Genomic DNA, 51,163 nt, shown 5'->3' on the forward strand with positions numbered 1-51,163 from the left:
GTGGCGAAAACCAGGGGAGCCAAGCCACATACTCACATTATTCAATCTTCTTTCTCTCTCTAAAAAAGAAAAGAGAGAGACCAGGGAAGAGAAAGATTTCTGGAAAGATATGACCATGTCTTTGTGCTGCGGTTATTGTCCAGCTAGGTTACAGCTACATTCTGGTTTATAGTGCAACTGTCAGAAAATTTCACAGAGAATCACGGGCTTCCCTGTTTTCCTTCTGATATCAGATTTTAAACTCCAAAAGAAAAAAAAGAATGTGGGAAATTACAGAGCGTTTCTTGGGACTGACGTTTCACAAAGTTTAGAAATTGGAAAATGACAGCACGAAGCCAGAATAAATATCTCTGAGTGAAACCATGATGAGAAGAGAGAGAGAGAGAGAGAGAGAGAGAGAGAGAGAGAGAGGGAGGGGGGGTATCTATCCGTTGTCTGTTTCTTGGTGTTTTTTCCGTCGGAATGTTTGGAGGGGGGGGAAGAGAGAGAATAAATATCTCTGCGGGTGGACAGAAATCTCAGCCGGATCTCTTCCACCAAGTTTTAAGGATTTGAAGATCTGAATTCTTAAAATTTGATCAAACGGTTATAATTATTATTATTTTAAAAAATATTTTCTTGTTTGTAGTCGTTGAATCAAATTTTAGTAGTCTGAATCTTTGAATCCTTAGGATTTAATGGGATGAGATCTCTGTCCGAAGAAATCATGATGGAGAGAGAGAGAGAGGGTATCTATCCGTTGTCTGTTTCTTGGTGTTTTTTACATCGGAGTGTCTGGAGGGTATTTGATTTAGGATGCGAACGCTTCTTAAGACAACACAGCCATGCATGCAGGATTTATCTTCTACGCAGAGACAGAGAAAAGGACGAGATAGAGAGGGGCAAAGTGATAGGACACAGTAATGTGGAAAGCTTAATGACTGTTTTTCTTCGAACAACAGAGAATTTCGTTACATTTGAATGTAAATGTCTACATCAAATGAGTATTAACAAACACTTCGGTTCAAAACGATCTCATCTTTGAAGATCACCTTCCCTTGAAATAAAAAAGGTTACTGAATGCGTTGCCCTGTTACAAATATGAGGAGCAAAAAGAACTTCTACCCACCTTAATAAGAGTTCGTTTGGATATACTTTTAAAATGACTGAAAACACTATTAGAGAAAATGTTTTCGAGTTTCAAAAGCACTTGAAGTGTTTTCTGTAAGAAGCACCAATTATGTGCTTCTTCCAAGAAGCACCAATTATGTGCTTCTAGAAGAACTTAAAGTGCTTTTCTAGGATTTACTTGCATCTTTACTAAAAATTGTTCTAAAAACATTTTCACTAAAAGCATTTTCAGTTATTTTAAAAAAAAAAAACATCTAAACGAGCTCTAAATTGCCAAATGAAATTATTTTTCGTTGAGATCTTAGTCAACAACTGCTCCAAATATCCATGTATGTTTAACTATGTATACCGGCTCACTTTCTTATGCTACTTTATACTCGATTTCTTTACTTAGATTTGAATGATTGTCCCTATTTTTCCAACCAAAACTTGTTGCAATAAATTAAGAGTAAATTATAACAATGATCTATCAACTTTAATCAAATTGGAGCAATGATCCCTCAACTAAAAATCCATTACAATTGGTCCTTCAACTCATTAAAATGTGTAGCTATGGTCATTTTCGTTAATTTCATTAGAATTGTGTCAAAATAAGTTATGTTGGAATGACCATTGCTACAATTGGGGGTCCTTCAACTCATCAAAACCTGTAGCTATGGTCTTTTTTGTCAACTTGGTCAGAATTTTGTCAAAATGAGTTAGGTTGGAAATACCATTGCTACAATTGGGTTAAAATTAAGGGAACATTACTCCAATTGAGTTAAAGTTAACGGATCAGTTCTCCAGTTTGATTAAAGTTGAGGGGCCAATGGTAATGAATTTTTAGTTGAGGGACCATAACTACACGTTTTGATGAGTTGAGGGACCAATGATAATGAATTTTTAGTTAAAGAACCATTGATCCAATTGAGTTAAAGTTAAGAGAACATTGCTACAATTTACTCATAAATTAATTACGCAAGAACTTCATGAATACGCATTTGCATACTCCGAGCAAATAAACAAGTCAAAATTGTTAACCCTAATTATTCATTACTCACAACGTGCATGATAAGAAACTAAAATTCATTGGGTTATAGCTAATTGAATATGGCTTACACATGATTCATGCACTACATCAAGGATGGATACTACTCATGCCACAGTTAGATCAATCTTTCATGTGCACGTCTGAAAAAATAGGTTATTGAGTTTCACTTCTGGACTACGCTTAATTTATTTGAAAATTCACATACATCTACGGTTAATAATTATTTATGCATAATTGCATATGTACAAAGTGAAAATTGGCGACACAACAATCTATTTAGTGACGAATTAAGCTGCCAAAAATGAAACGATAAGGATTTTAGTGAAACTCGACCTTAACTTTACGTGGATTTAACTCCTTAACGATAAAAATCTTTGACTGTTTGATCCTTGCAAAATTTTAACTATATCTCCGGTCGTTTATTCACATGATTTATGTCAATGTGCTCATTCTAAAATTTTCTTATAGAGTACCGAACTTAAGAATATCTCCTTTTTAATATCACAATCCTCGTCGTTTTGAATACATTTATATCACAATCGTTAAGTGAATTGCTAAGGGAAAACCACTCTATCCTTTAAACATGCATTTCGTAATCAACTGTTCAGTACGCGGTCGATATCAAGAGGTTTCGTGTAATTGATTTCACCAAATAGGTAATGGCTCAAATAGAGAAGACTTGGTGCAGTGAACTGTTAAGGGAAAACACACACACACAATATATTATAGGTAGAGCAGTGGGATTGACAAAGAAAACATTAACAATTTTTAATTTACGTTTTGGATTGACTTTGCTATCTTATTTCATTTTACGTGATGCACTATCTATATGCCCTAACTTATATTATACGTAGAGCAATGGGATTGACAAAGAAAACATAGAGGTCAGTACTACGGCCCCCTATTGTTTGATCCAATATTGACCGGGGACGAGCCCCGACTTCCATAGGTCCTTGGTTTGACCTCCTTGCTTTTAATAAAGTGGAGCGGGGAACGGGAAAGGCTTCGCTGATGTACTGACCAAACAAAGATAGATTTTTCCAGTACGTGCCAATATAACTCTTATTTCTTACTTTACTCTTCTTGCTCTACGATCGCAGAAGGCATGGGGAAAGAAAGAGGTAATTGCTTGGAGTTGAAAACGATTTATAATTTACGTTTTGGATTGACTTTGCTATCTTATTGCATTTTACATGATGCACTATCCATATGCCTAAGTTTTATCTCTCTCTTTTCATACACATATATGGCCCTTTTCCAATATTTAGGGTTTTAGGGTGCGTTTGTTGCACCGGACTATCTCGGACTGGACTAGCTTCAGGGACTAAGCTGGACTGGCTTAGATTAGACTAAGCTAGACTAATTTAGTGAGGCGTTTGGTGCAGTATCGGACTAAAAAGCTAGATAATAACAAATATATTTTTAATTCATATTTTATTAATATTTTATATTATTTAATACACATTTAGTAATATTTTATTACTACCACTATCTTTTTTTTCATTCTAGAAACCACCCATCCCCATTCCTGATTCTTTTCCGCTAATCTCCCCATTTCTTTCCAAGTTTGCTCTGTCCCTCTCCCTCTGTTTCTTCCTCTTTCTTCTTCGCCCTCTCTCTCTCTCTCTCTCTCTCTCTCTCTCTCTCTCTCTCTCTTCATCTCCATCTTTTTCTTCCTATTTCTCTCTGCTCATCTCCCTGTTTTCTTCCATCTTTTTCTTCCTATTTCTCTCTGCTCATCTCCCTGTTTTCTTCTTAATTTTTTTTGGGGACCAATTGGCAAATTAGAACCCATTCAGAGTCTGGGTCATTTGGGTTTTCATGGGTCTGCTTCTCCAGCATCATTAGCAAAGGTCTACGATCAGGGAGTCTGGACTAGGTGGAGTGTGAGCACAGCTGCTGAGCGTTTCAAACGCACATCAATTTTGTATTTTTTTTTTCGGTTTTTTGTTCTGAATTTTGGATTTGGATCTAGTTTTGAAAATGGAAATATTGCAGAAATTTTTGCCTTTTATTTCCAATTTTGTGGGATCTGGGTTTGAAAATGGTAGATGATAGGGACGACGATGAGGGAGCAGGGCAAGGACAACAATGAGGAAAGACGCAGAGATGAGGACGAGCAGGACGACCGACCTTGGGGGGTTCTTGGACGAGTGACTCTCTCGCGGTTTTCTCTCTATCAGAAGGGCTTACGAGTCCGCCCGAAATTGGGGATCCTCGTTAAGAACTCGTAAGGAGGTGTATAATCCGAGCGAGTCCGACCTAAGGTCATTAAACCTAATCCTGGTGCAGACCAAACAAGGGATTACAGTCTAGTCCAGTCCAATCCTTCCTAATCCGGTCAAACAAACGGGCCCTTAGTGACTTGTGAATTGTGATGATGACTCGATGACCTAATCGATTTGAATTTCTAGATCGTACCAAGCAAATATGTGAAAGGATTTTTGTGTTTGTCACTATTTATATTTCAAGATTCATCTTTGTATATTGTAGAAAGAAATGTTGGAATATGAGACATCATAGTGATGCAACATTCCTCCTTGAAAGCATTCAAGAGTGCAATGATTTGTTGCCAAATGCAAAAAACAAAAAAAATCTAGACAATGCTATATGTTTATACTTGTTTTGGCTTAAGTTATACTGTTATAGGATGGTGCTATCTACACATCAATTTTTATTTCTCACATACTCCTATTAATTTTTAACATTCAGATCGAATGAATTGAAAATCAATGTACAAAAATTAAGAAAGGTATGTGAAATGTAAAGACTTCAGAATTAAGCTAACTAAGCCTTAGCAAATATAACCAGCTTAACAGCTGTCATAACAAACTAACAACAACTATTGTAACCTCAAGTTATATCTCTAGAGGAGACAATTACATTTTTATCCTCAATATTCTTTGTATAAAAGAGTATTCGTCATATATAATTGTTGAAGCACCTAAATTTCATCTGTACCACTTTAAAGAATTTTGGTAACGAACAAGGCCGGCCCTGAGGGTAGACGAGGTAGGTGGTCGCCTAGGGTCCCTAAGTTCGGGGGGCCCCAAATTTTTTTATACATCTTGTATATAAAATATAAATAAAGAAAACGTAAAAAATATCACAATTATTTCATTGGTGCAGTGGAACGGTTCCACTTCGTTTTCATTGGGTGGGCATTCGAAACACCTTATAGGCATTAGTTTTTGCTTTTTTCAAATCTATGAAATTAAAGATTAAAATTAAAGATAAATTGCTTTTTAAAAATTTTAAAATTACAAGAATCAAAATGTCACATCCCAACCCGCCGCTACCAAGATATTGTCCGCTTTGGCATTCCCCGCCCGAAGGGGGGCTACCGCACGGCTTTGTTCCTGTGGAACCGGTACCTCCAGCCGAAGCCAGCGCCGTCGCCACAAAACGCGTCTTGAGTGGCAGCGCAGCGTACTGGGCCCTCACAGTATATTGTCCTCTTTGAGCGGAACCCGCTCCGCGCGGTCCGGCCCTCTCAAGGTTTTGTCTCCTCCACGGAGCGCGTCTTGGTAACCAACAAGGTTGCGAATGGATATATAAGGCCAGGACTCGACCCTCGTGTGGCCGATGTGGGATACTACAATCCACCCCCCTTAGGGAGCCGACGTCCCCGTCGGCCGTAGCCAACGACAACGTCACACACCGAACCAGCACGAGTCCGGCTCTGATACCAAATTGTCACATCCCAACCCGCCGCTACCAAGATATTGTCCGCTTTGGCATTCCCCGCCCGAAGGGGGGCTACCGCACGGCTTTGTTCCTGTGGAACCGGTACCTCCAGCCGAAGCCAGCGCCGTCGCCACAAAACGCGTCTTGAGTGGCAGCGCAGCGTACTGGGCCCTCACAGTATATTGTCCTCTTTGAGCGGAACCCGCTCCGCGCGGTCCGGCCCTCTCAAGGTTTTGTCTCCTCCACGGAGCGCGTCTTGGTAACCAACAAGGTTGCGAATGGATATATAAGGCCAGGACTCGACCCTCGTGTGGCCGATGTGGGATACTACACAAAAGGAGTTAAAATAATTCAACAAATATTAATTTTGAATGAATCTAAAATTTTCAACTTTAGAAAAAAAAATAACAAAACCTCTGGATGGTTTATGTTTAAATTCTTATTTATTTTCAGAAATATTTTAAATAAAAATTGTATAAATAGAAAAACTTGAGTTTCTTAAATAAAAAACATACAAAGGCCAACTGTCACACGCGTAGGCGTGTGACAAGAGGCTAGTGAAATTAATGGCCTCAATATGTCCAAATACATTTTTTTTTTCTTTTGCTTTTGAAAATAACCTAAAAAAATAACAAAAACCAGAATAATTATAACTTTGTAATCATTTTTCTTTCAACTTCCCAGTCTTTCTATTTCTAGAATGTTTAAGCAACTATCACTTGATCCTGATGATTGTAATTTGAGGTAACCATAACTTTGAATTTAAATTTTCTTTTTTCAGTAATTTATTGTTAAACTAGGTTATTCTAAAATTTGATTGGCTAGTGTGTGTTGATTTTAGAAAGAACACAAGAGAACCACTTGGCGTTGTTGAATTATTATATTTGTCAATCAAGTTTTACTGTTTTTTACTCTCTTGATCATCAAGTTTTATTGCTCCTCACTCTTAATCTTAGACTCTTGACTACAAACACTTAGTGCATTTACGTCTAAAGACATGTGACATGTAATATTAAGTAATGTTAGTATATCTTTTTCTTTTGATATTAATTTTTAATAATTTTCGATGAATCTTTGGATGGGTTATATCATCAACAAGTTTGACAGCAATGTAAAGATAGATACATAGGTTACCAAACTTTTTTATTTTTTGTTCAACTCGCAAAGGTTTCCCTCTTTCAAAGAAAATCTAAATTGTGAACTTGATTTTTCATAGACAAAAAATTCGTGTGTATTTTATATTGGTCGTACTCTTTTAATTATTTTCTTTCGTTGCATTTTTGCTTATCACGTTGAAGTGGTGATGTTGCTCATCATATTTTTTTTATTAAATAAATTTAAATTTTGAGATTTATATTTATCTACTGCACAAATTTTAAAATTTAAACTTAACCGAATAGTAATGTCATGGGTTATGACTGAGAATACTGTCATTCGTTCTGGGTTGGAGAGTTTGGCGTGCCAAAATCAAGAAAACAAAAATCTCATGATTACAGAAGGAAGAGAATCTCACTCAAAACTTGGTTAGCTTTTCCTTTTCCTCCTTTTTCTGCCAGATTATAACGCACGCGCGCATCAACAAAAATTCCTTTGACTAATTATATAAGTTTTACAGTTTCCAAAAAATAATATATATATATAGATATATATAAGTTTTACACCTTCCGTTTCAAAGATCTAAAAGTTCATAGTAAAGTAATTAGGTTTTAGTTTTGTTGAACTATTTCTTTTTATATAATTCATGAGAATTGTTATTGGTACTCCAAAAAATCTTATTCTACACTCTAAATTTTTTATATTTGGAAAGAAAAATACACTTATGAGGAGTGTAGAATGAAATTTTTGAAGTGTCAATAACATTTCTCTAATTCATTTAATGTTTCCTGTATTTTGACCTATTTTTTCCTTTTTTCTAGTGTAAACAAGGACCGTTTTATTTTCGGACATGTCTCGTCCTCAAAATTCACTAATTCGGTGACAATTGGTTTGGCCAAGTTAGCAACCTTTTTATGTTTGTTTTCATTATCTTTATTATCATAAGACCGTTATTGTTTCGCCTAAAAACCTATTTAACATGGTCAGACTAGGATAATAGGACAAATGTTTTTACAAAATTTTAAGCTCTCAAATTCACTTACATTCAAAGGTTGCTCACACATTAATAAAATGAAGCAACTACACTATATCATCAAAATTGTGTTGTGTGTGGGTTAACAAAAAGAACAAAAATTGTGTTGTGTGGCAATGATTTAATTACGAAATTTCACAAATGACATTCTTTGAATGATACTTGCATTTCTTTTTTGAGGGACGAGCTCATTCTTTCACTAACAAATAAAGTATTTTTACCCAAAGAGAGAGTGCAAGTAGTATTCTTCCATTTTTCAACTATATATGAAACAGAGTTGCTGCTTTCGTTTTCATCGACATCAAGGTATGAAAAACTACCCAATATCACACGCAATACCAATATATAGTTTATCTTATTTTTATACTGCACAAATACGTACATAAAAATTCATATTATAATATAAGTGGAGAGACATAGATAATAAACATTAAAAATGAAATGTATCAAACATGTCATCTATTTATATAATAAACTATGATGTATCATCTCATATTTCGGATACACATAAAAAATTTTCCAGGCATAATTGGGCGTCAACTTCACTTCACTTCACATACATTGATAACATTCACCTTCTTAAAATATCCAACACTTTTGGAGTGCATTAATTAAAGTGATGATGGTGTCAACACAAGAGACTTGTGATTAGGTCTTCGATCCATCGCCCATTAAGGAAGTGGGACTAACCTAATTAAATTTGAAATCCTAGAATATGTGGAGAGATTTTTTAATGTGTTTGAAATACGGGATAATACGCCACATGTTATTATATAATTGGATAAACACTTTTAAAAAAAGTTTTGCTTCAGTTGAACAATGACGTGTGGTGCACCGCTTTGTATCCTCGACACACTGAAAATTTTCTCCAATTATGGTGGATAGATTTGCTACAATAGTTTGGTGAATGAACATAATATTTCATGCATATATAATGTAGTACGGTGCGGGGTATGGACCGCAGTGAGTAGGGTTTGGTGGTGGAAGGGCCGTCTTTGATGTGTAGCTGCTGTTGTCAATAAATTTTTAACCACCACGTTCAACTAACTCTACAGAATTTTGGGGTGTTAGTTCAACATCCTATATTATCCTATGATAATTAAAGAACGACTTGAACCAAACATTAATTATGGTTTGGAATTTCTAAGCCACACGATTGCAACACATAATTGACCCATCACCCTCCACTCATTAATTAATAATTTTGTGTGCACCAAGAAAATTGTCATATGTTGTTATCAAATTATGTATTATGACGCTGGACATGTGAGTTTTGCAGTCAATCTTATCTTTGCAGTCGGGGGTCAATCTTCGTTTGGCCAGAAGAAACCTTTGCACACCTCTATCACCTTTTGGGAGGCCTACGCTTTGTAAAAACTAAAAACTATCTATCTGAGATTGTTTCTTGGCCGGTAAGTCTTGACATAAAGTTAAAATTCTAGCTCTTCTAGAGTAGTATCTCACTGATGGCTCAAACATCGTCAAAACGATGATATTCTTCGCCTCCCACCTAAGTTGCGTAAAAAAGGCCGAAAGTCATTCTTAGAGAACAATAAAACTTTATGTCCAAAGTTAATGCGTTCAATTCTTAAAGTCATTGAGAATAATAATATTACGTGACAATATTTTTTTACAACAAAAAAATACTCATCACCATCTCTTATTTATGACCCATAATTTGGACGAGAGATGCGAGGCTGTACTAGCTTGCTAGCACAACTGCCAAAAAGCTGATATCTACGAAAGTCGTGCCAACTTATAGGAACAACGAACCTACTATTTTGGTCGTATGGAAATCCGTTTCCTAATTTGGTCAACCTTTTATTATGCAACGATTTTTGTGGACTTGAAAATTGTTAAATTTGTCCGCTGTATATTCTCATGATTTATGTTTTCAGTTATAGCTTATATACTTTACTTAATTGCATGCATTGATTGGATCCAACTTAAACGCAATTTGATTATTTTAAGAGAAATTAATTTGATTATTTTAAGAGAAATTTAATGAAAAGTTGCTGATACTGTTCACTTTAACGAAAAATTATATTTTTACACTAAAAAATCAATACTGGTACTATTCACTTTACCCTTTATTTTGTCCTTATCGTTAAAACTTAAAGTTTTCAAACTATTTTCATTAATTTTTCATTATTTTAAACCCAACAATTAGACTGTATTAAATAGTTTAATATAAATGAGAGTAAAACAAGACATAAAAACTTCTAATTAACTGACTTGATGCGTTTAATTTGAAAATAAATGTACGTTTAGATAGAGAACAAATGTACATGGTCGATGTTGGACCTTAAACCGTAAATTTAAGAAATGAAACGAGTCAGTCAATGCAAAAAATTGACTTATATCATTACCTAAAAAAAAACATTACCAAAACAAATAAAAGGCTGTAACCTTATCTTTTACTGCAAAACAAAGAAACTAATAAGATGCACCCTTTACATTATATAAATTCAAGAATCTCGACTCTTGGAGAGATTTTACAGTATGCCGGAAACACAACCGAGTACACTTAGTGTAATAATATAATTAGCTGAAATTTTTTTTTTTCAAATTTCAGCCAATTATATTATTACAACTTGATGTATTGGGCCATGTTTCCGATACACTCAAAATTCTCCAACTCTTGTGGTGGTATAACATACATGGGTTAGGTCAGGTCATAAATTTCTCCACCCATTACACTTGCGTTTAAATCCTTCACCGTAAATTAAAGTTGTTTAAAATAACAAGTTGTCTATATTAATATTCAATCGTCCTTATAATAAGATTATAATTTGGAAATCCACAATAACTTATAAGATGAGATTGAGTAGGAAAGTGAATGAAAGTTAACACGACACCTAAAATTCACTTAATCAAAATTAGGCTAATATGAGTAGCTCAGTTTGACCAATTAAAAAAAAACATAAAAATAAGGTGCGTGGGTTAGAACGAACCCAACAACAAGCAAAGCGCATAAAACACTTTGCTATCCTACTCCAATCACCACCGTCAATTCATTTTTTTGCCCCCCAAAATTAAATTAATTAAATTAAAATTAAAAAGAGATTAATTAATTTACATGTGCAAAACGCTAAATTCTGAAAACGAAAGCAGAGGCCGCCAAGTGTGGAAATCGGAGGGGACAACGATGCCACAAAAGTGAAAGGGATCATCTCCGGATCTCTTTCTCCTAATCCATTAAATTCGGGGATACGAGTCATTGAAATTTGATCTAACATCTACAAATAAGAACCAACTTTAAAAGTTATTATAATTTTAGTCGTTTGATCAAATTTCAATGATCCGGATTTCCGATCTTAGTAAATTAAGAAATAAGTGAACCAAAAGCCATAATTTAATTAAAATACATAATAAATAGAGTAAGGAGAGAGAGAGGAGAGAGAGGACAGCTGGGGAAAGGGCGAAGGAGAGAAGAGGGGAGAGAGCTCTTTCGCTTCCGAGAATTGTCTTTTGCATTTTTTTTCTTTCCCTTCTGCTAAAAATCTAGGTCATGATCTTCTTTTTTTCTCTCATTTAAATTTCTCGAGAAAATTCCCGATTTTTCTCGGGAAAATCTCCTACCGACTTTCATTTTTATCCACGTTCTCTCTCGCCGCCCATCTCTGTTTCTGGATTAGATTCTCTGCGGGTGAACCTACGGCCTGAGCTTCTCGGCTTGCGATCCAGCTTCCAACCTAGGTTTTCTTCTTCTGTTTTCTCACTCCTCTGTTTTTTTTTTTTTTTCCCTGTAAAGTTTTAATCTTTGTGGGAAATTTACGTAGACAGGAAGAATGCGTGTGATCCGAACGTGGGTTATCGGCATTGGTGAGATTTAATGCGTTTTGGGGATTGGGGAGCGTTTAAGGTGGTGTAAATGCGAGAGCTTGATGGTTTGGATGCTATCGGATAGTTTTTTGGGACGGTTTCACTTTTGTCACAAAATCTTTTAACTTTCAGAGAGCTCCTGAGACATTGGTTGAGTTTGCTTGATGGGTTTTCAGTTCTTTTGTTAATCAGGGGATTGATTTATGTGTGAAATATGGGAAAGGTGCCAAATTTGGAGATGTTGAAGAATCTGATTGTGCTGAAGATATAGAAAAATGGGGTTTTTCTAATTTGGATTGGGAATTTAGCTGCTCCAGATCTGTCTGCCATTTGAAAATTGGGTATTGAATATTCAAAGGGTGTTTTTTTAGCACGCAGATGTTGGAAAGTGACACTCTTTCTTTTGCCAGTTTGAATTGTGAGGAAAATTGAGTTAGTAAGTTCAGGGGAGGTTCAATAGTGATAAGGTTTTTGAGGAGAATATGATATTTTAGGTGTAGGAATTCACTGGGAAATTACCAGAACACAAATGCAGTTGTTTCTTTTTCACATTTTTTTATTTTTACCCAATGCAGCAAAGAAATTTCCACAAATATGCATATATGCATTTGATGATTTACATTTAGCTGACTAGTGACTAATTATGTTTTCTTTTTTTTTTTTTTTTTTTTGGTTATATGGTTTCTTTTGTTCACACTTCGATGTTTTTGAGAAGTCGATTTGGTTGAGTGCAGTCAAATTATTTATAGTCATATTTTACATTCTGTCCTAGATATAAAGTCAGTCACTTCACTTCTGCTGCTTCAACTTCTGTATAATTTAAGATACTACAATCTCTTGCATTTGAATCCTAAGTAGTTGCTTGTATTTTGACAGAATATGGGGACTTTCATACTTTAGAGATTGCAGTGGATTCGCCTCCTTTCTCTGAAGATTTAGGGCCAAGAGACTTGGAAAATCTTCCCTCTGCATTGGACTAAGATGTCGATGTCAGGTATGCTTCCTGGTTAGCTAGATGAATTTGTTATCTCTGGTTGAGAATAATTTTACACAATGCACTGTCATATGAAGGGAATATGGGAACGTGATGCTTGTTTTATTCGAAAAAACAAATGCAAATTTGAGATAAACTTTGCATATTGTGGTACTGATGGTTATGCGTGTTAATCTGTTTGCTGAAGGCCTTGAAGGGTTTGGAGCTCTTGAGGAAATCCGAGAGAGAAGGACCGATTTTGAGATTTCTGAAGAGGAGAGAAGACGGTCAAGAATTTGTAATCTCAAGAAGAAGGCGATAAATGCTTCCAGTAAGTTTACCCATTCTCTTAAAAAAAGAGGAAAAAGGAAAATCGATTACCGGGTTCCATCAGTTTCCATACAAGATGTACGGGATGCGAAAGAGGAGAGTGTTGTGCAAGAGTTTCATCAAAGGCTCCTTGACATGGACTTGTTGCCAGCAAGGCACGATGACTACCATACTTTGTTGAGGTCAGTCAAATCCCTCCAAGATATCTGTTGGTAATAACATAGTGGCCCAATTTCAGTTTCCAATTGAGATATAGTGGATTATATGGTATATTTGTTCGACTCTCGTGTAGATTTTTGAAAGCTAGAGACCTTAACATTGAAAAAACACTCCAGTTGTGGGAAGAAATGCTTAAATGGAGAAAAGAATTTGGAACAGACACCATTTTGGAGGTAATGAGGTTATCTTTTGTCACTGATGATATCGATATGGATGTATTATCTTTTAGACAGGATAATTCTTTGGTGTACTAGGAACATCGTGTAATTGGAATTTGGAAGCACAAATTTAATTAATCTAAGACCTTGAAACTGAATGTCATATCTGGAGAAAGTCATCTCTGGTGATAAGTTTTTTTTTTGTTTTTTTTTTTTTTTGAGAAGAAACGACTCTGGTGATAAGTTATTATTATCTGAATATTAATAGGGCTCTAACAGTTGGAATGTTGTAGCGTGTTTAACAAAAATTTTTGTTTTCATTTAACTCTAACTCATTGTCAAATTAATAAATTTGAAGGATTTTGAATTTGAAGAGCTTGATGAAGTAGTGCAATATTACCCTCAAGGATACCATGGGGTTGATAAAGATGGCAGACCCGTTTACATTGAGAGACTGGGAAAAGCTCATCCAAGTAGGCTAATGCAAATCACCTGTATAGAGCGATACTTAAAGTACCATGTCCAAGAATTTGAGAGAGCTCTGCAGGAGAAATTCCCTGCTTGTTCAATTGCAGCAAAGAGACAGATATGTTCAACAACTACTATACTGGATGTACAAGGCTTGGTATGCTTATGTCTTTCCTTCACATTTGTACTTCTGTTACTGCCATTGCTAAATTCCAGAATTCTAACTAGAAAAATGATCGTATGTGAAATACAGGGCATGAAAAATTTCACTAGGACTGCTGCAAATCTTTTGTCTGCCATGACAAAGATAGACACCAATTTCTACCCTGAGGTATTGGAATCACCTACAATATTTTGATTTCATTTTATTTGGGTTTAAAGAATAATATTTTTTTTATAAAGTGCTGTATAGGTCTAACTGTTTTGCAATTTACAGACTCTACACCGAATGTACATTGTCAATGCTGGTCCTGGCTTTAAGAAGATGCTTTGGCCTGCTGCACAGAAGTTTCTTGATGTAAAGACTATTGCAAAGATACAGGTAAAGGATAGTGCTCTAGGCCCCGTGGCATCTAAATTTCCTTATCCTGCAGCCTTGATTGCTGATAATTATCTTAAATCCAGGTTTTGGATCCCAAATCCTTGTCTAAACTACTGGAAGTCATTGATTCAAGGTATGTTTACCATAATACTCTCTCTAATATTTTCATTGACACTTGACAGTACTCTTCAGCTCACTGTACATTTCTCTTTTCAGTCAGTTGCCAGACTTCCTGGGCGGATCATGTACATGTTCAGCTGAAGGGGGTTGCCTTAGGTCTAATAAAGGTCCATGGAATGACATCGAGATAATGAAGGTTATCATCTTTTTTTTGCCCCTAATGAGTAGTCTAGTGGTTTCAGGCTTCAATCTCTTTATTGAAGTAAGTACTGAAGATTAACCCAGCGTCTCTAATTTGTAGCTTCTGCATGCTGCTGAAGCAACATTTGTGAGGCAAATTTCTAGTGTGCCTGGTGAACAGGAGAAATTTGATTCATATATTCAATTACACCCACTGAAGGTTAGTTCAGAAATATTATTTGTAGTACTTGATGTATTACTGGTTCAGAGAAGGTGGCCCATACTTATTCTTTTATTCTTTGTGTGTTTTATCAGGGTAGAACAAGCGATACATCAGTTGTAGAATCAGGGTCAGATATTGACGATCCTTGTTCTTCACTTGGACGAAGGAGTTCTGCATTTCCTCCTTTGGACGCAGTTGATGAAGAAGTGAGTTTCAAGATTAATTTTCTTTGTGATTTGTTTGGTTGAAAAGTGTACTGCATCTGTTGGTGTGCGTATTGATTAATCTGTCTTTCACACGTCAAGGCATCAGATCCAAGTGCATTCTACAGCTGTGATGATCTTCCCCCGGTTGAGAAAGCCAGAACAAGCGATCAAGGAGTTCAATGTCATCAGGATCAGAATGTTTCTCATGAAGCAACATTAAATTCAGAAGGTGAACACATTATAATCTTATTTCCAGTTATTTTTCTTTTCTAAAATCTTTTTTCTACTTCTATAAATGTAAAAAATGCATTTACCACTGCTTATATATTTCAACTATTAGCTATTGTTCCCTTTTCAATCTTACCTTTCAGCTTATATCCTAAGTTCATGCGTCTTTTCAGGTAGTTCAGTTAGGTTTGACGCAGCTGAGGACAAAATTGAGAAGACTGACTTCACTCGTGTGGCAAGAAAGCTGATATCTTTCCTGATCAGAGTAATACCATTTTCTCATATTCTACAATTTGAATTTTGGAGAAGGCAGAACACCATTTACCCATCGAATTTGGTAGAAAGCAACACGAATGGTCATTTACCAGCCCCTGAAGTTGTGAGTCAAGAAGACTATGTCCGCCCGTGTTTACAGCGTCTTCAGCAACTAGAAAAAGTATGTGAGGAGCTTAACAACAAGCCTGCTGCAATTCCTTTAGAAAAGGAGCGAATGCTGATGGACTCGATGGACAGGATTAAGTCTGTTGAATATGATCTCGAGCAAACAAAAGGAGTATGTTATGTTTGAATGCTTTTAGCCATTGGATTATTGATCTTTTAATTGCACAGATAACAATATTTTCATTTCAATGTTGACGTTACAGGTGCTTCATGCTGCAGTTGTAAAGCAACTAGAGATTGCTAGGTTGTTGGAAAATCTACAGGAATCTAAATTTCATGTAAGTCTATCTGCAACAACTTCAACTTCCGTGGTTAAGTTTCTGTCTAAATCAAGCGACTTTTATTTTCGGGTTACAAATTAAGCCTTTACTAGTATTAGGAAAGTCTTTTATGGGGAATTTTATCATCGACAAATGATCAATAACAAGGTAGAAAAGCATATAGTTATAGCTAGCTACAATCAATGAGCTAATGTTCATTTCGTAGCGTTTCGCTTTGTTGAGCCAAATCTGACATTGGTGAGGCTCTTTTTGACGCAGCGAAAGAGACCGTTTTGTTGAATAGGTAACGACTCATGGCGGGAAAGGCTACACGTGTGGTTAAAGAAGGATGATGCAGAAAAGGCCCCCTTCTTTTCATCTTTTTTTTTTGAAATTGCCTCTCAATCAAAGCTATATGAACTGTGTAACCTTCTGCTGCTTTGAGACATAAAAGTGCAGAGATGAACAGAAAAAAAGGAATTAATGAAATCTTGTACAATTTTGTACAATTCGGCATTGATTGTTTCTCACTTTTGGAGAAAATTGAAGGTCTCTGCACCTTAAGACCAGATCCGTTGCAATGTATATAATGAAACACACTGATATCAGTAGAATTTCCTCCATGTTAATTGTATTCACATGCAAAGGCTAGGCTTGAAGAACAACCTAGACAGGATCACCAGGTGTTTTTTCTAGTAGTGCTCCAAAATTATCGTATGCACTCTATAAAAAACACGAGCGAAAAATTTGCATATGGAGGGCTGGATGATCATTTCGGAGTGGTAGTAACAGCTTGTTTTTTTCAATGAAAAGCCTCGATTTTAACATTAAGAATAGTTCAGCATTCGATTAAAATTAAGATTAGTTCATATTAGTGGGTTAATATTAAGATCAATTCAGCGTTCCATTAAGATTAAGGTTAGTTCATATTTGTGGGTTAATATTAAGATTCGCTCAGAGTTCGATTCCCTTTAATGTACATAAGAAAGAAAGAAAAACAAAGATGTTTGGATGTTTGAAAAAGGAAACGATTGCAAGACATTTAGGTCATGTTTGGTGACTAATTGAATTGGATTAGATTACTTAGGATTGGAATCCTTTATACTTAGTAACGCAGTAACACTATCCCTTTTCAGCTAGGGTTTCCTACTCTCTCTTGGAAATAAAGTCGGTCAGTTGGAAATAGCTAGAGACTATATTTCCTAATTGCACTTGGATTTGGAGTATAAACTTCCTCTCTATATATATCATTATAGCCGGCCTCATTAGAGCGTAACATCATTCAACATCATTCCAAGAAACATTCTACAGAAACCCTAATACCATAGACGATGAAGAACGTCGAGATTCGACGCGTTTGGCAACAGAATTTGGAAACCGAGTTTTCTCTAATTCAGTCCATGATTCGTTGCCACCCTTTTCTCTACATAGCCACTGAATTCCCGGGCACGGTTTTCCAATATTCCGATTCCTACACACCCTTAACCCCGGCGTCCAAATATGAGCTCATGAAGGCCAACGTCGACAACACCAACATAATCCAGTTAGGGCTAACGCTCTCGGACAACAACGGAAACCTACCCAGCTTTGGCACAAATAGCTGCTACATATGGGAGTTCAACTTCAGGGACTTCGATGTCGAACGTGACCTTCAGAATACAAGTTCGATTCGGTTGCTTAAAAGCCAAGGAATCGATTTCATTAAGAACAAGGAAAAGGGTATTCGTTCTTCCGACTTCGCCTTGCTGTGGCATAAATTTTTGCTGTTCTCCAAGCAATCCCGATTGACATGGGTGACTTTCCATAGCGCTTACGATTTCGTGTACCTGATCAAGATGCTGAATCACAATCGTTTGCCGCAAGACATGAACACTTTCACGGACTTGGTGGATATGTACCTTGGGAAAAATGTGTATGACATCAAAGCATGATTAGGGTTTCTCGAGAGATTTATGGAGGATTAGAGAGAGTGGCTAACAAGCTTGGGGTTGATCGTGTGGCTGGGAAGAGTCATCAGGCTGCTTCTGATAGTTTGCTGACTTGGCAAACGTTTCGGAAGCTTACAGATGTGTATCGCAGAGGGTTTTGTATGGTTTGGAAGTTGAGGCTCATTGATGTATGGGACATTTTGATACAGGTGCTTAGTTTTTTAAATATTGAGATTAAACATTCATGCCTTTTTAGAGTTAAACATCTGCCTACAATTTAGGTGCCACATGTATTAGAAGTAGTCTTTTTTTATAATGAAAAACTACCCAACTTGCCACTATATTTAATGTACGTTTTAATTCCTAGATATTATATCAAAACTTCTAAAATCTTGTAGATAATGTAGTATTCAATTTCAATAAGAAGTCTTTCAAATTACCACATGAAACGTGATGTACGCTCTTCTTCTCCTTCCTTACACCAATGCTTTCAAACGAAATTTCTATTGTACCATGTTGAAATTTCTATCGTAATTCAATAAAATTTTCCTTCTATATTTGCTAGTGATGTTTTTTCAATGTTTATTTCAGATATGTGCATTTGAATTCAATCATGTTTATTAGTAGAAGAAATTGTCCGTTTATTTTGTTTGGATGCTTTTCTATTTGTTCTTTGTTTAGTGCTTTTGATTAATCGTATATTTCTTCTTGGTACATATTTGGTACATTACTTTAATATATTTTTTTATAAGTATTTGGTAGGTTCGTATTTCTTTTCCATGAAAATCTAAGTGAAGAAGTCTACTGATTGCATTTATTAATGTGGATATGGCTTGCAAGAGTCCCATTTGTGATGGACTCATAAACTAGTAAGGGCACTTCCGTCTGAGCAACAACCTAACATCTTCACCACGTTGCAATGGTTGATTTGTGAAATCAAATTTACCTAGTTAATAAACTTTGCGTTTGGTACATTATATATATTTTTGGTACGTTTATATTTATTAAAAAATATATAATTGTTACATTACATATATCGTTTGATGCGTATTTGGTACGTTTATATTTATTTAAAAAAAATATAATTGGTACATTACATATATTGTCTGGTACATTATACACGAAGTACAATTCAATGTAAGACTAGGACTACTTATCCGTACTAAAAGCAGCATCAGTATCACAACAAGATTGTATAACATCAAGCATAGTTGATTCAAACTTCTTTGGTTTATCACAAACAACTGGGCAAGTTTTGCTCTCCGACTTCCTCCAATTTTTCTCTTTCCATATTTGTAGCTGCAAAAAAGGAATTGGCAACTTCAGGAGGGATTCTAACGCTATTCGAAATGGAAAGAGTGCCTACGAACCTGAAAACTAAGGGGCTATCATCTTTATTTGCAATTTGGAAAACTAATGAGGTACATATCATTTTTTTTCTTTGAATTTCAAACTTAAAAAAGCATATCCTAGAAAAAGTTTTGAATGAAAAAACTCTCTCCACAAATTAAAACGACAAATTAGAAGGCAAAAGATCATAGCTTTTCTGTGACATCCCACATCGCCTAGGGGAGTGATCCTTATATGTATATTCTTATCTTTACCTAACACGAGGTCTTTTGGGAGCTCACTGGCTTCGGGTTCCGTATAAACTCCGAAGTTAAGCGACAAGGGGGCTAGAGCAATCCCATGATAGGTGATCCATTGGGAAGTTGCTCGTGAGTTCCTAAAAACAAAACCGTGAGGGAATGGTAAGCTCAAAGCGGACAATATCGTGCTACGGTGGTGGAGCGGGCCCGGGAAGTGATCCGTCTTGGGCCGGAATGCTCTCTAAAGTAATAATTTAGACCAATTCTATATTCACATAAATTACTAAAAGAATAAGAAGATGGATCAATGTATCAGCCTCTTCATAAACATGAAGCAGTAGAAATTTTTATTGAAACCTGCTCAACGTACCAGTTTCAAGCCGCCAGAAACCGAGAATGAAGTAGCAGAATAATATCATATATACGTCTAATTATCTCACACGACAACAAGATGAAATTGTGAAAATAACCACTAATTGAATTGCATAAACCCATTCAAAATTCAAAAATGGGAGAACACAAATTCAAACGTGGCAGAAGAAATCCACATTCTCAAATTCAACAAATCATAAATTACTTCCTGCAAAAAATTAAAAGGTCACGTACAAATAAATATCAGCCAACAAGGATATATTTGGAATTTAATAATTAGCATTTTAATTCTAAAAAAAAAAATACAATAATGATATGTATTTAGATAAATATAAAAATACTGAGGTGACTATTGTTTGAGGCGCCTTAATCAAATTTTAAAATAGAACCAATATTTGATCTAAAAAGTACTAAAAAAAATGCAAAGGATTCTAATTTTCCCTTGATTTATTAATTGCAGTACACAATTGTTGATTACTTATTCATTTATTTCATTATTTTTTGTAATATCTTTGATACTTATTAAGTTGGATAATACTTGAGTACTCACCTTATTTCGAACTTTTATTTATGCATTTTTCTTTTTCTCGAAAGTGCAAGGTCATGGACGACATCTAAATACGTGGTGAGAGAATAGAGTTACGGTTATCATCACAAGATTATTAATCGCATCCTCCTCATCACATAAAACATTTGCATAATTTAGGTAAAAGCAAAGTACGATATAAAAGCATCACATAAAATCAATTTTGAAAACATATACGTAATATAGTTTAAAAGCAAAAGTTCACCCATACATTGTATGTTCGAACTCCCCACATGACACTCTTAAAGTGAAAAGAACCATTAGTTGGTAAAATAATTGAAAAGTATGAAGATTATTGAAAAACGAGACTCAAACTACCAAATTCGGTGTCTAAAAACCTACATCCACCGTCGCACGCGCCACCACATGTTACCATACGGCTCCATGCGCCACCACGCCCTGAAATAACCTGTTCTTTTACGATAAGTCATTAATCAAAGATCGAAATAGTTACAATTATTAACCTGAGACGATGTCGTAATTACGGTAAATTAGTTTCATAAAAGTTTCCATCTCAAAAAGTTGTAGAAGGTGGCATTTATGAATTGTACACCGAACATAATAATTATGGATAAGGATTGTCTACCTTCCCACTTTCGGTGTCCTCTCGTGACTTTCTGTTTGGGTAGTCACGGTTAAGTCATGTCAATATTTTATATTAGTATTCATTTTTGTCTTATTATCTATATAAAAAAACAATATAAAATGTAAACATGACTTAACCGTGATCACACAAAACAAAAAAGCACGAAAAACCATCGAAAGCGGAAGGCAGAAAATTCTTGTCTAATAATCATATCAAATGTAGTGAAAAGGAACTGACTATGGTGGACCATATCTTTGTGGTGACAGCAGGATTTTGGTTGGAAATGGTCGAGCTAATGCGCAATTCTATTAAGATAAAGGCATTGGAGATAGACAACATTGCCCATTACCCCGAACCCACTATTAAAAATCGAATGGGAATTGGCAATAAGTCAGAGTAACGTGTCCGCCCTTGCACCGAATTTAATTTTTTTTTTTTTAAATTAAAATAGTTTAGTACATTGTCTTTTTTAAAATTTCAAAAAACAAAAATAAACATCGGCCGAAAACAATAAAACAAAAAAAATGCTTAGGATTAGCTACAAGACATGCACTCTATGCTTTTAATCTTAGGAGTTTTAACGAAAAGTCTGCGGTACTGTTCACTTTAATGAAAAATTACATTTTTACGTTAAAAAGTCAAACCTGATACTATTCACTTTACCATTTATTTTGTCTTTATCGTTAAAACTCAAAATTTTCAAACCCTTTTAATTAGTTTTTCAATCAACTGTGACATTTTCTAAATTCTAAGGCAAATAAAGAGAGATCTTTGATCTCTGACTTGGGTTCCCATCTGTGCTCTCGGAAAACACAGAAAGTATGGTGTTTAATCAGAGCTTCTGCTTCTGCTTTTCCATTGTTTTCCTCTTCCTCCTTCTGGGTCTTCCTGCTTCTTCTTCCTCTCCAACTTTCATTTCAGGTACTTGCCCACATCTAAAATTCTACATATGTATTTATATGTTGTAATTTTGCTGGGTTTTGATTCAAATAAGCTTAGATTCGGCAAAGCTCTGAACTTTTTGATTTCTGTGTGTGTGGCTGCAGATGGTGTCTTTGTCTCTCAGGCTTCTGTCGGCCGGCACTTGCTGCAGGCCAAGAAAGGTTATTTCCTTCACACCCTTTTCTGAAAAATATGTTCTTTCTTTGTTGATATCATAAATTTTTTACTCTAGAGATTGAAATGCAGTGCTAAAAGGTGGAGAAGCGATTGTTTCTACTTTTGGAAAATGCCCATTTGATTGATTTTTCTGGCTTCAATTTTACTGAGTTGGAGGATGAAAGCGTATCGAGTGTGTGTGTTGTTTGTGAGCTATGATCTGTTAATGGAGGATGATGGATTGGGCTTAATTAGGATAACCCCACTAGTAATCAAGGACTTGTCTTTTCTATACTCTGAGTTTTGGGTTTGTTAAGTCCACATCAAACTTGTTTTGAGAAATTAATTGACGAAATGAAATCAAAATTTAGTAGGCAGCAGGTGGTTGATGGTTCATCATATATCTGCTTACATAGGATTTGATATGCTGATATTTAGTTTACTTTTTAACTCGCGCGTATAGGAAAAAGAAAATAGAGGAGCTTTAGATCGGGCTTCAATTTGAAGCCAAGAAATCGATGCATAAGCATTCTGCAACTTGATTGTGCTGTGTGTATTGTCTTCTCTTTGAAGCCTTTTGTACCATTGAATTGCCCAATATTCCGTATGATAGTTGAAAAGTCGTGTTGCTATTTGGTGCCCCTCTCTACTTTTTCCATTGATTTGGGAATTATAGGTAGAAGGAACTTATGTTTTGTTCCTTTGAGAGTCGTCGAAGGATAGAAGCTTGTTTAGGATGGATCATAAAAAAAAGAAGTTGGGTTTTGGTATATGAACTTGGTAGCTTATGTTGTCACACCAAGTCTCTTTTCGGTTCTGCATCACTTAACGCTTGTTTTGGACCCATTTTCTTTTGGTAGATCTATATAGGAAATAAATAACTTAGTCAGTTGAAATTTTGGCTTCTGCTATTTGCAGGTTGTCCAGTGAACTTTGAGTTTTTGAACTATACTACTATCACAAGCCAATGCAAAGGACCCCAATACCCTGCTAAACAGTGTTGTGATGCATTCAAGGAATTGGCTTGCCCTTATGCAGATGTGCTTAATGACTTGACAAACGAATGCGCTTCAATTATGTTCAGCTACATTAACCTCTACGGAAAGTACCCACCTGGGCTTTTCGCCAATGAGTGCCATGACGGAAAGGAAGGTCTGGAATGCCCTGCCTTACCACCATCTACGGAGGTGGCCAAGGATGTAAATGGGGCTCATACCACACGCTACCCATCTCCATTGCTAATGCTAACCGCCGGCATCCTAGTGTTGTTGTTCCGGTTACTATGAATTTCCTGACCATTTTCCGCCAATTAGTATATTCTTATGGCGTGAGAAAATTTACAATTTTTTAATTCATCAGGTTTCCATCCATGTTTCTTCCGCAAGTGCTAGAGCTATAAGATACTTTCCATTTAATTAAATTAAATATTATCACTCTGTGGGTGGCATTTGTAATTTGTAATATTTATAAGTCCTTTTGTGCAATACCTTGACAGCTATAATATGCGCGTTGAATGATCTATGTGAAATGAGCTGGATTTTGTAATGTGTGGACCACCCAGATGTAATTATCTTCATATTATCTGTTTGCTTTGGACTTTTTTGGGTTTCTGTGGCTCGAAATATTTGCAGAACTCTAAGGTGCCTCTGCAATAACCATTAGCATTACACCGACAACCGTGTCTTCCCAGTTTAGGCTGCTCCCATTTCGCTCGCTGCTGCCTTACATGGCTGCTCTCGCTCCTCCGTCTCTTCCCAATCATAACAACCTGCCATCCTTCTCTCCGAAAATCACAGTGAGAATGCCAACCACTCTGGTTTTGCTTCAAATGTGCTGCAACTTCCAAGAAGTGAGACAGGTGCATGCTCAGTTGGTTGTATCCGGCCTCCTTGACCGCCCTCTAAATGCCGGTAGGCTTCTCCAGTCCTATGTGATAGTCTCGCAAATTCACCACGCCTTGTCGATTTTCGATAGAATATCTTATCCTGATGTATTTGCCTACAACAACATGATCAGAGGATTAATTTTGGTTAAGTCCCCATATCACTCGTTGTTATTGTATAACAAACTTTTACTAGATAGATTGAAACCAGACAATTACACTTACACCTTTGTTCTTAAAGCATGTTCCCAACTGAATGCACTCTTTGAAGGCAGACAAGTGCATTGCCGGATAGTTAAGGCCGGCGTAGCTATGGATACTCACGTTCACAGCTCACTAATACACATGTACTCGAGTTCAACAGACAGTTTGGATTGCGCAGAACAAGTACTCGCAGGGTTCTCTGAGGAAAACACGCTTGCAAAGAACTCCTTAATTTCTGGGTACCTTAGATGGGGTCAAGTAGAGAAGGCTAGGGCAATGTTTGATAACATGGTGGCAAAAGATGATGCATCTTGGAGCGCAATGATAGGAGGGTACACAAAGAACGGTATGTATGCAGATGCATTAGGGATTTTCCGAAAAATGACGATGATTTTGAAGGTTTCTGCAAACGAATCGACCCTAGTGAGCTCATTGTCTGCCTGTGCTCATTTGGGAGCTCTAGATCAAGGGAAATGGATACATACATATGCTGATAAAATCGGGGCTAAGATTAGTGTGACTCTTGGCACTGCTCTCATAGACATGTATGCCAAATGTGGCAGCATTGAACACGGTTACAAAATCTTTCGGAAGATGTCACAAAAAGATGCAGTTACTTGGGGAGCTATGATTTCTGGTTTTGCCATACATGGGGATGCTGAGAAATGTTTCGAACTGTTTGATGAAATGGTTGCGAACGGAATGTATCCAAACGAAGTCATTTTTGTGGCTATTTTATCTGCTTGTTCCCATGCCGGGCGTGTCGAAATGGGATACGAGTACTTTTACAAAATGGTGCATGACTATGGGATAAGACCATCCATTGAACATTATGGATGCATGGTAGACCTTCTCGGCCGTGCCGGGCGGCTAGAAGAGGCGGAAGAGCTCATCATGTCAATGCCGGAAAACCCCAATTCAGTTATCTGGGGTGCGTTGCTTGGCGCTTGTCGGACGCATGGTGACCTGAGGAGAGGGAACCTTGCATTCAAGCACTTGACTGAACTGGAACCAATGTCTGGTGACAGATACAAACTAGCAGGGATTATGTTTGCCAATACTGGAGAAAAGGAAAGTGCAACTGAAATTCAGAAACTCATCGGAGAAAACGAATTGGAGACTACTCGTGGGATGAGCTTAATCGAAATAGATGGCGTCGTCCATGAGTTTGTAGCGGGGAGTATTCATCATAGCAGGCACAAAGAAATCTACAACATGTGGGACAAGGTTCATAGATTGTTGGTCATTGATGAAACCGCAAAAAATAGCAATACTCCTTACATGCAAACGAGCTTTTAGCACAAATTAGTAAGAGCATTTACCACTGCACGAAAGACTCGTAAAATATTCGATTCATTCATGATCGTGAAATATAAGATAGCTGTATATACTCACAATTTATTGAAAGATCTGGTACATGATAGAATTCTTACATATATATTCTGGGACGATCACAAATTATATCATATGCAAATGTGCTTCCAGTTTTTGCATGTTCCTCTTTCTGCTCTCTGTGGGAGGAGGTTATCAGAAAGTTACTTACCCATAGTGCCTTCATAAGTTCGATTCTGGACATGTGCCAGAACTGGTTCATGTCATGTGTCACGCGCGTACGCACCAAGGACCAGGCCACTCGATCAGCTGCATGGAGAAAGATCGATATGATCGGATAATGTTGAAATAGTATATGGAAAACTTGCCACATGAAAGTTGTAAATGGATTACATGCCATGTTTTTAGCACGTTTTGGATATTTTGAATTAAATGGCATTAAAATGTTGTTTGAAACTAGAAGTACCTGGAGTTTCAGACCGTCGTATGATCTATATGTCCAGGCAAGGAATGTGGGATATTTTGGGCCAGTATCGTCCTTTTCCAGGTTGACATCTCTCTTCTAGTAGAGGACACTCGTCGATCGTGAACTGCTCAAGTGAAAGAGGCAAGCCCTGCTCTGGAATGGACGCTAGCTTTGGGCAATCATGGAGCTTCAGAGTCTGAAGAGAGGTGAGGAAGTGAATGCTCTTGCTGAACTTCTTCAGATTTGGGAAGCCAGAAATTGTGAGCTCAGTGAGAGATTTGGGGAGCAGCATCTCCTCCTTCCCGTGGGGCGGAAACGACACCACGTCTGGATCTTCACTTTGGATCAACAACTTTTTGAGAGAGGTGAGTTTGTGCAATCCCCACTCCCAGAGCTTCTTACAACTCTTGACTTCATAAACTTGAAGTGAAGTCAGGTTGGGGGGAAAGGAAGTCAAACCTTCCAAGTAGTCAATCTCCAATTCCTGAAGAGAGGCGAGATTGTGAATGTCTTCCGGTAACACCACCAATTTTTCGCAGCCGGTGATTCTGATCTCTTTAAGATTGGAGGCTCTTCTCCCCCAACTCAGTCTCGGGATGGAAACAAGACTTCCACAGTTGGAAACCACAAAAGCTTGAAGATTGGAGAGGTGGCATAGGCCCTCCGGCAAGGATTTCAGATTTTGACAACTGCCAATACTAATATATTCAAGAGAATTATTAGCATTGTCGCGGAAGAACCGGTCTGGTGCTATTAACTCTAGCTGCTCACAGGTGAATATCTCAAGGTGCTTAAGCGCCGTGTAAAGCTGGCCTCTCAATGATAACGATGTCAGAGATGGACAAACAGATATCTCCAAGTGCTCAAGAGAAAGAGAAAAAGAAGACGAAGAAGAACCAACAAGCTCCTCCTCCTCCACTAATGATTTCAAACTTCCACACCTCGATATATGTATTCTTTTCAGATTTCGGGGAATTTGATATTTTGAAACATACACCAGAGAGTCGCATTCCGTGATCTTCAAGACTCTAAGAGAAGGTGGCAGGCCAACATCTGGAAAAGAAACTAGACGTGAACATTGCCATATGTGAAGCTTCTGAAGAGATGACAATTGATGCAACCCCTTTGGCAGCTTCGAAAGACGTTCGCATTTGTTGATTTCTAGATATTCAAGCTTACAAGCTAATATTGGAACCTGCAGCAACCCCTCCAATTCTTTTCCAAGATCTTCAACAAGGGCAGAGTTGTCTCCAATAACCAAACGAACAAGAGAAATCAGGTGAGGGAAACATCTATCCTCATTTTTCAATGAAGCCGTCAGCTGCTCACAACTGAGAATCGTCAACTCCTTAATCTTGCCTAATCCTTTCGTAAATCCCCCTGCTTGCAACCGCAGCTCCAAAATATTTGAGAGGCACAAGGTCTCTAATAGCTTCAAGTCAACCTCAGTTGTTGAATGTACCAGCGCTTTGCAACCGTCAATCTTTAATTCTCTCACTTGTTCATAGTTGGCAATTGCAACCACCAATTCCTCGCATCTAACAATCTCAAGTGTTGTTAACGAATTAAGTTTCTTCGGCAACTCACCCCCCAGCTTAGGGCACATTTGGATTGAAAGAAATTTTAGGCCAGGGAAAAAACCACTTTCCATATCCTGATCGAAAGGCAGCCATTTCTCCCAGTGCTTCATATCCGACAACTTGAGAATCTCTAATACTCGAAAGGGCAAGCTACCCTCTCCATAGAATTCAGGACCAACAACTTCCACTGCAGACATTCCACTGACATAAAGTTCTTTAAGGCAAGGCAACTGTCCAACTGGTGGCAAGAGATGACAATTAGTACAATTGTATAAGCTCACACGCACCATGTTAGAGAACAGAGGATCTCCAATCCACGATGAAAATTTCAATCCAGCATAACACTGGATGGTGAGCTCTTTGAGATTTTTAGGAGGTTGTAACATGTCAAGCACGCCCAACTCCATTTCTCTCGATCTGCTCAAATAAGACCATTTCAGCTCCAATGAATCAAGCCTTTCCTTGCCTATTAAATTGGCCCCGCTAGCATCCTTACCGTCCTTCACGTTCTCCAATCCTGAGAGGCACAATGTCCATTGAAGATGCAATAGGGACCCTATCTCTCTTATCCCAGACTGATCACTACCTTTACCCGCCACAAAATACGGCAAGGATTGCAAATTCGTCAGTCTACCTAAATGCGGAGGCATTCCTTCCAACAAATATATTTTGGCAATGTGGAGATGTCGCAAACTAATTAGATTACTCATGTCTACAGTTAATACCTTCAAATTATAACAATTTTCTAAAAACAATGTCTACAAATTGCAAAGAGTTGTTATTGATGTAGGCAAACTCTTTATTTGTGTGTAAGAAAGGTCAAGATACCGTAGATTCCACAATTTACCAATTGCATTGGGCAGCTCAGTTATTTCATAGCCATTCAGTGAAAGCACTCGTAAGATTCGCAATTTTGGCAATAGATCAAATGTAACCCTACGAGTTAGATTGTTACCATCAGATTGTGAAAGTGGTAGGAATGTCCTCAAATGTTTAACTCTGGAGATGGCCTCAAATTTTTTAACACCATCATACTCACCACTGACATAAGACATATGACGAGCCATCGGAAATGGTTTAAGTTGTAAGTCATCATTTTCCTTATCCTCCAGTGAAAAGCATATTTCAGCTGCAGCCCACCGTGCCAACTCACCAACAAGGTCATGCATTACATATTTGTCATTGCCTTTGCTTGCCTTTTGAAATAACGACCTAGACAATAGCTCTTGAAAATAATCACTACCTGTATCTTCAAATTGTTTCTTGTCCTCTGGTCGTTGTTGAACCAAACCCTCTGCAACCCATAGAAGGATCAACTGCTTCTCCCCAAATTCATAGTCATTCGGAAGTAGGGAACAATAGGCAAAGCATCGTTTCAAACTCGAAGGGAGATAGTGATAGCTCAACTTTAATACTGGGAGAATGCCACTATTATCTGATAGACTCCACATCTTGTTGTTTAAGATTTCCTCCCATTCTTCTACTTGTTTACAGCATAGAAGACCACCGAGAGTCCTTGCAGCCAAGGGCAATCCGCTGCATTTTGCAACAATTTTCTTCTTAACCAACTCAAAATTTTGCGGCCTATTATTGGTAATGTCCAAGAGGGAATGATGCTCAAAGACTTTCCAACATTGATCATCTGATATGCAATCCAATTGATAGACAGTGGAACCCATCATTTTTGCAACATTTGCATCGCGTGTTGTCACAACTATCTTACTTCCTAATGCTCCAACACGAAAAGGAGACTGTAATTTTGTCCACAAATCATAGACACATGTATTCCAGACATCGTCTAGAAAAATTAGAAACTTTTTGCCACTTAATTCCTTACTCAAACTTTCTTGAACCTTGTTGAATTCGGCCATCGGACCAGATGTGGCGGATTCAAGAATTGCCTTTGTCACTCTTTCAAGATTGAAGTCATCCGACACAGATACCCATACTTTTAGGTTAAAATCTTTCATTTCATCATCATAAAAAACATGTCTTGCAAGTGTTGTCTTTCCCACCCCAGCCATACCAACAATGCTAACTACATGAAAGTTAACGGTATGAGGTGCTTCTTTCAACAGCAAGTCAGTAATTTTCCTCTTGTCTGCATCCCTTCCAATCACTGGTCCTTCTGGTAGATAGGAACTTGGTGGCATATGCCATGCCTTAGTAGATGATGTCACCACATTTAAACCAAGTTGGTTTTTCCGTTCTGATATCATGCTTATCACTTGTTATATCTTCTTCATAAGTAGTTGGATCGCTTTGGCTGAGCTTAAGAGCATAATTAACTTCTTCTTGGTCAAACCTAAACATCTCAAGTTTCTTCTTATTTCGAATGAGTTTGTACAATGCTATATATCTCTGGAATTTAGATGAATTGTAGGTTGGAGTTCAAGCCCCTTGGGCTGTTTGTCGGATTAGAGTGCTTGCAATCTGCCTTGTCTCTTAGTCGAACTGATTCCTACTTGGTCAACGATGTTGATGTTTTTCTTCTTCCCCATAGTTATCAGATTCGAACTAGAGTTTCATCTTCCTCTGATCTAATGAATGGAATTCTTGTTGCTTTATTTTTCAACATCATCCTTCTTCTCTCCACTACTTTTCGCTTTATTCAGAGGCATGCTTGTCTCATTAAAGACAACATCTCGGCTGATAACCTTTTTCTTGTTGACACTTTCTTTCCTATTCCAATTATGTTTCTAAGATTCCGAACCTAATTGCACAAGAAAATTTCAATTTCTTTCATAATCCTTTTAGGACAAGAATCTTTGCACCTTTAGTTTTCACAATCCTAAATATAATAGGACTTTGTAAAAAGATGAACCAAATCCCAACAATATATATATATATATATATCATAGATTATATTTAATTGATCATGCTTGCATAAATTATATTATTATGATTATAAGTTACAATGGAAGTAGGTAAGGGCATAACTGGCTCTTGTTCATAGCAGAAATAAAATGTTACAAACTTATGAGTAAAAAGAAAAGCACACCTAACTTGAACAATTTCGAGGCCAATTCGTATACTATGCTCAGGACAGGTCTCTGAACTTTTAGCTAGGACAAACCATAATGTGGGATTCATTGAATACTATAAGCTTTAAGAAAATTCAATGAAAAGAGAAAACTACAATTTCTCTTACTTTTCTTTTAACAGGTTTCACTTTTTCCAGTTCTATGGTTGCCATTGCTCAAGCTTAACCATAGCATTTGCTTACTTGTTCTTGGATTGGTTGCTTCACTTCACTCTTTCAATCTCAATACCTTCCTTTCTCCTGAAGAAGTTGCTTTCAAAAGCTATGTCACTCGGAGAGGCCTTTATTTCTGGATTCCTTCAAGTGCTGCTTGAAAGGTTGACATCACGTGAGACACTGAGCTACTTTAGGCACTTACTAGGAGTCGGCAAAGAGCTGGATAAATGGAATTCGATGTTGTCGGATATTCGAGTTGTGCTTAATGACGCAGAGGACAAGCAATTGACAAGCCAAGTAGTGAAATTGTGTTTAGATGGTCTCAGATACTTGGCTTATGATGTGGAAGACATATTGGACTTGGTTTAATTGTAACATCCAACCACAATTTCACTGCTTAGCTTGTCAATTGCTTGTTCTCCGCGTCATTAAGCACAACTCGAATATCCGACAACATCGAATTCCATTTATTCGGCTCTTTGCCGACTCCTAGTAGGCGCCTAAAGTAGCTCAGCGTCTCACGTGATGTCAACCTTTCAAGCAGCACTTAAGGAATCCAGAAATAAAGCCTCTCCGAGTGACATAGCTTCTGAAAGCAACTTCTTCAGGAGAAAGGAAGGTATTGAGATTGAAAGAGTGAAGTGAAGCAACCAATCCAAGAACAAGTAAGCAAATGCTATGGTTAAGCTTGAGCAATGGCAAGCGTCGAACTGGAAAAAGTGAAACCTGTTAAGAGAAAAGTAAGAGAAAAGTAAGAGAAATTGTAGTTTTCTCTTTTAATTGAATTTTCTTAAAGCTTTTAGTATTCAATGAATCCCACATTATGGTCTGTCCTAGCTAAAAGTTCAGAGACCAGTCCTGAGCATAGTATACGAATTGGCCTCAAAATTGTTCAAGTTAGGTGTGCTTTTCTTTTTACTCATAAGTTTGTAACATTTTATTTCTGCTAAGAGCAAGAGGCAGTTATGCCCTTGCCTACTTCCATTGTAACTTATAATCATAATAATATAATTTATGCAAGCATGATCAATTAAATATAATCTATGATATATATATATATATATATATATATATATATATATATATATATATATTGTTGGGATTTGGTTCATCTTTTTACGGAGTCCTATTATATTTAGGATTGTGAAAACTAAAGGTGCAAAGATTCTTGTCCTAAAAGGATTATGAAAGAAATTAAAATTTTCTTGTGCAATTAGGTTCGGAATCTTAGAAACATAATTGGAATAGGAAAGAAAGTGTCAACAAGAAAAAGGTTATTAGCCGAGATGTTGTCTTTAATGAGACAAGCATGCCTCTAAATAAAGCGAAAAGTAGTGGAGAGAAGAAGGATGATGTTGAAAAATAAAGCAACAAGAATTCCATTCATTAGATTAGAGGAAGATGAAACTCTGGTTCGAATCTGATAACTATGGGGAAGAAGAAAAACATCAACATCGTTGACCAAGTAGAAATCAGTTTGACTAAGAGACAAGGCAGATTGCAAGCACTCTAATCCGACAAACAGCCCAAGGGGTTTGAACTCCAACCTACAATTCACCTAAATTCTAGAGATATATAGCATTGTACAAACTCATTCGAAATAAGAAGAAACTTGACATGTTTAGGTTTGACCAAGAAGAAGTTAATATGCTCTTAAGCTCAGCCAAAGAGATCCAACTACTTATGAAGAAGATATAACAAGTGATGAGCATGACAGTTGGATAAGTGCTATGACAAAAGAAACAGAGTCTCTTTGTAAGAATTCTGTTTTTGAGTTGGTTCCTAAGCTCAAAGACAAAAAACCAGTTAGATGCAAATGGATTTTAGAAAAAAAGGAAGGATTACATGAATAGGATGTTGTGACATTCAAGGCAAGGCTCGTGGAAAAAGGATACATACAAAAGGAGGGGGGGATTACAATGAGATCTTTTCACCTATGGTCTAGCATACTTCTATCAGTTTGCTTTTAGCAATGGCAACGTAGCATGGCATGGAGATTGAGTAGATGGATGTTAAGAATGCGTTTCTTCATAGGGATCTACAAAAGACGATTTTCATAGCTCATTCAGAAGGCTTTGTCGAGTATGAGAAAGAGAACGTAGCGAGTCAGCTTAATAAGTCCATGTATGGCTTCCAGCAATCTCCTAGACAGTGGTACAATACGTTTGATTCATTTACACTGAAAATTAATTTTAGGAGATGCTTATATGACTGCTGTGTGTAGTATCATGTATTCCAATACAAGATGATATGTTACAATTGCTATATGTGGATAACATGCTAATTGCTTGTTAAGGCAAGTCTAGAATTCAAGACTTGAATAAGATGTTGAGCAAGGAGTTCTACAAGAAGGATCTAGGTGTTGCGCAAACAAATCCTTAGCATGGAAATTCAAAGAGATATGACCGGTGGTAGGATCTAGATATCACAAGCCAAATATATTCAAATGTTCTTGAGAAGTTCAACATGCTTAAAGCAAAGGCAGTTTCAACTCCTTTGGCAGTTCACTTAAGTGGGCAACAGTGTCCGAGAAACAAGCGATATAAAAAATGTCGTGGGCTGCCTAATGTATGCAATGGTATGCACACGACATGACCTAGCTCAAGCAATTAGTGTTGTTTTCAAGCGCATGACAAATCTAGGAAAGCAACATTGGGATGCAGTTAAGTGGATTATGCGTTACTTGAAAGGTTCTTACCAACAAGAGATTATGTTAGAGAAGCAAAAAGAAAATGCATAAGTGTTGAGGTATGTTGATGCTGACTGTGCAGAGGACTTGGACAAGAAAATGTCAACTTATGGTATAATTTTATATGCACAAGATGACCAATCAGTTGGAGAGCACTACTGCAACCAATTACAGCTTTGTCGACTACAAAGGTAGAGTACATAGCTTTGGCTAAAGCTGAAAAGGAAGTAATTTGGTTTTGTGGCTTGGTAAGCCAAATGGGAACCACTCATGATTATCTTAAGCTGAAATGTGATAGTTAGAGTGTCATTTACTTGGCAAAGAATCAGGTTTTCATGGAAGATCAGTGCACATTGAAGTGAGGTATCACAAAATTTGGGATTGAGTGAAGTTCAAGGAGATTTGAGTTGAAAAGGTTCACATGGACACTAATGCCGCATATTTCGTTACCAAGACAGTGCTGGTCAAGAAATTCAAGTGTTGCTTGAACTTGATCAATCTTGTTGATTGATTAAGATGTAGCACAAGGTGTAGATTTTTGAAGATTTTCATAGCTACTACAAGAAGGTTTGAAGATACTTTGGAGTGCAATAATTAAGACTTGGTTCGACTCACTCAGGTGGAGACTGTTAGGATTTGGTTCGTCTATTTGTTAAAGTCCTATTTTGCTTAAGACTAAAGGTTCACAGATTCTTATCCTAAAAGGATTAGGAATGATTTAAAGTTTTCTTGTACAATTAGATTAAGAATCCTATCAGATTATAGGAGTGTAAATTGCACACTATACTTATAAATAAGGTGCGGCAAGGCTAAAAAGCTAGCAGAAAACAATGAGGCAGTTGAGGGAAAAGAGGGATTAGTTTTAGGGTTTACAACAGCATTATACGCTTTATAAGTAATCAAAGAAGCCATGGTTTCTTTACCCAAAGAAATCACAACTGAACATAGGCAAAGGTTCTACTGAACCAGTATAATCTTGTGTGTTTCTAGTTATTCCCTATTTGTGAAGTTTTGTCCATTACCTAATACATCAAAGAATAAGATCTAGAGGAGAGTTGAAATTCTAACAATATATATGCCTCTTCAGCTAGATAGCATTATTTACATGCCTTTTTTTTTTTTTTTTAGTGAAATTATAATTACATATGAAAATGCAAAATTTGCTAACATGCACAAAGAAATAAATCCCATAAAGGTTTAGACTAAGCTGTAATTTTATTAATTTTTTTTCTTTACATGAAAGGTTGTATCAATGATCCCAAATTGTATGAATTCTCAAATTCTCAATGGATTTCGGGTTTAACATCAGGAATACAAATGGAACAAAGAATCCAGCACAAAGAGTAAACAGAGAAAAGCAAATAAAAAAAAGGACGAAATACAAACATAAATTCATAGTAAGGACACGTAGATTTGGATAAGGAGTAAAAAGCCAATACCTTCAAAGGAAAATTCACAGGAGGCTTGCTTGTTGTTCCTCAGGAGAGTATATTAACAGCTTCTTCAGGAGAAATGAAGGTATCTAGATTGAAAGAACGAAGCAACCCATCCAAGAACAAGTAAGCAAACGTTACGCGGAACCTTAAGCAATGGCAACTGTCGAACTGCAAAAAGTAAAACTCATTAAGAGAAAGGTTTGAGAAATTCTAGTGTTTTTTTTTTTTCATTGAATTTTCTTAAATCTTTTAGTATTAACTAGAAAAAATGCCCGCGCGATGCTGCGGGACTTGAATGCATCACCTTGAACTGTATTGTATTGTACAATTAACAGGACGAAACAGAACGTTTTGGTTCCCTAATAAATAGAAGAAATAGAAGTAACATATAGTTTACAGAAATATTGCCCTTGTAGTCAAGGTGATAAAATATATATCTTCTAGGTTAGCTACATGTTGTAGTTGACAAAAAACATAAAAACTGTTTTGTTCTTATTCTAGCATCTAAGTTTCCAAGCACGAATGTGCAAAAAACACGCAGTTGTTGAAGCAAAAATGTTGATAGCCAAAAACATGTAGAACTGCCTGCAGCAGTCGATTACGGAGATTGCATTGTTCACTTTTTTTGAGAGTGGATATCTTCCGCACTACAGCAAAAAATATAAATCATAGTTTAAGAAATGCGGCCATAATGTTTTTCATGTAGGCGTGCATATGAAAGAAACGAAAAAGAACAAAATCACCCATATATATAATAAGTTTAAATGCAACCCAATTGTGGGTTCCAACATCATAGAAAAAATGTCTTATACATAATTAACAGTACGCCCGACATCGGTTCATCCTTTCGTATTATTAGTTATTGTTTGCAGAAACCTCAATTACCTTACAATCTATCATCATTGACATATAGTTCATACAAAATGGGACATCATAACCTATCTTTGGCCAACAACAGCTTTTCCAAAATGAAATCAACTATTACTGCATTAATTATGGGTCCATCTAGGCAATTCATTGAATTCACAAAGCCGAAAATTTCCCCAATTCACTGAATTTACATACAAATGGGACAAACAATAAAACATACCATAATTTTGATGACAATCATATTAATCATCCTTAATAGTATAAATAATTCAACAATGTGAAAAATATAGGTCATGTAGAATAGAACAATCAAAGTTCTCTATTTTGATCAGGAAAATAATGGTCAAAATTTTAAAGAGACAGAGCCTTTTATAGTAAATTTTATATCCAGAAACTCAAAACCAAACATGTTCAATTAGCAAGAAATTCTCTACATGATACTCAAACCAAAACCGATGAATTTTTGTTATATGTATCATAAATAGAAATGATGGCATCCAAATTCCATTAGTTTAATAGTTAGAAACACTTAGTCATTAAGTATATATACTTGCCAAAACTCATTCAGACAATATCAATTTATGAATTACACGTGTAGTCAAATTGATTATGCGTCCTTACCCTTTCCTTACCCCTACGCTTTAACCCTTGCATAAAATCCTCCATTCTCTCACTCACCTTTGTTCTATCTCTGTGTGTGTGTAAATCGCAAAAAACAAACCCTGAACTAAAACCCTCAAATCCCGGCTAAATTCTTGCACAATTTGGTCGGAGATTCTTTATTTCTCCTTGCAATTCCTAAACCAAATGTGGTAAATTTTATCTGAAAGAGACCTCTCTTTCTACAAATGGCACAAAGAAAATGGTTTCGAGAAATTATGCTAAAGGGGAGACTAATCAGATGATTATGCTTAGAACTATAATGTTGTTTCAATTTAAAAAAAAAGTGTTAAACTGATTGAAAAACCAAACCATTTAAAGAACCAGTAGAGATCACAGTAACAACATTGTAATAAAACTAAGATCTAAAAAAGCATGTATTCAAAAGTAAATTAGTTCGATCATGCATAAAGCAAGGCAGTGACGGAACATTAGCAGCTAAGGTAATCCACCATATTAAGGCATCATACAGATTATTATACTTTGTTTGTCAGCATGGGAACATGTGTCAGAAAAAGAAAAGGAAAAATATATAGGGTAAATTTAAAGGCTATTTGAAAAGTTTAATATGTTTGTCTTTGAAACTCAGTGATAAAACTTCACAGTCATGCTTTCCAAGAAGAAAAGAAAGCAAATAACTGAAACCACTGATAATTCGAAGCAACAGAGCAGATATTATTAAGATTGAAAACGCATTCCAGAAAGCATGGGGAAACTGTAAAAGTAACAAAAACTGTGATGGTAGAATGGATTAAATCCATGAAAGTGCAACAAAGAAAGGGTAAATCTGAGAAGGGTTTAACTCACGACCAGTCTTTTATACTTGATAATGTTATGAATTATCAGCTGGATAAAGCTGTTAAAATGTGTTTTGGAATCGGTCGTCGCTCAACATGTTTATTTACGCTGTTCTTGTTTAACTGCAAACAACTGCGTTTTATTATTATGTTTCAGTTTAGGTTTGATGGCATGAATATTTGTTACATCACACTAACTTATGACGTAACAATCACACATTGTACTGTTATTGCAGTCATATATATTCAAATTCTACTGTTATCGCGGTCATATATATATATATATATATATATATGAAAAGGACGCTATAATTAGATAGCTAAATCTAATCCTAATGTGAAAAAAAAAATGTAAGAATTGTTATGAAACCAGTGTTAATTAATATACCTCAAAAGTCAAACGGCCAAGTGCTCCAGCAATCGATCCAACTTTCTGAAAATTGGAAACAAAGCAAATCGATTAGCACTAACTCACAGAATAGCAATGAAAATAATAGCTTAGAGACAGTAGCGAAATTCTATTAGCAGTAAACACACACTGTTGAAACAGGGATTGTAGCAAAGCTATACCAATTAGTAATATAATATAGGCATTAGTTGCAGGTTCTGCAAGTATTATCTGTAGAATTTAGCAGGTTAGTTATATACTTTATCTGAGATAGTAATGCAAATATCATACCGAAGAAACATATATCATCCAGTATTTCTTATCTAAAATTTTCCAATCCAAAAAAGCAATTTTCAAACAAAGCAAAGCAAAGAAATTGAAATTGTCTCATGAAAACTAACTAAAAGTTTATGTAATGTCATTGTATTATTATCTAAGAGGCGAGATAGAATGTTAATACTACATGACACAAAAGCAATGCAATATCTACATGTTTAGGTAACACCATCCTATCATGCTTAACAACTGGAAATGCACAATCTAGTTTACAAAAGTAGGGGTTAGAATATGAAAACCAACTAAACAGACCATGAAAATAACTAAAAGGTGGTATTTGCCAAGGTGTCTAAACTTCTATATATATGTGTTTGTGATGTAAAACTAACTTCATCAGGGTTGTAGTTGAACTGAACCAACAAATCTGTGAGCTAATTAAATATTCACACACATTATACACATAGACACTGCACTCACACACTCTGATTATAAGAAATGAAAATGAAAAAACAAATGAAAGCTAACATATGTCTTGGCCAACATATTTATAAGATATGGATGCCAACCAGTAAATAGCTAGGAATTTACCTAAAGAGTCTTTAGCCACAAAAATCCCATTAAAGAATCTCAACATGTTCCCAAAACATTAAAATAGTAATGCAACTCAAAATTTTCCCCAAACCCTAAAACCCACAGAGCATATGCCCTACTCAACAAAGATAATTAAGAACAACAATTGTAGGATCAATAAGGAATCTGTGAACTGCAAGGATTAAGAGTGCAGGAAAAACATTACTACTGGTAACTTAACAGAGAGAGAGAAGAACCTGCAATTAGGTTTTCTCAAAAGCGAAAATTGCAGAAAGCAACCAAGAGACACAAAAAATTTAGCTAAAGAATGTTAGCCACCAAAATCTCATTAAAGAATCTCAAAATTTTTTCTAAACATTAAAATACCAAAGCAGCTCAAAATTTTCCCCAAACCCTAAAACCCACAGAACATAGCCTCTACTCAACAAAGATAACTTAAGAACAATTGCAAGATCAATAAGAACTCTGTGAACTGCAAGGATTAAGTGTGCAGGAAAAACTATAATCTAGATAAACAAAAGAAAATATGTATTAAAGAGCACCAAAAAGTCAAAAACTTTAAAGGCTGCCAAATAGATTTGTATTCAAGGGTTTGAACCCATCGATCTAAGTGCAAACATAAAAAGCACAGAACATAGAAAAATAAGTTGAGAGATAGTTTAGAACATTGCAATTGAGGCTCCTCTCAGTAAATATATATATATATATATATATATATATATTTTTTTTTTTTTTTTTTTTTTAAAAAGAACACATGTATACCTTGCCCCGTAAGAAACATGTTAAGCAAACACCCATCTTATCAATGGTTCAGAATCATAGTTTGACCACATATGCCAAACTATAAATCTAAACCATTGATAAGGTAAACTTTTGCGAGAATGTGTGGTCCATATGCACTGTGTGGCAACATAACCACCTATGTTGCCAGAATGTCTAGCAATAGGGCATGACGCTACATATTCAAAAGTTGAGAAACCATGGGAGAAGGAACGACTCAGAACTTGGAAGTAAAATATGAAAATCACAACTCAAAACACAGATTAATAAATGTTATTTCAAATTTTCACAAACAACATGGCAGATAAGGAAGAGTACAGAAAATTAGAGAGAAATTCAAACAGAGCAAGGAAAACTAACTATGCATCACCAATAATATACCACAAAAGATATATACATTTGGTGACAATCATACATTTGATTCCTACAATATTTCATGTCTTGCATAAAAATTAGAAATTTAAAAAAAAAAAAAAAAACACAACAAAGAAAAGGGTACCTAATACTTTTCGTGCAGCTGCTCTTCAAAAGGCAAAATGCTTTAGATCCTAATGACCAAGCAAATATAAAAGCGATTCAACAATTATCAAAGAAAATCAACAATGCATGGAACAAAAATCAGAAATTAAACACCCATCAAGGGTTGTGAAGAATGCTAAATCCAACTAATTCGAAACATAAAGTAAGCCGAAAGTAATAAAACTTATAAATTCTATATAAATTATAATCCTTTGGAGAAAATCTCCAATATCCATTATCCAATTAATTGTATTAAAAACCTAGCAAATCTCCATTAAATTAAACACATTTTGCAGTAAAGTATCCATCTTTTCACAGTAAAGCTATACAAAGATCATGAGCAAGTAAATCTGGAACACTACCATCAAAATTCCAGCAATCAATAACCATAATTATAAATTTTGTCAAACTTAGTTGCTACAGTGTTTGACAATGATCAGGCAAAAACTGAATATTTCGTGGAGCCGCAAATGTTCTATCAGAAAAAATGAATAATCGAATTAGTTGAGTAAATTTACGGAACAAAAAGAGAAGAGGGGAATGGAGGAGATCAGCAGAAGGAGACGAAATCAGATTCAGAGTTTGAGAGTCAATTGCTGAATTTAGATGAACTGACCCTTTTTATGACAGACAGTCAAACTGGAATGCACAGGGAGAAGCGGAAGAAGGAAAAGAGGATGGTTCTCAGATACATCAGCACTCCCTGCAAAACCCCAAAAGCAGAAGATTAGAAAAAGAACCCAAAATTAGTGGCATGGTCCTCATTTCTCCATTAATCAGTAGCTAATAACCTAACGAAAAAGAACCCAAAACAGACTACTTAAATTATGGAAAGTGCTTATAAAGCTCATGAATAACTTTCAGAGCCTGCATAGAAATGGTATAGCACAGATAACAACAGACAATAAAACTATGCACAGTATAAGCTAAATCCGATATGTTACATTCCACACACACACAGATATGTCGAAAACTCGAAATTATTATAGAGTAAAGACAACTATATTATACAATCAACTTTGAAGTGTTATCCATTGGTAAATTTTCAGTATTAATTCTATTGGATTATTCATAAGAAATGAAGAATCCAAAACTGCATCAATTCTTAGTTCAAAGTTCAAACCAGCAGCTACTGTCATCCATATGAAATTAAGAATCCAAAATTGCATGAATTATTTCATTAAGCAACCAAACAGGGGATAACACAAATTGCAAGGTAAGAAAGAAAGATGGAAACCTGGAGGAACCCAAAAGGAGCAATTAAATAGCAGTACATAATGACGGAATTTCAATGAAAAAATATGAATAGGTGGAGGGGGTAAATTCAATCCATGAGAGAAAGAATTAATATGTAACACATACCTTCTTAATTAAATTTAAAAAAAAAATAAAAAATAAAAACTGAGCTCTGGGAAAACCTAAACCTATACTTCTTGAACTTTAGGTCACTCAAGATGATGTTCAAAAATTTTCTTTGAAGAAAACCCAAAAGGAGCAATTAAATAGCAATACATAATGACGGAATTTCAATGAAAAAATATGAAAAGGTGGAGGGGGTCAAATTCAATCCATGAGTGAAAGGGTAAGCATATACCTGCTGCTAGGAAATCTAGATTCCAATGGTTGATACTCTTTGTTTCTGAAAAAAGTGTGTATGTTTGAGCTGCAAGGATACATCACATAGGAAAAAATTAGAGGGAAAAAGAGTTTGTATTTAAACACAGTAAAGAGATTTGTATTAGAAATTACTTTGTATAAACAAAATTTAAAATGGATAGACAAATACCTCACTAATGGTTTGTTTGGTGGCTGCTGTGTGAATGGATGGTTTGATGTGTATGGTTGTGTTGGATCTACATGCATATCAAGAATCAAATCAAAAGTGTATCTCAGAAATATAAAAGAAGCAATAAACGGAAAACAACCTAGCAACATATGGATATTAGAATGATGTGAAGTGGAAAAGGAAGCTGAAGTTGATTTGTTGATTAGTAAATAGTAGGAAAGTATGAAAAAACACAGAAATGAGCACAGTGCAACCCCTTTGTTTATAAATACAGAAATATCAACCTAACAGTGAACTAAACAGGTTAGACACCCTAATTTAAAAACAATAAACTTAAAAAGGAGGCTTAATTTTGTTCACTCATAAGCAAAGGGAAAAAATTCTGAAAAACACAAATATAAACAGTGTAGCCTCCTAATTTAGAAAGACTAAGAGTAAAGTCTAATAGTTAAGCAAACAAATTTTGAAATATCTATGACAGCTTTTATAAAGGAAAGGGAATGGTAAATCAAACAGTGAACAGATAATTTCAAACAAAAAACTGTATAAATTTACGTTTTTTTTACTTAATTTTTTAATTTTTCGGTCAACCATTAATCTTGCTGTAAATTTAGGTGTTTTCCGTTTGTGTTGGTCCAGCTACTTATACTTGTCAAATGTTGGTTCATCTTATGCAAATATTGATATATTTAACAGCTTACTACCGATGGGTAGTGGAGCATCCCCAATTAATCTACATTATGGTTATTAGAACAATGGATTAGGTTGTAGGATAAGTTTTAACATCCAGCTAACCCTAGAGCTGAACTAAACAACCTACAAAAGACTAAGAGGAAACCCTAATAGTTAACTAAACAATATAAAATATCTATGACAACATTAATGAAGGAAAAAATATCTATGACAATTTTAATAAATGGAATGGCAAATCAAACAGTGAACAACAATTAAAAACAATAAACTGAAATAAAGTGAATCTAAGGTGACCTAAACAATCTACAAAGATCTATGACAATTTTAATGAAGGAACATAAAATCTGTAACAATTTTTAAACTGAAAAATGATGAATTATACACAAATTGATGGAGAAACAGAGAAATTATATCAGTGCAAAGGCCTAATTTACAAAAACAGAGACTTAATCCAAGCACCCAACTGAACAAATTATTAACATGCATTGCAATTTGAATGAAAGAACCAAATATGAATGGCAATTTTAACAAAGCAAATGGCAAATCAGAAACAAAACAATTAATCTAAAAGAGTTCATGACCTTTTGAATGAAGGGAGAAAGGTGAAAACGCAGACCCTACCATTCCTCCCTCACCCATCCCCTCCTCACCGACTCTGTGCATAAGCCCTTGACCCTAACGAATGCACATACGCATGCTTTTCGTTATGTATCTCTCTCCCTGTTCATCCTTCTCTAAAATCGCAGAAAATCCCATGGATCCTGGCAGAAGACCTAGCTAAATCTCTCTGTCACTCAGTGGAAACCCGTAGCTCCCGTATCTATCCAATCTGTCAGTCTCTCTGTCCCCATCCTCTCCACTCCCTCTGTCCCCATCCTCTCCTCTCCGCACAGCGAGACCCAGCTGTCTCCGAGTGAAAATGGGGAGCCATCGTCTCTCTCCAATTTGTCAGCCGGTCTGTCCCCCTCCCCTCTCTGTCCCCGAGTCAAACCTTGAGATGCAGGGGGTGGAAATCGGGTTTTAAGGCTGGGTGGTATTTTTGTAAATATTGAGAAAGTTGGGTAAAAGCAGCCGAGTGACAATTTTGAAAATAAACTGAAATGTGGTCAAATCACTATTCATATGAATAGTGCCGATTACCCTCCTACTTTAGACTAAAGTAATGAATCCCACATTATGGTTCATGTCCTAGCTACAAGCTTAGAGACATGTCCTAAGCGTCGTAAACAAATTGGCCTCGAAATTGAGAGTAAATAAAGAAAGACAAATAAAAAAGGACAAACACAGATATAAATTCAGATCAAGGATAGGCAGATTTGGATATGGAGTAAAAAGACAATACCTTTAAAAGGAAAATTTACACGAGACTTGATGTTCTTCAAGATGGAGAAATGCCTGCGGCTTCTGCTACAGTAAGTGATGACCGATGAAAAAACGCTTCAAGAATGTTTAAAGACAATTTGGGCACTGGCATATCAGAATAGGGTAGTTTAGAATGTTCAAAATTTTCATAATATGTGGAGGGAATGTTTTGGATTGTGATTGTTTCGAAAAGAATTAAAAGCGTTTTAGACAATAAAAAAACGTTTTTGGCTGTGCGAGCCATTTAGGATTGCTTTTCTAGAAAAATCTTATGTTTATAAGCGCTTCTACTGTGTTTTTGTTATAAAGACATCGAACAATTTTTATGGTTAGAAATGCTTTTAGCTTGTTTTAGGTCAAAAACATTTCAATGACAAGTCTTTGGCTGCTTTTGGAAGAAGAGTTAAAAGTGTTTATGGGTCATAGAAGCGGTTTATGAAGAAACACATAACAAATGCTTCTTCATGAAGCACTTCCAAGTACTTCTTCAGGATTCAAAATTGAATAAGCGAGAATTCAAGCATATTATTTCAAATGTAAATTATAAAAAATTAAATAGATTTCGCATCTCAAAAAAGCACCTTACATGGAATGGAAGTATGGAAGCAGAGAGATGAGAGATGGCTCGCTAAGAAATCCGGACTGAAATTGAAGGAATAATGCTTTTGCTTTATATCATAACTTCTCATTTCCTTCACTTGGTAGTCCACGGAATCCCCTTCCACCAGACTACTCCATCTACTCGTTCTTTCTTCAAACTTGCTTTTGGCATACATTCTTACTTGAAGTAGCAATGAAAGCATATCCTTAGTCCTTCCCCAGTAATTTTTATGTGCTTGCGTTTGTTTCCCTTGACATTGTTTTTGTAGCGGTGTGAGTGTAACAGTTTTAGTAATCATATTTTCTAAAAACCGAACTCATGAAACTCGCATGTTAAACTCAACAACTGAAATTTGAAATCACTCTATTGGGCTTGAATTTTTCGACCTACTGTGTCAGTTTGATTCCTACTCATAAGAATCAAAACTCAAAATTTTCGTCGTGCTAAAAAAGGGTTTATCATCACAATTTCCTCACACGCACAAAGCGTTATCTTCTTCTTTTAACCTTTTAAAAGAAAATGTTCTCTTGCAGAATGTGTTAGGAAACAAAAGATTATTTGTATTATCGCACTATGTAATTAAGAAGATTCCTACCTTAATGTGTAGTCCAAATTTATGGTATAACAAAATAAGAATATCTTACAAATTAAAGTACATTTTTGCTCACCACCATCTCATTGATTACCCCACTTCAAAGGTAAAGCATATGATCAATCAAGGAAAATAGAAGTACAAAGCTTCATTGTTGTTAGATAGTCAACAACCGGAACTCCTATTTTACGTCAAATCCTTATGATAATGAATTCTGAACGAAATTGTGTTAACCGAGCGCAATGGCGTTCTAGGATTCATATAGCCGACCCCACTTAGTAGAAAAATGCTTTGTTGTTGTATAAAATCCCGACACTAGTCCAAAAACACTCTCCTGTCAAAATAACAAAGAAATATTCTTGCAATAAATATCAAACCCAGGAAGTACATTCAACGTGACATATAAGCTTGCTTTATTTTTAATATTGTAAGATTAGCTACATCATAGAATTCTTATTCAAGGACGATTACACAAATAACAACAAAATCTTATCTCATTAAGTGAGGTCCACTGATTCAAGGACGATTATAGCTACAAATAAATGATTCCAGTTTCGGTGTGTTCTTGAAAACAACCTATCTGCTCTGTGTAGGAAGTAATCAGAAAATTAACCTTGTGTGGTCCACCATCATATCACATACAGGCTATGGCAGTGCTCGAGTATACAACAAGAACACAAAAGTCTTATCCCACTAAGTGGGGTCGGCAGTGTTTGAGCATAAACCAGATTATTTTTCACCACATAAGCTTGATTCTGGACTTGTACCGGAACTGCTTCTTTGTCATGCACCAAGGGCCAGGGAAGGTGCTCAGCTGCATTATTACCAGGTAAATTATAGCAAACAAAATGTGAAACTCTGCTCTGCCGTAAAACTTACTCCACAAGTCACTTGAAGAAAGCCAGATATGTGATATTGTTCTGAAACTGAAAATGTATGGATGACTTGCAATATGAAAGTTGTAAAGAGATTATATGATCATAGTCGACGAAATCTATATGTTCTTCAAACACGGGGTTTTTGGAAGATGTTTTGCAATGTCAATATACGAAATGTCGTATGTTTGAGTCATAAATCCAAACACTTCGATAGAGATAGTGACAGAGCTTACATTGCTGATGATCTTGGCCCCAAACCATGCTGTTTCTGCACCATATGGAGGGGGAATGACTGTGATTCCATCAGACAGAAATGGAGGGAGAACTCCATGTAATTCCTTCTCTAACCTTCCTGAATATAAAAATATCGAAAGATAAAAGATAAGAGTTTGTTAGTAAGATTTCAAATGCATATTCCATTATATAAAAAGACACGGAAAAGTTTCTTGTATTTGAATGATGCCTGCGAGTCCTGGTAAACATGCAGTGCCTCCTGACAAAACTACTGTCTTGAACCAAGCATTGTCTCCTGTTAGTTCTGCCAAATGGCAATGTTCCATACAAAGAGCAACAGCCTGATGCAAACTCATGGTACCCCTATACAAAATATGATACTATAAGTTTCAAATATAATTTCCCCTTGAAGTTCTGTATTCCTAATAAGCTATTGGTGAAATCTGGACATAAAAGATTATCAACGATTTTACACGACATGCTCGAGATCAGAACTGAACCAACCATAGGCACTAATTTGATGAATACAACACAGAGTTGATACTTGCTTATGAAATGGGTGCTAGAGAATTTACTAGTTCTCAAAATGGGGAAAGGGAGATGAGGAGAGAAAAACAGAGAGCAATAAATCTAAAACTTTCCAGTGGTACTTACAGTCCTGCAAGCTGTGGCTGGAATAAGATCTCTCCTGTTTGAAACCGCTCTTTTGAAACAGTAAAACATTCTTCTCCACCACATACAAATGAAGCTTGTGTATTTTTAGATAGCTCAGCTTCATAATCCTCAGCAACATAACATAGTTTCTGAATAAAGTCAACCAATGAGACATGAAATTGAAAATTCTTTCTTCCATGATTTACCATACTAACGAATACACTTTGTTTCTAAGCTTCCACAATTCAATATTTCAACCAGTAAACCATGGGGCAAACTGAACTTCTTGCCCCATGGTGTTGAGCTCACTTGGTAACTTCCTATTTATCATTCGACCAATAAACTTCCCTATACAACTATGACATGAGAAGAAAGAACAAAAACTAGAACTGGAAAAATATCCTCTTATAAAGAATTGTGGCATGCTACTGGTTAATGTGCATTTACACTGATGGACAGTATTCTATACCGATAAAAATTCAATGACCACAGCCTGCACCATGAAAGGATAACAGCTATACCTCTTTCACAGTCCGAACAGTGTACAATGAATCAAAATTGATATTGTTCCTGTGCAATAGCTCCCTAAGGAACCCTGTAAGCCTCAGGGCTCCCAATCCCATAACCTCCACACCCACCTTGCGCATTACTTTACCATTTAGAACTGTAAACACAATAGTATCGCTTTAAGTACAAAATTTCAAGAGTTCCAAGCAACCAAAAGTGTAAAAAAAAAAATGAATAAAAAAAGAATCTTCACAAACAAAGAAAGAAAAATATTTATTGGAACTGAAAAGTACTGTGGAAGATTCTTAACAAAAATAGTGGAAGAATTTTTCTAGAGAATATCTAAAGAAGTAAAAGTAAAAAAGCGTGCCTAGAACTACAAGTCACACAATGCCAGATTGCCAGCTAAAAAATGAGATGTAAACCAACATTTGAGTAACTGTGAAGAAAAAAAATTTACAACACAATTGTAAAGTGTGTTGTAAATGAGAAACTATGCACAGTCCCTACGAAAGCATCAAGTGTGACCAGAAATCCTTTTTTCAGCAGTTAATAATTCTGAAATCATGAGGAAGATGGAACGTAGGATAGCTTACTTGGAACAATAGAAGTGGCTTGGAAACCGATGTTTACAACAATCCCTGAAGTTCTTCTTGCTGCATACAAAGCTAAAGTTGCCTACAGTTTCAAAAGCAGATAATGAATACTGGACCGAGACTCAAATAAACCATTTATACACTGAGAGATGCAGTTCCAGATGACGTGACAACTTTGCATGATTGCAACGCATTAGGTCCCCTTCTTCCATATGGTTGATGGACAACATATATATTATTATGGAGGGGAAGGAGAACAGTTTACCTGATTAATGGCACAGACAGCAGGGACATTCATGTCAAAAAGTACTTTGTATATGGCTTCTTTGAGTTGCCGTCTTGATGCTTTAGCAGATTCAGTATCTAGAACAAAAATAAGGAAAAAATAGCACATTAGGAGGATGAAGACAATACCCTGTGAAGGATAACAAGACAAAGAGAATTGATGCAACCAATCCAAGTTATAACTCTAGGGTAGCAACTCACCATCATAATGGCAAATAGGTATAGACAAAACCACGGGCTGCGAGGATGGTTTCACCTGCATCCTAAGAAGAAACACAATCACATATCAGCTATACCTGCTATCTAAGATTCAAAGGCATCGATGTAAACCAGTGTTCCACATGATAATGAAGGCAGTGCAGTTTCTTCTATACTTTTAAAATGAAATTTTAGCACAAAAGTATCTTAAATGTGCTCAGTTGTATTTAAGTCACTGAACATGCAGATTGAATAAAGAAATATATGTAACTAAGAGAAAGAGGATTGCATCAAGAAGAACAGCCACAAGCTTCTTTAACTATGACGTTGCTTGACTAATACATCAAAATAATGAAAGCTAAAATGATAGAATAGCACACCTGCTATAAATAGTCACAAAAAAATGGCGGAGTCTAGAGGGCATCGGTGACTCAACATTACCAAATTCCTGCAAGTCATATTATTCCAGAACATTGTAGTGATAGACATGGCAAGAAAAACCCAAAGTATGGAATTAAAAGTGAAAGATCGATTGAAACAATCTAACAATCATGTGGAATGGAAGTTATATGCAAAAGAACTTCTTGGCTGTGAGCTGAAATAAACATCTCACCAAAAAAGTTGCTGACTGGCCTGATGGACATGCGTCTTTGCTCCAGCCAAACTTGCAATAGCCAGAGCCCCCTTCCCAACAAATGTAAAGAGAAAATGAGGGAATAGTTTATGTCGAAGCTAGATAAAGTCCAAAGTTTGCTAACAAAAACAAAATCATAACTTTATGTATATCACTATGGATGGTAGATAATAGTGATACCAAAACATTGAATAGCTATTGTTTACAAGCTTCTTAACAAAATACCACAGAATTGAAGATATGCTTTCAATATTTGGATTAACAAGCGAAAAATTATGTCAGCATTCTCAAACATAATAAATAGTTAATGTGTGTGGAGGTTAGAGACACTCACCGTCAATGATAGCAGAACCAGGAACTTGAACTCGTTGACTATAAATACCCATATAGGACAATTGGGGACTCTCGCCCAAGAATGTTCTACAATAAAATTTATATTTGAATAAGCTCGACCATAATACTCAATGAACAAGCACTGAGCAGCATATACATTATTTCGGCATTAAAGAACAAATTCACTGGACAAGTCCATGGTTTCCTCACCAAAACAATGGTGTACCGTTTTCTCCAAGATATTAACACTCGATTATCACAACGAACAAGTACAACCAATTAAAATCCCTTTCACAATTCTGACATTCTTTATGTTCGACCACTTAAAAATCACACCTTTACACAACTTTGCCAAAAATAAAAAATCTCTGTCAGTAAAAATTCCAACCTTTACTAGCACTAACAATAATTTAAACTAAAAATATTCATTTGATCAATAAATATAGACTTTAGAACTTATGAACTAAGCTGCTACCAAGTCTTGAACTTTCCCGGCAAAAAACAAAAAAAAAAAAAAAAACAAATTTTCTCAGTAAACTCTCGGTCATTTAACACTACTTTGAATTCAAAATTATTTATATTTAAAGAGACGTTTTGAATTAGACGCCTCGTTTTTAAACGTCATAGACTAAACATCTATTCCTTTTGCAAATTTGATTAAACATTTTCCCTACAATTTTGGTACTTTAATTTTATTTCATTTTACTTCATTAGAAGTCTATTCACGTTAGCATTCCTTTTTTTTCTCCTATTTTTATGCATCTCTTAGTATGATAATTTAAGATTTTTTTAAATTTTTTATTAAAATATTTATTTTAGTAAATTAAATAGAATGTAACAAAACTCGTTGTTAGGTACGTTTGATTATAATGGTACATTTAATTACTTGGTACATTTGAATTTTTTATCCATTTGGCTTCTTGGTACATTTGAATTTTTGGTCCATTTAGTTTTTTGTACATTTGAATTTTAGGTACGTTTGTTTTCAAAACATAAGTTTTATTACTTTTTGTTCTAATAATGAGAAATTATTTTAATTAATTTTTTTTTTTTAAAGAAAGAGTCGTTAACAATGTAAAAGTTTAAATTACTTTAATTATTTATTTTTTCTTTCTAAAAAAAGTCATTAATCAACGGGTAATAACATTTTTGTTAATTCAAAATTATATAATTTATCGTTATTATTTAGCATTATTTACAATAATAAGGATTTATCTCTAATCAACTAAAAGTTATTCCAGAGACTTATCTACCAAAAAAACAAGATTATCTAGAGTATTATGTATAAATCAAACATATTTTTAAACATTCCAAAAAGATGAATATTCATTTTAATATAGCTTATAATTGGGTACGTTTTAATTCGGGGTTTGTACATTTTCGTTTGACATTGGTATGTTTCCATTTGGCGTTAGTGTACATTTAGATTTGAAAAGTTTAAATTTTTAGACTTAAATATAGTTGAAATTATTTAAAATATATAGCAGATATTTAAATGTAAATTAATTTCAATTAATTTGAAGTAATTCAAGTCTGAGTATCTTAATTAAATGTTTCAAAACTTAATCAAAAACTTAAAAAACATATATGTTTAGTCTATCAAAGCTAACATGCATCTAATTCTAATTTTCTCATTTTAAATGCATAACAAAGACGTCAAAATTGAATCCCAAAGTGGGATTTTTCAGCTGAGCAGATTAAATATAAAAAAGTGAGAAGTGGGAAATGGGAAATGCTTGAAATTGAACATACTGAAGTGGGTATCCGAATCTCAAATGGGTTTCCGAGAAAACAAGGGATTCCCAATAAGTCTCCTCCTCCTGCTTCTGCAGAAAGAAAATCCACAGCTCGTTCT

At 35.7% G+C, this 51,163-nt stretch overlaps 4 protein-coding genes, 1 long non-coding RNA gene and 2 pseudogenes across 8 annotated transcripts in view; 4 read left to right on the plus strand and 3 right to left on the minus strand.

The window, feature by feature from the left end:
- The first annotated feature begins 11,348 nt into the window (after window positions 1-11,348).
- LOC137715319 (phosphatidylinositol/phosphatidylcholine transfer protein SFH13-like) lies at window positions 11,349-16,653 on the plus strand. Of its 2 annotated transcripts, none has more exons than XM_068454601.1 (15): window positions 11,349-11,654; window positions 12,657-12,774; window positions 12,962-13,265; window positions 13,376-13,475; window positions 13,819-14,085; window positions 14,182-14,259; window positions 14,365-14,469; window positions 14,553-14,602; window positions 14,686-14,785; window positions 14,891-14,989; window positions 15,085-15,198; window positions 15,298-15,427; window positions 15,600-15,979; window positions 16,071-16,145; window positions 16,407-16,653. In XM_068454601.1, exons 2-15 carry the CDS (start codon window positions 12,762-12,764, stop codon window positions 16,425-16,427), a joined length of 1,836 nt encoding a protein of 611 aa, XP_068310702.1. In that variant the 5' UTR covers window positions 11,349-11,654; window positions 12,657-12,761; the 3' UTR covers window positions 16,428-16,653. The 2 variants fall into 2 exon arrangements, with proteins under 2 accessions (XP_068310702.1, XP_068310703.1); XM_068454602.1 differs by lacking the exon at window positions 11,349-11,654 and adding an exon at window positions 11,707-12,216.
- An 805-nt stretch (window positions 16,654-17,458) lies between these two features.
- On the plus strand, window positions 17,459-18,679 carry LOC137715633 (probable CCR4-associated factor 1 homolog 11; annotated as a pseudogene).
- Window positions 18,680-21,912: 3,233 nt separating this feature from the next.
- Window positions 21,913-23,873, plus strand: LOC137716581 (GPI-anchored protein LLG1-like). Its single transcript, XM_068456032.1, has 3 exons — window positions 21,913-22,109; window positions 22,235-22,291; window positions 23,205-23,873. The coding sequence occupies exons 1-3, from the start codon at window positions 22,010-22,012 to the stop codon at window positions 23,570-23,572; spliced, it is 525 nt and encodes a 174-aa protein (XP_068312133.1). The 5' UTR covers window positions 21,913-22,009; the 3' UTR covers window positions 23,573-23,873.
- A 10-nt stretch (window positions 23,874-23,883) lies between these two features.
- Window positions 23,884-25,808, plus strand: LOC137716580 (pentatricopeptide repeat-containing protein At2g20540-like). Its single transcript, XM_068456030.1, has one exon. The coding sequence runs from the start codon at window positions 24,013-24,015 to the stop codon at window positions 25,669-25,671; it is 1,659 nt and encodes a 552-aa protein (XP_068312131.1). The 5' UTR covers window positions 23,884-24,012; the 3' UTR covers window positions 25,672-25,808.
- Window positions 25,809-26,076: 268 nt separating this feature from the next.
- LOC137716579 (putative disease resistance RPP13-like protein 1) lies at window positions 26,077-29,984 on the minus strand (annotated as a pseudogene).
- Window positions 29,985-35,332: 5,348 nt separating this feature from the next.
- On the minus strand, window positions 35,333-43,187 carry LOC137716582 (uncharacterized). 3 transcript variants are annotated; one of them, XR_011065693.1, is made up of 7 exons: window positions 43,056-43,187; window positions 41,742-41,808; window positions 41,550-41,618; window positions 40,572-40,658; window positions 39,936-39,984; window positions 37,790-37,834; window positions 35,414-35,721 (listed from the first exon to the last, which is right to left on the minus strand). It is a non-coding gene; the product is annotated as an uncharacterized lncRNA (long non-coding RNA). The 3 variants fall into 3 exon arrangements; XR_011065692.1 differs by lacking the exon at window positions 43,056-43,187 and having other exon boundaries at window positions 35,333-35,433; window positions 41,742-41,881; XR_011065691.1 differs by lacking the exon at window positions 43,056-43,187 and having other exon boundaries at window positions 41,742-41,881.
- Window positions 43,188-45,350: 2,163 nt separating this feature from the next.
- LOC137716128 (actin-related protein 8-like) overlaps window positions 45,351-51,163 on the minus strand; it is a 6,158-nt gene continuing 345 nt past the window's right edge. The window contains exons 1-12 of the mRNA XM_068455527.1: window positions 51,061-51,163; window positions 49,310-49,395; window positions 48,955-49,025; window positions 48,722-48,789; window positions 48,345-48,406; window positions 48,124-48,221; window positions 47,859-47,940; window positions 47,277-47,419; window positions 46,756-46,904; window positions 46,331-46,464; window positions 46,101-46,219; window positions 45,351-45,803 (exon numbers count right to left, since the gene is read on the minus strand). The exon at window positions 51,061-51,163 is cut by the window's right edge and continues 345 nt beyond it. Coding sequence (XP_068311628.1) covers window positions 45,726-45,803; window positions 46,101-46,219; window positions 46,331-46,464; window positions 46,756-46,904; window positions 47,277-47,419; window positions 47,859-47,940; window positions 48,124-48,221; window positions 48,345-48,406; window positions 48,722-48,789; window positions 48,955-49,025; window positions 49,310-49,395; window positions 51,061-51,163 — 1,193 coding nt within the window. The 3' untranslated portion in view covers window positions 45,351-45,725. The remainder of the gene's footprint in view (window positions 45,804-46,100; window positions 46,220-46,330; window positions 46,465-46,755; window positions 46,905-47,276; window positions 47,420-47,858; window positions 47,941-48,123; window positions 48,222-48,344; window positions 48,407-48,721; window positions 48,790-48,954; window positions 49,026-49,309; window positions 49,396-51,060) is intronic.

Source organism: Pyrus communis, chromosome 14 (assembly GCF_963583255.1).
Source record: "Pyrus communis chromosome 14, drPyrComm1.1, whole genome shotgun sequence".
Taxonomy (NCBI): domain Eukaryota; kingdom Viridiplantae; phylum Streptophyta; class Magnoliopsida; order Rosales; family Rosaceae; genus Pyrus; species Pyrus communis.

Coding starts and splice junctions, on each gene's coding strand:
- LOC137715319 (XM_068454601.1), top strand. Junction 14,086..14,181: donor TACTGGATGTACAAGGCTTG/GTATGCTTATGT, acceptor TGTGAAATACAG/GGCATGAAAAATTTCACTAG. Junction 15,428..15,599: donor AGCAACATTAAATTCAGAAG/GTGAACACATTA, acceptor GCGTCTTTTCAG/GTAGTTCAGTTAGGTTTGAC.
- LOC137716581 (XM_068456032.1), top strand. CDS start 22,010: ATGGTGTTTAATCAGAGCTTCTGCTTCTGCTTTTCCATTGTTTTCCTC. Junction 22,110..22,234: donor CTCTCCAACTTTCATTTCAG/GTACTTGCCCAC, acceptor GTGTGGCTGCAG/ATGGTGTCTTTGTCTCTCAG. Junction 22,292..23,204: donor CTTGCTGCAGGCCAAGAAAG/GTTATTTCCTTC, acceptor TGCTATTTGCAG/GTTGTCCAGTGAACTTTGAG.
- LOC137716580 (XM_068456030.1), top strand. CDS start 24,013: ATGGCTGCTCTCGCTCCTCCGTCTCTTCCCAATCATAACAACCTGCCA.